The following is a 72,089-nucleotide window of genomic DNA, read 5'->3' as shown; positions in this document are numbered from 1 at the left end:
TCACAGTGTAGCCTGAGAGGAGGGTGCACATTCCTAAAGATCTTGTGAAGGATTATAAAAGGGAGGACAACATATACTTGTGGTTTAAGGGATATGAGTCTGCTCTCCATATGAATCTGGTCCCTGAAGCTCTTTGGGGGACGGGTCTGTGGAAGCACTTTGACGTAGAGGGGAGGGATACACTGACAGCCCTAGGGGATGCTCAGAATCTCACCTACTCTAGCATGAAGGATGCCCTACTCACAAGGTAGGGTCTCACCCCTGAGCAGTACAAGGATATGTTTTGATCCTACAAGAAGAAGGAATCCATAACATGGTTGGAATGTGTTGATTCTTATTGCAGGTCACTGGATGGTTGGGTGAAGGGCAGTAAGTTAACTACGTATGAGGGGCTTTACAACCTGATTGCTTGGGAGCACTTGTACAGTTTATGTTTTTCAGAGCTGTGCCAGCACCTAATTGACAGCAAGCTGACTGACCCCAGGAAGCTTGCGCAGGGAGCGGACCGCTGGGAGAGCACCAGGGTCCAAAAGAGATATGGAGGAGACCACGCCAAGGGTGGGCAGGGTCCCTCTCAAAGAAAGGGGGGGTAATGGTAAAGATGGGGAGTTCTCTAAAGGGCCCCAAACTGATTCCCAGGGCAAGGATTCCCAACCCCCCAGTGAGAAGAAGCCATGGTTCTCCAAAGGGAAGCCAGTGGAAGGGGGTCCCCATGTAAGTGCTATGCATGTGACCAGGTGGATCATGTGAGGGGGGACCCCAAATGCCCCAAAAATACACCGGAACCCACTGGTGTGCCATCCTAGGGTTTGTCCAGTGTAGCGCTTGGGGAGGAGTTGTTCCAGGTAGGTAGGAACCAGCTGAGATGACCCTTGTCTCACTAGGGGACAGTGAGATGGTCCAGAGAAGCCTTGTGCCTGAAAACACTAAGAACTACAGGCAGTGGGTGACCATTGATGGACAGAGCGTGGAGGCTCTGAGAGACACAGGAGCCAGCGTGACTACAGTGAGGAGTCAGCTGGTGTCTGAAGAGCAGATTGATCCCCGGGTACTATACCAAGAAGTTCAAGTGGACAACTCAGAGCGCCTGTGCAGAGTAAGGAAGGTTCCATTTCAATGGGTGGTGGTCCCAGGTTCCTTGAAGGTAGCTGTGAGTCCAACCATGCCTGTTGATTGTTTGCTAGGCAAAGACCTGGATGATTCCCCTTGGAAGGAGGTGGAACACAGGTCTCACTTGGAGATGTTGGGTCTGCCTGGGTGGGTATGCGTATCCACCTGGTCAAGAGCAGCCCATCAGGGTAATCAAGACCCCCTGGAGCCTGAAACAGTGGCCCAGGGGACCGCCGAGAAGAGGTAGGGCAGGGGGCTCAGGAAACCGGCCTCAGAAGTTCCCACGGTCTGAGAGGAGGCAGAGCCTAAGGGTGACGCCCTGGAGCTTACAGGGGAACAGGTGGCTGAACTGGGGGAGGTCCCTGAGCTGTCGCAGTGGCAGCAGGAAAGAGGCCCACCAGGGAAGCATTCTGTGCAGCACAGAGGACATGCCCTACTCTGGAGGGTTTGCGGCAGCAGGCTGCAAACCAGGCGGTGGGCAAGGAGCCAGGATCGCACCTGATTTATTGGGAGGATGGCCTCCTGTATCGTGAGTCTAAGGTTCCTGAGCCTGGGTCAGCCCATGTGCTGGTAGTACCCCAGTGCTTTAGACCCTTCCTACTGGGGTTGGCTCATGATGTGCCTTTAGCTGGACATTTGGGGCAGGACAGGACCTTTGAGAGGCTTGTCACCCACTTTTACTGCCCCCTAATGCGCAGGCACTCAGATGCACATTGCAGGTCTTGTCAGACTTGCCAGGCAAGTGGCAAGAGTGGGGGGAAATGTAAGGCTCCCATCCAACCTTTACCTGTTGACAGTACTCCCTTTGAGAGGGTAGGTATTGACATTGTGGGGCCTCTGGATACCAAGACAGCCATGGGCAACATGTTCATCTTGGTCTTGGTGGACCATGCCACCTGGTACCCAGAAGCCATTCCTTTGAGATCAATCACTTCCTCTGTGGTGGGTCGTGCTTTGATGTTTTTTTTTACCCGCATGGGGTTCCCCAAGGAAGTGGTATCTGAAAGGGGTACCAACTTCATATCCATGTATATGAAGTCTCTGTGGAAGGAGTGTGGAGTAACCTACAAGTTCACCACCCCTTACCACCCCCAAAGTAATGGTCTTGTTGAGTGATTCAACCGCACCTTGAAAGGCACGATCATGGGCCTGTCACAGCACTTGAGGCGGAAGTGGGACGTCCTCTTGTGATGCCTTCTGTTCACCTACAGGGAGGTGCCTCAAAAGGGACTTGGGTTTAGTCCCTTTGAGCTGATTTATGACACCCATGTGATGGGACTTTTGAGTCTGTTGAAGAAGGCTTTGGAAAATGCTCCTAGTAAACCCCCCCAGGATGTATTCAATTACATGCTGGCATTGAGAAACCAGACAGCTCGCTTCAGGAGTCTCTCTCAGGAGAACCTGGAAACCAGCCAGGAGGATATGAAACGTTGGTATGACCAGAATGCCACTCTGGTCGAGTTTCAACCTGGACAAAAACTGCGGGTGATGGCATCAGTAGAGCCTCGAGGGCTCCAGGATAAGTGGACTGGGCCAGTTGAGGTGGTGGAGTGCAAGAGTGAAGTCACCTACCTGGTGGACTTGAGGTCTCCAAGGAAACCTTTGAGAGTCCTGCATGTCAACCGCCTCAAACCTCACTTTGAGCGGACTGAAATGTCCATGCTCCTTGCGACAGATGATGGGGTAGAGGAGGAGAGTGAGACTCTTCCTGACCTTCTGTCTGCAGGAGAAAAAGATGGGTCAGTGGAGGGAGTAATCCGCTCCCCCTCCCTGACTGAGGAGCAGCAAGGTGACTGTTGCCACATGTTGGGACAGTTTACCTCATTGTTTTCCCTGATCCCAGGAGTCACACACTTGTGCACACATAATGTGGACACTGGGGACAGCACACCTATTAAACAAAAAGTTTACAGGGTGACTGACAGGGTCAGGGCATGCATTAAGGATGAGGTATCCAAGATGCTTACCCTAGGGGTTATTGAGCACTCCAGCAGTCCTTGGGCCAGCCCAGTGGTATTGGTCCCAAAGGCTGCTGCACCTGGTGCCACTCCAGAACTCATGTTCTGTGTGGACTACCGGGGACTCAATGTGGTCAGCAAGACTGACGCACACCCCATCCCCCGAGCTGATGAGCTCATTGACCGGTTGGGAGCTGCCAAGTACCTCAGTACATTTGATTTAACATCTGGGTACTGGCAGATTGCCTTAACTGAGGGGGACAAGGAGAGGTCAGCATTTTCTACCCCAGATGGATACTTTCAATTTAAAGTCATGCCATTTGGGATGAAGAATGCACCTGCCACCTTTCAGAGTTTGGTCAACCAGGTGTTGGCTGGGCTGGATGAGTTCAGTGCCGCCTACCTAGATAACATTGCTGTGTTTAGTTCCACATGAGAGGAACACCTGCAACACCTCTGGAGAGTTTTAGAGGCCCTGCGGAAGGGAGGCCTCACTATTAAGGCAAGCAAATGCCAAATAGGGCATGGTTCTGTGGTGTACTTAGGACACCAGGTGGGGAGTGACCAGGTGGCACCCCTACAGCCTAAGATAGATTGATACCATTCTGGCTTGGAAACCCCCAAAGACCCAGACTGAAGTGAGAGCCTTCTTGGGTCTCACAGGATACTACAGGAGGTTTGTCAAGGGGTATGGTACCATCGTTACCCCCTTGACTGAGTTGACTTCTAAGAAGCAACCCAGGAAAGTGATCTGGACAGAGGCTTACCAGAACGCTTTTGATGCCCTGAAGGCTGCCATGTGCACAGCACCTGTGCTGAAGGCACCTGACTACTCCAAGGAGTTTGCTGTGCAAACAGACACCTCAGAGCATGGTATAGGAGCAGTACTCTCACAGCTTAATAAAGAGGGCCTAGATCAACCCGTAGCCTTCATTAGCAGGAGGTTACTACCCAGGGAATGTAGGTGGAGTGCCATAGAACGTGAAGCGTTTGCTGTAGTCTATACACTGAAGAAGCTAAGACCCTACTTGTTTGGGACTCACTTCTGAGCTCAGACCGACCACAGGCCCCTCAGATGGTTAATGCAGATAAGGGGTGAGAATCCAAAACAGTTGAGGTGGTCCATTTCCCTACAGGGGATGGACTTTACGCTTGGACACAATCCTGGTACAGAAAACGCCAATGCTGATGGTCTGTCCAGGTTCTTCCACCTTAGTGATGAGAACTCCCATGCAGTTGAGTAGTTGCTCTCCACTTTCAGCTGGGGGGACACGTGTTAGACTTTCATCCTTGGCGTGGTCTCCCTTTACTTTCTGCCTCTGTAGCCCCGGTTGTTGATGTGTGCTGGACTCTGATTTTGCTGTTTTTGTTACTCTGGGCACTTTACCACTGATAATCAGTGCTAAAGTGCAAGTGCTCCTTTACAAAATGTGTATGTAATTGGCTTATCCATGAATGGCATATTTGATTTATTAGTAAGTCCCTAGTACAGTGCACTAGAGGTCTAGTACAGGGCCTGTAAATCAAATGCTACTAGTGGGCCTGCAGCACTGGTTGTGCCACCCACATGAGTAGCTCTGTAATCATGTCTCAGACCTGCCATTGCAGTGTCTGTGTGTGCAGTTTTAACTGTAAATTCGACTTGGCAAGTGTACCCACTTGCCAGGCCTAAGCCTTCCCTTTTTCTTACATGTAGGACACCCCTAAGGTAGGCCCTAGGTAACCTCAAGGGCAGGGTGCAGTGTATGGTTAAGGTAGGACATATAGTAATGTGTTTTATATGTCCAGACAGTGAAATATTGCTAAATTTGTTTTTCACTTGGCAAGGCCTGTCCCTCTCATAGACTAACATGGGGGCTACCTTTAAATATGATTAAAGTGTAGATTCCCTTTGGGAGCGGATGGACATGTGGAGTTTGGGGTCTCTGAGCTCACAATTTAAAAATACATCTTTTAGTAAAGTTGATTTTAAGATTGTGTGTTTGAAAATGACACTTTTAGAAAGTGGGCATTTTCTTGCTTGTACCATTTCTGTGATTCTGCCTGTTTGTGGATTCCCTGTCTGGGTCAGTTTGACAGTTGGGCTGGTTGCACCTCACACTAGACAGTGACACAAAGGGAGCTGGAGTGTAGTCCGCATTTCCTGATGAGCCATCTGTGCTAGGAAGGAGGGGAGGAGTGGTCATTCACACCTGAAAGGGCTATGCCTGCCCGCACACAATGCCCCCCTGGTGAGTGTCTGGGGCCTGGCCTGGGCAAGGCAGGATTTCACAATCAAGAGAGACTTTGCTTTGAAGTAGGCCTACTTCAAAGGAGAAAATGGGTGTAAGAAGGGCACCCAAAACCACAGACTTTAGAACACTTCTGGAAACCAAGATGAAGCTCTGCCTGGAGAAGAGCTGAAGAGCTGAGGAAGAAGAGCTGCCCTGCCTGTGACTGTGATTTGTGGACCTATTCTACAGTTGCTGCGTCTGCCAGAGTAAGAGGGCAAAGACTGGGCTCTGTTTGCCTTCCATCTTGTGAACATCTCCAAGGGTCTGATTTAGAGCTTGCCTCCTGTTGTTTGAAGTCTCAGGGAAAACAAAGACTTTTCTCTGCCAGCACCTGGAGTCTCTGGAGAGACTCCTACTCTGCCCTGTGGTGCCCATCCAGTTCCTGGGACCCTGAAAGGAGAAGCTGGCAGCCTAGGAGGAGGAAATCCACGCATAGAGAGCTGTGCAGGGAAAAGATCAACGTGACTCCAATCTGCGGCTGAAGACACGACGCGAAGCATCGCTGACGGAGGCTGGGAGATCGCAACCCCCGGTGCGTGGTTTTCGGATCATCGTGTGGCTGGATTTCTAATGCAAACACTGCTGGGCGTGTAAAAACAACACAAGGCCTGCCCAGACCCGAGAGTGCTGACCGGATAGACTCATCGCTCTCCTGCGGAGAGAAGAAACGACGCATCCAGTCTCACTCGTGAGTGAAATCGACACATCGCAAGCCTTTTTTGACGCACACTTGCCCGGGCGGGGTTATTTTTGACACACCCAAGGTACATTTTCACGCTAACAGTGTTAGTGTGTGTTTAAAACTACATGAAGACTCTTTTTGCTTTTTAATTGATAACTTGACTTGTGTATTGAGGATTTTTGTCGTTTTGGTCTTGTTTTGTTTAGATAAATATTTTCTATTTTTCTAAAATTGTGTTGTGTCATTTTGTAGTGTTTTCATTAAGTTACTGTGTGTGTTGGTACAAATACTTTACACCTAGCACTCTGAAGTTAAGCCTACTGCTCGTGCCAAGCTACCAAAGGGGTAAGCAGGGGTTAGCTGAGGGTGATTCTCTTTTACCCTGACTAGAGTGAAGGTCCTTGCTTGGACAGGGAGTAACCTGACTGCCAACCAAAGACCCCATTTCTAACAATATAGATATATGTTCACTGAAAAAACCAAACGTTACACGGACGTTATAGTTAGGTTTTGAATTTACTCATACAAAACCATAGAAATTAGGCAGTTATAGCTAGAGTCCTTTCATGTAACTAAACCTTGCGCCCTAAGGTAACTGAAACTCATGCCCTAGCCATGCACAGTTGTCTCATCCATAATTTTAATGCAAATGTTGCAGTGAGAATATGAAAGGTGGCATAGAATATGTCATCAATTTACTACGATGTGGAGCAATTAGCTGTGCATGGAAGAGGCGCAAGTTATAGTTACCTTAGGGAGCAAGTTTTAGTTACTTGAAAAAACTCTAACTATAACTGCTGAAATTCTATGGTTTTGTACAAGTAAATTCAGAACCTAACTATAACGTCCCTGTAACCTTTGTTTTTTTCAATTAATTTCTATGTTTTTTTTAATGTGTAGTATTTTGAATTGCTATACGAGAATCCAACAACTGCCGCACATAGCCTTTGGCCATGAGCACCAGTGGTTGGCCACATGGCCTGGCCTGCGGCCCGGCCATGAGGCCAACCTCCTAAAGCTCCCAACATTTCACAGTACACTGCCTTCTCCAGAGTGCAGTAGGGGTTGCCCGCAAGGGCTGGCCTGCAGCCAGTCTCTGTAGCCAAACCCACTAAGTACCCAACCCGATGTTGTTCATGGCACATTGCCATGCATGGCGGAAGTTAGACTCTGTGGGTGTGAAAATCGATGTGAGAGGCTGTATCTGTGGGTAAGAGTGACTGTCAGAGTGTCTGTCTGGATGTGAGAGTGCATACATCAGTGTTTTAGTGGGTGCGTCCGAATGTGTGCAGGCCTGCAAGTGGGTGCAACAGGGTGTCAGTGAGTGTGTGAGTGGATGTGTGATGGTCTGAGTGGGTGTGTGAGTGAGTGCGTACCTGTCTTAGTGGGTCTGAGTGGGTGCATGAGGGTCTGAGTAGGTCTGTGAGTGGGTGCATGACTGCCTGAGTGGGTCTGTGAGTGGGTGCATGAGTGTCTGAGTGAGTGTGTGAGTGGGTGCGTAAGTGTCTGAGGGGGTGTGTGAGTGGAAGAATTGATTGAAAGAGACAGAGAGAGAGAGAAAGAAAGTGAGAGGGAGAGCGATAGAGTTTTTTTTAGACTGTAATGACTGATATACTTAGAATGAGTTATTTCTCTTCAATTTAAAATAGAAAAATGTATTTGTTTTTTTAAATATAAGATTGTTTTATTCAAGCAAAATGGATATGAGTCTAGTTGGACTCGAACCCCTGTAGCTCAGTATGAAGGTTAGTGACCTTCACACTGAGCTACAGGGGTCACTTATCTTTTTTTTCCCAGCCTTTTATGGGTTTCATAATATTTCTTTCAACAATCAAAATTCCTTTATGGGCTATCTGGTACTGAAGCCTTAAGGGCTTTCCTGCGGTCCTTACATTTATTTGTAATAATTTTCTAAAAAAACAAAAAAAAAACACCCTTCATGGGCTACCTGGCACTGCAATGCCTTTTGCTTCAGCAAGCATGGAGCTGCTTTGACAGCAGACCCGTGCTTGTTGAAGCATTTTATCTCTGTCACCTGCATGCATGCAGGGAACAGAAATGAAACTTCGGATTTTGACAGCGGCACCTGCTTTAAAGTTCCCACTGTCAAAACCTGAAGTGTTTGCTATGACTTGATTGCAGCGGCAGTGCTGCAGCCAAGCCACAGCAAACTGCTATGTCCCGGATGTGTGCACCCCGGGACATAGCAGGAGCCGGCCCTGAGGAGTGATGGTGGTCCCCAGCGTGCTGGGGTCCCATAGGGATTCCCTTTCTTTTTTTCCACTTAGCCCTGGGGGAGGTGGTCTCTGGGGAGTGGGGGGCCATAGGCCCCTGCATATACTTTCAGGAATGTCCTGGGGGGTGACGGTCCCTGTGGTGTGGGGGCCCTGGGCCCCCCACATATTATGAACAAGGCAGCCCTGGGGAGGTGACAGTCCCCAGGGCACGGGGACCACAGGCCCGTCCACAATATAATACAATAGAAGCCCCAAGGAGTGATGGTTTTTTGGGGTGCTGAGGCCCCTTGGTCCCTGCATATAAAAAAATAAAAGCTCCAGGGAGGTGGTGGTCCCTGGAGCTGTAGGGGGACGGGGAGGCCCCACACACAGAATTATTTATACCCCCAGGACCTGGCCCACCCCGGGCCTATAAAAAAACAAGTGCAGGAGTCTGTGCTTGTTTTTCTTAAAACAATTTGCGACGAGTGTGCAAATATCTTGAACTCGCAGCAAAAACATTATTTTAAAAAATTATTTTTTGATCTGGGGGTGTCCCTCTGGGACCCCACCACCAGTGCTAAGGGGTCAGGGTGTCTCTACCCTGGCCCCTTTTATTTTATTTTTACTTTGTTCTCGGGCTCTACACAGGCAGAGTCCCAAGATGGCTGCCAACACTTCCTGGTTTGAAGTGTTGGCAGCCAATCAGAGCTGTGCATTTCCCTGCACAAGCTCATCTTTCTTTCTTTGTTCACGAATACTTCGCAGCCAGAGATATACCAATTTGAATTTCCTTAAATTTCTCAATAACTACTGAACAGATTCACACCAAATAACCAAAAATGTGATGTGCATACTGACACCTAGGTTTCAGACAAATTTTGTGTAATTCTGTCCAGTGGGTCGGCCTGTAGGTCGGGTCTAAAGAATCCTAAGAAAATTCATATGGGAAACACAACCTTTTTTGAGCCCCCATTCTCTTGGTCCCCGCTTGATGGATCATCCCGAAACTTTAGATGCGCAACAAGAATCACAGCAATACATTTTTGGGAAAATTTCACGAAGATTCGTCAAACAGTGCCTAAGATATAGGCAAGTCAAAAAACGCTTTCCCCATGGAAACATGGTCCTAACTATAACTACCTACTGGCAACCGCCAGTAGGTAATATCTATCTATCTATCTATCTATCTATCTATCTATCTATCTATCTATCTATCTATCTATCTATCTATCTATCTATCTATATATGTATATATATATGTATATATATATATACATCTTTGACTGACCAATCACCATGACACTGCCAGACAGCCACTTTTAATTATGATTGGTCATAAATGAGCTAATTATGCACCCCACAAGCAGATTTCTCATGATGACTGCTGGGTCCATGGAATTCATGGGATTCATAGGTTTGTACTTATGCAGGTCTGCCGTGCTCAAATGTACATATTAATTGTAATGCGAAGTAGAAAATGTACAACCTCCTACCTACTGCATGCCTTGTATGGTGAGGTAGAAGACATTTTTTGATAGCAAGAGAATGGTAGATGCTAGTTAGATCAGCTGAACTAGCCACATAAAACACAGTTCTGTAATCTACATGGGATATTCTTTGCAGCAGCCATATTAACACTCTACTTTATGATGAGTTTGATTGATCTTTCTAGCAAGACCATTAATCAACAGAATGATCATGATATTTTTATCGCTACTTGTAAACTGCTGGACACACAAGGATGTCGGCAGCGTGCTTCTAAAAATCTTGATTAGTTCTAAACACAACACTTCCTGAACTCAGTGCCCGGTGCTGGGACTCCCACCTCAGCACTTTCTAGAACTTGGACACAACCACAGACAAACATACAAGAACAAGAATACATCCAGCAGATGTAAAAAAGTATGAAATGTTTTCATTTAATTCACAAACAAAAAAAATGCAAAAATCGAAATTTTATTTCTAATAGCAAGTTTAGAGTGTTTCAACATTTAGGGGGTTATTCTAACTTTGGAGGAGGTGTTAATCCGTCCCAAAAGTGACGGAAAAGTGACGGATTTACCACCAGCTGTATTACGAGTCCATTATATCCTATGGAACTCGTAATACGGCTGGTGGTATATCCGTCACTTTACCGTCACTTTTTGGACGGATTAACACTCCTCCAAAGTTAGAATAACCCCCTTAGTTTGTTTGACGATGATGCAATATGCTAGATTCTAGCGTATCGCTTTGTCATTTTTATTCCTACTGCGTGCTTTATTTTTTTAGACACATAGCAATGCTTCAATCGAGGACTTCAATCATCCATTCCATCCAGATTCTGTTTCCTATGATTGAGGTGCGCCGTTGAATAAATATGAGGATACCAACGTCATTTTTAGCCTCTAAGTACCAAATCCTTCATATTCACAGAGAGGTATATATTTTTCAATTTTCAATTTATGTTTTTTATTCATACATAATTTATTCCTCTGCCAATAATAATTCATTTTCTTAACAGAGTGGATCCCTTAAGTAAGCGTTGCACACCTAAGGTTAGAACCGTTATCAATAAGTCATCAAAGGACATAGCAAATAGAGTTTTTGAAGATTCATTGTGCTAAACAAAAATAACAGTCTGCTTTGTGAGAATTGGGGAATGCCTAGAAAAAATGTCACTCAATGTATTAAAACTTAGCAATTTCATTGAGCTGAGTTCATAAAGCCCAGCTTTAAAACATTAAGGGGCAGATTTATGGAAAGTGGTGCTGCACAGAGTGCAGCACCAACTTCCCTGCGTCCCTTAGGACCACCCTACTGCCACCATGTGTGGGACGTATTTAAAATACAGCACACCATGACGCAGGGTAGGGGGAAATAGTGTCATTTCTGATGATGATATTGATGTCCTCTGCAGGAATAGCGCTAAAATACTGGTGTTACTCCTGCAGAGTACACAGGACTCAATTCTAATGGATGGAAGACCCCTTTTAACGCCTGCTCTTGGGTAGGCGTTAAAAGTGCCGTAAAAAATGCCACAAGGAAATCTCCTAGATTTCCATGCTACATTTTTCCAGCTCCCCTAATGGGGGAACGCCCCTTTTGTATACATTATGCCTGGTGCAGGCATAATGTAGCGCAAAGGGTTACAGAGTGGCCCAATGCATGCATTGCGCCACTCTGTACATATGGCACAGGGATTTCAGCCTTGTTAGGCCACATTAACGTAAAAAATAAATAACGTCAATGTGGCGCAAGGTAGCGCTAGGGCATTATTAACATGCCCCTAAGTATCATGCCTCAGAGCGTCCTGAGCAACTTCTCAGCATTTTGGGGGTGCCTGAGCATCCCAAGGTGTAGTTTTGCAAATTTAAACCAGTCTTAGATTTCCAGGAGTACTCGAATTGGTAAGCAATTTCCAAGGCAGGTAAATGCAATTAGAAATCACCATTACATTTTGAGTTAACCATTCGTACTCAGAAACTGTCAATCTAATCATGTCCAGGAGCAATTTTCCAAGTAATACTTGCTTAGGAAAAACTGTGCAAAACATTTCTGAACATCCACAAACAAGAATATGTGGAGTATAACCCCACAAAATTTATAGTAGTAAACTGATAGGACTCTACATCGATTTATCAACTACAGTGATCCCCCACGGCAGAAATTGTCACTGCATTGAATAAAATTAAATAATGCATTTGATTTAAGGTTGATTGTTAATTAATTGAAAATATGAAACATTAATTTTAAGTTATTTGAATCTAAATTACATATGTTTATGTTTGGGTTTCATATTAAAGTAAAGGAACATTTTATTTGACTCATTTTAGTGTAGAATACTTAACGATTATAGTTAGCCTAAGGGTACCCATTTGATTTCATTTTCAATAATTTACATTAATTGTAAAAAATATTTAGAATAAAGGAAAACTTAAGGATATGTATTTTCATTAATCTCATATAATATAACGTAATGTTTGGCTTTGGATAGATTAATAGTTAATCTACCAGTTTGCAGTTGATTTAAATAAAGTATATCCCATTGAAATATACGGTTATAGGTAAATGTTTAGCGATCTAAATTATAGTTATGTAATTTAAATCAACTCTTAATTAATTAATTTGTGGCTAGAATCGGCGTGCGTAGTAAGGTAAGATTAAGTAAGGTTAAGTATAAGTAAATATTTTAAATTAACTTAAATGCAATTAATTAAGTATTTAGACTAGGATAAGGACAATCAAATAATTAAATTATACGTAAATGGAAGAAATGAAGTGTGCGGGTGATGTTAGGACCAGGTTAAGATTATAATGATTAAATTAAACAACATTTAATTTAAATAAATTAAGGCATAGAGGTGCAAATACAATTAGGGAAAATCATGTTAGCTAACCGAATGAACAATGATTAAATAACAAATATTTAAAAAATACACAAATTATTTTTTGTGCCTGTACGTACATGTTTGTAAAAACGTTTTTTCAGCGAGAAGTCCAGCTTCTGTTCTTCGGTGCAAGCCGACGAGTGCAAGGAGTAAGCTGTTACACAACGTGCAACTACCGCTCAACATTTTGAAGGCGCAATTCTAAAACTTATTAGGGAACTTCAAAACCTTTGTGACACCAAGGGTTCCCAGTCTTTTATCTCGACTACATCAGTGGTTTCAGCATTGCAGTATTCAGAAATTTTTTGAAAGGTTTGGTTTAACATTACACTTCTTCACTTCTTCACTTCTTCACTTCTTCTCTGGGCTACTTGCTTCAGCCAAGACCCCCACTCTCTATGAATGGGTATTTTCTCATTGATGGATAGAGTAGAATATACCTGTTGTCAAGGGGAAGGGCAGTAACTCCCCTTACGTTTCTGGCAGTGGTCTACTGCTGAATCCCAGAGAACGCTAGCCTATATCAAGCGTTGTAAATAGGAATTTGATCCCTGTTGTTAGAAATGGGTTTTTTGATTGGCAGTCAAGTTACCCTCTGTCCAAGCAAGAACCCTCACTCTAGTCAGGGTAAGTCACACACAATCCAAAATTAGCCTGTGCCCACCCTCAGGTAGCTTGGCACGAGCAGTCAGGCTTAACTTAGAAGGCAATGTGTAAAGTATTTGCGCAATAAATCATACAATACCACAATATAGCACCACAAAAATATACCACACAGTGTTTAGAAAAATATATAATATTTATCAGGATAATTGTAGGTCAAAACGAATAAAGATGCAATGTGAAATTGTAGAGATATCACTGGAAAGTGATATAAAGGGGCTGATTCTAACCCCGGCGGGAGCACCGCCGACAGGCCGGCGGTGCCCCGCAGGGCGTCAGAAAGGGTAAACCGGCAGTCTCCCGCCGGTTTACCGCTGCCCTCAGAATCCCCCATGGCGGCGCAGCTTGCTGCGCCGCCATGGGGGATTCTGACCCCCCCTACCGCCATCCTGTTCATGGCGGGAAAGCCGCCATGAACAGGATGGCGGTAGGGGGGGTCGCGGGGCCCCTGGGGGCCCCTGCCGTGCCCATGCCAATGGCATGGGCACGGCAGGGGCCCCCGTAAGAGGGCCCCGCAAGGTATTTCAGTGTCTGCCTTGCAGACACTGAAATACGGGACGGGTGCTACTGCACCCGTCGCACCTTCCCACTCCGCCGGCTCGATTACGAGCCGGCATCCTCGTGGGAAGGGAGTTTTTCCCTGGGCTGGCGGGCGGTCTTTTGGAGACCGCCCGCCAGCCCAGGGAAAAACTCATAATACCCTCCGCGGTCTTCTGACCGCGGAGCGGTATTATGGGGGCGGAATTCTGGCGGGCGGCCTCCGCCGCCCGCCAGAATTAGAATCACCCCCAAAGTGTCTTAAGTCTTTAAAAAGCAAACAAATTCTCTTTCAAGCACAAAGTACCTGGTTTGGAGTGGAAAATCTCCGCAAGGGGCCAAAGAAGAAGAGATACGTGGAAAAATGGTGTGTGTGTCGATTTCTCCCCAGCACACACGGACTTGCGTCGTTATTTTTCACGCAGGGAAGTTGTGCGTCGTTTTCTGGCGCGCGGACAGTCTCTTTCTGTGGGTCGCGGGGATTACCAGATGTCCCGGGGTCTGTGCATGGATTCTCCTGCTTGTTTTCCAGCTGCGCGTCGTTCCACGGGGCTGTGCGTCGAAGTTTCGCTCTTACGGCAGACGTTGTGTCGATTTCCCCTCTGGAAGTCGGGCGCCGTTTTCCTTGCGAGGCCGTGCGTCGAAGTTCCGGTCACCCCGAAGGCGTCACGTCGATCAGCGTCAGTGTGCGGCGTTTGTCTCGCTGCGGAACAAGCTGTGCGTCGAAATTTTTGGCGCACGAAGAGTCCAAATGAAAAAGAGAAGTCTTTTGGGTCCTGAGACTTCAGGAAACAGGAGGCAAGCTCTATCCAAGCCCATGGAGAGCCCTTTTACAGCCAGACAAGAGTTCAGCAAGGCAGCAGGCCAACAGCAAGGCAGCAGTCCTTTGCAGAAAGCAGTCATGTGAGTCCTTTGAGCAACCAGGCAGTTCTTTTTGGCAGGATGCAGCTTCTGGTTCAGGTTTCTTCTCCAGCAAGTGTCTGATGAGGTAGGGCAGAGGCCCTGTTTTATACCCAAATGTGCCTTTGAAGTGGGGGAGACTTCAAAGAGTGGCTAGGAAGTGCACCAGGTCCCCTTTCAGTTCAATCCTGTCTGCCAGGGTCCCAGTAGGGGGTGTGGCAATCCTTTGTGTGAGAGCAGGCCCTCCACCCTCTTCACCCAGGAAGACCCATTCAAAATGAAGATGTATGCAAGTGAGGCTGAGTACCCTGTGTTTGGGGTGTGTCTGAGTGAATGCACAAGGAGCTCTCAACCAAGCCCAGCCAGACGTGGTTTGTAAGGCACAGAAAGATTTAAGTCCAAAGAAATGCTCACTTTCTAAAAGTGGCATTTCTAGAATAGTAATATCAAATCCAACTTCACCAGTCAGCAGGGTTTGGTATTACCATTATGGCCATACTAAATATGACCTTCCTACTCCTTTCAGATCAGCAGCTACCACTTCAATACTGTATGAGGGCAGCCCCAATGTTAGCCTATCAAGGGAGCAGGCCTCACAGTAGTGCAAAAACGAATTTAGGAGTTTTACACTACCAGGGCATGTAAACTACACAGGTACATGCCCTGCCTTTCACCCACACAGCACCCTGCTCTAGGGGTTACCTAGGGCACACATTAGAGGTGACTTACTTGTGGAGAAAGGGGAGGTTTAGGCTTGGCCAGTACTTTAAAATGCCAAGTCGAGGTGACAGTGAAACTGCACACACAGGCCTTGCAATGGCAGGCCTGGGACAAGGTAAAGGGGCTACTTAAATGGGTGGCACAACCAGTGCTGCAGGCCCACTAGTAGCATTTAATCTACAGGCCCTAGGCACATATAGTGCACATTACTAGGGACTTATAAGTAAATTAAATAGTCCAATCAGGTATGATCCAAGGTTACCATGTTTAAAAGGGAGAGAGCATATGCACTTTAGCACTGGTTAGCAGTGGTAAAGTGCGCAGAGTCTAAAAGTCAGCAAAACAGAGTCCAAAAAGTGGAGGGAGGCAGGCAAAAAGTTAGGGGTGACCACCCTAAGGCATGTCAGGTCTAACACCTGTCACACCTCAAAGCTCGAAAGTCCATTTGTACTGACTTGTAAAATATACCAATTTTTAAATTCTCAGTTACTTTTAGACCTGGCAAAGAAGTAGCTTTAGCTTTCTTGAAAGGCCCATCTAATCAAAAAATGTTTTTAAAAAATGCATACATATGTACACACAAGGAGAGGCTTAGGGGCGCCCTCTTGACCCATTAGTCTGTTAAACTGTTATTCATATAAACTGCTTCCACCCGCTACAACATACAGGTAGGGGGCACTGATCAGCCCACTTCAACCATAGTTTTTCTTGCATGGTGAGTCACAGTAAGTTGCCAAATGACATGTGCATATCTGCCTAGAAAGAAGTGCACCTCAGTGCCAGGATTGGCGGTCACAGACGTTTTTTTTTTACCAAAGTTAATTTCTTTCTATTAGTTGGCATTTTTGTTTTTTATTTATTTTTTGTCATTTATCATCATAATGCGTTTCAACTATGTCTTTAGGTTACAGTAATTCAAAGGCACTAATACATTTCCTTTGAGCGAATAAGGATCATCTGTTCCACTGAAGAATATTAAAGCTAAACAAGCATTTGTAATCCAAAGGGTCTCGTATTTCTCCGAGTTAGAGCTATTAGCAGTTGTAAACTCCCAACCGAACTTTTCTTGCCTCATTAAATGGAAAAAACGGAGCGCGATCGCGCTGCTAAACAAGCGAGGATGGAAAACAGCGAGCATCATATGTTTTCAGTACTTGGTCGCTGCGCTCGAGGAGGGCTAACGACTGGAAAAGGCATGACCTATGCATGCCTTCCACTAATGAAAGCAAGCAGATTTTAAAAGGCAAGCTCACAAACCAATGAAAGACACTGACGTGACATGGACGGGGCTCTGAGCCCTTTTCTAACCACTACAGCGTCTCACAAGCATGGTAGGAATTCTATACCTTTTCTTTGTACACGTCTTGGATTGAGACATCCATACTTATCTATTAAAACTATATACCATGATTAATTTATTTTTAATTTGTTTTTTTCTTTTAACTAGGCCTTAATGTTTGGACAGCAGAATGATTTCATTTCTTTTCTTTTTGTGTTATTGTAGTCTATGGTTATAAAAATAATTGAGAAAAAGAAAAGTAACCACAGCACAGGTTTGTTAAGAGCAAACCTATTAGCATTCCCAGTGTGGGTTAGAAAAAGTTGTCAACAATGCGAATTGAACTTTTGGGAGCTGATGTAGCTATATCTGCGCCCTAAAGAACAGTTGCGATCTGAGCCAGTGTAGAAAAGTTATATCAATATAGCTTTATATAAGATCATTTTGTTAATTGTGTCATTTCAAGCAACACAACATAGTGTGGTTGTGAAAACTGTAGTGTCAAATTTCAGCCCTCAGCAATTTATGTAATGAAGAATGTTTTAATGGCACTTCCAAGGGAGGTGTCTTAATCCCAAGGTACCAATTAGATTGAATCAGGACTCTGTTTGTGACATCGTCATCATTAGTGACCTCATCCCCTCTGGTGAGGTGGTACTAGCAGGGATGGCTCAACCTCATTGTGAGGGAGACCTTCATAAAGGTGTGTTGGACAGAAAGAGACCCACAGCAGCCAAAAATACATCAAATGTAAGACCAAGAGTATCCATCCCTTTATTAGTAAGTACTTTAGGTACTGATAAAAACAGGAAAGAATGATAAATAGGCATAATGGCCCATTCATCTGTACTAGGCCAACATATTTCTGGCCACTCATGTGCCAGAACCAGTGAGGGGCATTCATCAGGACTTAGACATATTCCGTACTTTAAATTGAGCACAGGTGAGGTGCAAAGTTGTGAGAACAGGCTTTTCCTACCTCAACACCTGTTATAGTTGTGATCCCAAATGTTGGGGAACTAATACTTCACGGTCAGGTGGAAGTGATATTCTCTTTAGTCACACATTCATCAAGAGGTATACCATTTAGGAACCTACTTGGCCTCCTGAACACCAGTCATTTGTGTAATGTCCACTTGGACACTGCTCTCCGTGCTCTGGGTATCACAGCCTAATAATAGCTGAGGCACTGGGGTGAAAATACAATACGTTTTCCCAGCGCTCACTTTAAAATATGTACAGGGACTCCCATTTGCAATGCCTGTTTAATTGATATCCACAGGCACATTCAAAATACTATAGCACCTTGTTACTCACCTGTCGGTCTAGATAAGGTTTCATTCACACTTTTGACGAATGTGGTTGCAATACAAATGTAATACTTTGTATGGAAACCCATGAGTAATACACAGAAAAAAAACTCATCCCATTCCTTGGTAGAGGTCAAGAGTTATTGTTCAGTCAAACATATAACCTTGAGTTCACATGGGGAAGGTAGATCTCCTCACAATCTCCCCAGAATAACATATGTGGTGTCTTCCAACCTCCAAATTTTCTGCTGCAAAAAAACCAAGGCCCTCATTTAGAGAATGCTGGTAAACATCCTATGAAATTATAAATCAGTACTGTCCAACAATGTGTGTCATGTGTGGTATGACTATAAACATATCTTTAAATGGTAAACAAGTTATGTAAACAGAGATCACCAGCATTTTCCACACTTATAGGCACAGAGTTGTCTCTAGATTTTGATGATGGAAACAGACAGAGGTTTCTGAAACATTTATAAGTTGCCTAGGAACACATCGAGCATGCAGTGTCTGTAATGACCAATTCAACTGAATTATAGCTCTTAACTGTGCTTGGCCATTTTGTAACATACTCAAGTCATCCTGTAGTAGGCCAAATGCAGATCACATTATTTTATTCAAGGAATAAAAACGTCTAACGGATGAACTCATTACATTGTCATCTATTTGCAATGCATTGTCTAAATTTTCGTTGTCAATTTGCCTAATTCTTTCACCTGCCTCCTTCTGTGAAACTTTCCATAATTTATTGTAAACAGAATAAATCAAGTATTTTGCTCTAGGAGCATGTGGATCTAAAAAAAAAGCCATGAATATCCATGCTTTCTCTCATTTGTGCCAAGTGTTGTTTCACAGCATATAGACTGCAGTGTTATAAATAATGTTGACTTAATTTGCCCACACTGTAAGTGGTAACTGTCAGGGGTATATTCCGGCTATTATACTGTGGATCAGGACGGTTGGCTTTGAAACCTGAAGTGTTAGAAAGGAAGCAATTCATGCATTTATTTATATCAGTCGGCCATAAAGCTTAACCTTCTGTATTGAACATGGATGAATCATAAGTACCATTTTAATCTTGTCAATCATTGTGTCTTCACACATGTTTATTTTCCGTTCCTCATCTTTGAATTGTGCTGCTTTAGGAATTAATGAGTTTCTAATGTTTCATACTACCAAAACGTGTAGTTTGTTGTAGTTGGCTGAATGGGTTTATTTAGGAAGATAAAATCCCTGGATATCAGGCATGCTCTAAAGAGGACTCCTGCGCCTTGTGTTTGCCAGGATGTCTTTTCATACACACCGTTCAAGTCTACATTTTCTTTCCAGTACTCATAACATTGTAAATTAAATTTTCTATTGAATTCAGAAGAATAAATCAATCTAGTGTTTGTCAACATATGCTTTCACACTGCTTTGGGCTTCTCCTCGTAAGAAAAAAAAACAAAAAGGTCTGCTCTATTCTCACCAGAAAAATAGGGACCTTACTTCATGTAATTCGCAGTGCTGTCTACGGGAGGCGGCATGCAGTGTTCTCACTGTGTGCAATTGTATATCTCACCAAGGTACGCTGTTTCTGTGTAAGTAATGATGTACAAAATGATGGTAACAATACGTGTATTTATATCTATAAGCATTCAAAGTAGGATTTTCATTTTGAAAGGTTGCATATGCTTGTAAATCAGACAATATACTTTCTACATTTTCTATGTCCCATTCAACTGAAATAGGACAAGGAGTTATACTGTCATTTATGAAACTTTTATGGCATACAGTAAATGTAAAATCTCAGTAGGCCCCATTCTCTGGGAAGGAACTCTCTCCCAAATCATACCATCCAGTGGAGAATAGGCTGTAATGTTCACAGCATCAAACTCTGTCGGAAGAATGCCGTGGTTGTAGTTCATTTTCTACTATATGTGTTATAATTCTGTCTGGGATGTAGTGTATATCCAAATCTAGGACTATGGTGATATGGTGATATCAAATACCTGTCGTGAAACCAATGCCAAAATGAAACAAATTTCAGGTGTTTTGTGTTTAAAGAGTTTGAAGATTATTCAATTTTCAATGTATCTGGATTCAGTCTCATCAAAAATTCAGAATCAGATGGGCTGCAACTCCATAGTTGTTGTCTCCATAGGAAGTTCATAATATACCACAGCACTCTATTGAAGAGTTATCCTTGGAGAAACAAAGGTCCTGATTTAGATGTTGGTGGGCGAACCATTCCTCCATTAGGGAGACAGGGTAAGTTGCTCCATCTCCCTGACAGAGGTGCCACCAGTCAAATTAAGAAATGACCACCAAGCACAGTGGTTCCTTTCAATGCCTTTTGAAGTTTGGTGCATGGCTCTGTCGAGATGATAGAGCTTTACAACAAACTGGTTTCTTTTTTATTTTCAAAAAGAGAATCCAAAAGTGGGATTTTCTTTTTGAAAATAAAGAAGAAAATGCTCTCTTCACCATAGAAGTCTTCTCTGTTTCATCTGAGTTTAATGACTGTACAGAATAGGCCAGATGATGCTTTTTGATGTAACTATGTGATACTTGTCTGTTTTTTTTTGAGCCAGTGAGAGGAGGCAAGATTGCAGTGCATGTGCCTTTTTCTTCCAACACAGCTACGAACAGTTGGTATGCTGGTCCACGCACTTGTTTATCTGGAATCTCTTGAATCAATTCTTCTACTTTGAGTATCCACCCTTCTGTGACTGGCAACACCATCTCTTCACCAGTGTCAGGAGAATCAGAATGCTTGAAATTCACAAGTGTGCCTCTGACTACTTGTATTTTCTGGAAAGTGGTCAAACTTTGGTCTACGTCAAAGGGATTTTCATATGCCACTTTTCTAAAATTTTGCAGGTCAAGCACATACATCGGTGTTCTGAAGAGTAGCACATATGCAGTGTGACCTGCCGAAACACTCCCCTCTGCAAGGTATTTAGTGCTCGGTGGACTCCATAGAGACAATGGACCCAACTAAGATGTGCCTTCAACTTCTGAGTCGTTAAGACTTGCTTGAGCATGTAGTTTGTGAGCTCTACTAACCCATTTGCATTACTTTTAAATGGGGTACTTAATTGGAGACACACTCCCAATGACCTTATGATATTCTTGTACGCCTCTGAGACGAACGCTGAACCATTGTTCAGTTTGAATGTGTGTATTCCCCTGGTGGCAATCATTTATAACAGTCCTAGCACCAAAAGATCTTCCAGCCAACACTCATAGGAACCAAGAACATGAATCAACCAATACTACAATATATTCGATGCGGTTATCAGATTGTAAGGGACCACAATTGACCTGAAACAAAATTTGAAATGGTTTAATGGAGATCAATAGTGGGGTTGGCTCTGGTCTCTCAATGGTAGAATGTTTTATTTGTTGACAGCTATCACATTGTTTACATAATATTTAGTTTCTTTAGGTTCTCCAGGACACAGTACTGTTGCTGAAGTAAGAAAACCATGGCCCCCATTCCAGAATTTGCAGATGTCAAACCCTCATGGGCAGCCTTATTTAATTCTAATGTAGACAGTTTATTAGGTAGTACTCTCCCCAAATCCTGGTAGACATACCATCAGTGTGTTTCCTGAATTAAGGGTGTAGGAATATTTATGAGGAAACTCTTCTGAAGGTACTTCACCCTTTAAGGGTACCTCAATGGCAGCCACTATGTCTTTTTCCATTCTCATTTGAGATCAGGTCACAGAAGCTATTTTTACAGTCTGCACTGTAGCTTTGGAGGTGGAGCCAGCTGCAGAGTTCCCTAGAGCATGAATTCCACCACTCTGATGCTCAAATGTGTGCCTCACATTAACCACTGGAAGCACATCTTCTCAGATGGCAACCTTTCTCCAGAGCTGTTCATTTTTAATTTGTTTCCCTTTTGAGTCATTCAATTAATTCATTCTCCAATGTGGTAAATCTTCATTGTAGACTTGCACACCGAAGGAAGAGTCTGATACTATTAATGAGGGAACTCTTTACTCAGTCTTCTGAAGTTTTGCAATGAGACATTTATTTCTGAAATATGTGCAGTGCTCTCACCTAAAGTTTGAGTGTAGGTGTGTTGAGGTTCACATTTACCATTTTAATTATTCCATGTACAGCCTCACAGGATTCTGAATATTTTTGTTTTGTTCCACCAGATGTTTACGGTAAACCATCCATATATATCAAACTCATACTTGTCAATGGGTAATGTTCCTGGAGTTCTATGCCAGTGTTGCTCATACTGGAGAAATTCTTGTGTTCTTAGTGTAATATCATCTTGAAACTTCACATCTACTGCATTTAGGGATGGTGCCCATTGAATCCACCTAGAGTGTAGTGCTGGAGCATTGGGAATGCTGGCTTTGGTGGCGGCCTCAAGGGTAGGTACGGGAGAAACAATAATGATTTGTTTTTCCTGCACCACTGGACACTCTTTTACAAAGCCTGTTTTCACAGCTGCAATGATTTTCTCTGTTGATGCAAAACATGATTCTGCATTTGAAAACAGTTGTGATTCTTAGGCTATGGGAACTGTCTGTCCCTCATTAGAGACTGCATAAATGTACCCAGAGGTTATTGATATGATTCTCCAAACTAAGGGCCTAATTTACATCTTGGCAGTGTTACCAGCAAGCTACTCGAGCCACGCCAGCTGCGGGCCAAAGAAGACCGTCAGTTTGATGGTGTTCTGCTCACAGTATTTAGATGTATTGTGGCTGAGCCGATGACCACCACAGTGGAGCGCCCTTTCTAGTGGTCAGGCAGATGGGTTTCTGCTGGCCGTATTTAGATGTAACAGTTAGACAGGTGGTGTCTGCTCTTTGCTGACGGAGGGAGGACATTGTTGGATCCAAAGGACACCAGACAAGGGCAGTGGCTGTAGAATACAGGTAAGTCACACACACATACTCTACCATTCACATATGTGTCTCCCTGCATCATAAATGACACAACACACCACATACACACCATTATCAATTGCCATTCCACCACACCATAACACCTGCATGCCTCAAACACAAATACACGTAAATCCGTTGCACAACATATGCACACTAGTGACACTGCACCCAGACACAGCACAACCACAACAACTACACTTGCATCTACACAAAAACAAGCATGCACAAGTACACACCTCACAACAACGACCACCACGCAACAACATGGACCTGAATTCTGCACGCATCACCCAACACACAACATACAAAACAACATTTAGGTCATATCCAAGTGGCACACATATTGACACAACCTCACCACCCACTACACCTCCCTCCACGTCAGCTGGCCAATCACATCACACACATACACATACTGACACACACACAACTCGAAGCACAACATGACAGGTCCCCTTGTAGTGTGCACACGTTGGCACAGTTAATAAGTGTGAATGTACCGTCATTGTGATGCCAGCATTCATTTGGCAATGTAACTGATGCCATAAAGACAGTTATGTATGTGTGGGATATGTGTTGTGTATCGGTTTGTCCCCATCTGTGTGTGAACCACCTGTGTCCCCAACATATGCATGTCTCAGTGTTTTAAAAAAATGTCTGTGACATGTATATGTCTGCAGTGGTCCTGTGTCCATGTGCAGTGACCCTCTCCCAAAGTACACAGCCAATGTGGGTTGCCTACCTTCAGTGATGGGGGGTCGTGTTCTCTCTGAGGTCCCATGGCAGCAGCGAACTAGGGTCCTGTCCAGTCATGTCAAGCCAGAAACAGAAGTGAAATCAGGAGAAAAGGTGAGTTTTCACCCCCCTACAATCTAATCTGCCTAGAGTCATTTGCTGAGCAAAACCATCCATACCACATGACTCCTGTCTTACAAAAGACAGGAGTCATGCCCACCACCCCAATGGCCAGCACATGGGACCAGGGTCCCCTGGGCATGGCCATTTCACCCAGTGTCATGTAGGGTGGCCCATTTCAGGCCTCCCTATGGCACTTTAAACAATAAAAGGCAATACTTACCTGTACTTACCTGGGATTGGGTCCCCCATACTCCACAGTCCCTCTGGTTTTGGGGGCAGTGTCCCTGGGGCCTGTGAGGGCACCTGGGGGCTTATTTAATGGTGTTCCACCATGGAAATAGGCCCACAGGCCCCCTAACGCCTGCCCCATCCCAGGCATTAAAAAATGGGGCAAAGCAAGCTTTGCACCATTTTTTGAAACCCCTTCTCCCTCCCGTGCACCATTTTTGCACGAGAGTATAAATATGGCGTTAATGCCATAGAGTCATTTTTCGGACTGGAACACCTACCTTGCATCTCATTAAGGCAAGGTAGGTTTCCACTTCCAAAAAATGACTTTAACTCCATAAATTTGGTGCTAGACGGGTCTAGCGCCAAAGTATAAATATGGAGTTAGTTTTGCACCGGATTAGAGTAAAAAACAAAAAATGACGCTAATTCGGTGCAAACAGAGTATAAATATGCCCCGTGGTGAGAGCAATTCAGGTCAAGAACACTGTGAAACTGTGCAAGAGCTCCAAGTCTTGGCGGCCTTCTTGGATGACATGATTATAAATACCATGCCCTGACAACTGCTCTGCGGCACCCTTGCAAGGCAATTAGAACACTGACAAGAGAACATCCTGTGAACTTGATATCTTACTAGCTTCTTGAACTCCGGTTCATCTTGCTACCTGGAACCATGCGATTCTGCAAACTCCTGTTCTGCCGATCTAGCTGAGCCCTCCCTGTTCTGCCGATCTAGCTGAAGCATCACACCTGAAAGAGTAAAAGAGTCAAGACGTAAGCACCTCAGATAAACCTGCCCAACAAGCAAGGTAAGACCATAATAAGGAATTGGCAAGTGCCAAGGTATTCCAAAGGACTAAAGAATTGAGAAGCAAGCGTGGAAAGTTTGCTCAGCACTACAGAACTTGTATGTGAGCACAGATTTGATTTCAAGCGTTGCTACAAGAGAAGCCTTTATTCTTGAAAGAAGTGACTTGTAATGTGACAGTTTATGAACTCCTGAATTTGGAAGTAAGAGACTCTGTCAGTCGCAGACACTTGTGTTTTCTTTTAAATAACGACAAAAAAATTACTCTTAGCTGCCTAGAGTCATTTTCTGATGCAAACCATCGATACCACATGGCTCCTGTCTTAGAAAAGACAGAAGTCATGCCCACCACCCCAAAGGCCAGCAAAGGGGACCAGGGTCCAATGGGCGTGGCCGTTGCACCCAGTGCCATTTATGGTGGCCCATTTCAGGGTCCCCTATGGCACTTTAAAAAAATAAAATAAAATACTTACCTGTACTTACCTGGGATGGGGTCCCCATCCTCTGCTGTCTCTCTGGTGTGGGTGGGGGTGTCCCTGGGGAGGGCACCTGTGGTCTTATTCCATGGTGTTCCACAATGGAAATAGGCCCACATGTCCCTTAACGCCTGCCCTGACCCAGGCATTAAAAAATGGGCCAAAGCAGGCTTTGAACCATTTTTTGACCCCTCCTCCCTCCTGTGCACCATTTTTGCACAGGAGTATAAATATGGCGTTAAGGCCATAGAGTCATTTTTAGCACTGGAACACCTACCTTGCATCTCATTAAGGCAAGGTAGGTTTCCACCTCCAAAAAATGACTTTAACTCCATAAATTTGGCGAGAGACTGGTCTAACACCAAGGTATAAATATGGAGTTAGTTTTGCACCGAATTAGAGTTTAAAAAAATGACTCTAATTCGGTGCAAACAGAGCATAAATATGCCCCTAAGATTCATGTGGAAACTTAGGACTGACGTTAAAAGCACACATTGACTCAGAGACAATCATCTATTTGTATTTCTCTTCCCAATTGCCCCCTTCCCTTCGGTGTCCCGTTTGGTTCAATTGTCCTATTACTGACCAAAGTGGTACATAGTTGGGCATTGGAGTGACATGCATAGCTCTGCTGGGCTAGCAAACAGAGGTTACTCAATTACGGCATACACAGTTTGAACTTACCTGTTCTTAACAATCCTGTCCGGTTTCAAGACAGGAAACAAAGGAGTATTTATTGGTGAGCTGCAATAAACTATTATGCATTGATATTGTAGCTGTGTTATATTGTTTTTATGTCACGCTAAGCTTCTGGTTTTATTGGGTATTGAGCCTGTACTTGAGGCTCGTTTCTTAAGGGTATGACATGATGGAATGAATCTCTATCCCACCTCACTTGGTTTCCATACAGTTCTGACGCGAATTTTAAAACACATATTTTGGTATATGTTTCCCTGATTTTCCCATGTATTATAGAGGCAAAAGTTTCAGTGATCACCTCCTCCTGGGGGTCTTCATTGATGTAGACTGTAAGCCAGTCCTCTTCTGCTAAGGTTATATCATGGGCCTCAGACAAATGTAATCATAAGATTGCTTTTATTGTGTGATGAATATCCCCCTCTCGTTGTAGTTCTACATTATGAACGCTCAAATGTCTTTCTGGAGTTTCGACCTTCTTGCACTCTTCAGATGTGTTCACCACCAGAAACTCTTGTAGAGTCTGATGCACTATTGCGAATTGTGCTGCACTGTCTAGCGGTATTTGTGCCCAAGTCCTGTTTCACTGAAGTGTGCACAGTGTGAATGGCATGTTTTTTAGAAAGTAGGCTAATTTCTTCTTCTTCATATGTGCTTCAGATTCAGGATCATTCTCTTCTTTCTTTACACTAACCTCAGTGCTCTATCCTGATTCTCGCTTTTGTTTTGCATAACCACCTCAGCGATTGTAATCTCTTGGACTCTCTCTCTCTGCCCACCTATTGCCAGAGTCCTGAAAAGAACAGTAAGAACGGCTACCAGAATACTGATACCAATCTGGCTTTTCATTCCTGTTGCAGTCCCTCAAATTGTATCCATCTTCTCTGCACTTCTGATCTACAGGAGATCCAGTCTGTTTTTTTTATCTTCCATTCTTCCCTGATGCTTCATTTTGGGCTGAAGGTGCAGGTTTATCTTTAATGTTACCCTCAGTTTTATTCTTGCTTTTAACCCCTTGTCTGCCAGGCCTTTTCCCCCTCCTGTGCCAGGCCTTTTTTTGGCTATTTGGGGCAGTTCGCGCTTAGGCCCTCATAACTTTTTGTCCACATAAGCTAGCCAAGCCAAATTTGCGTCCTTTTTTTCCAACATCCTAGGGATTCTAGAGGTACCCAGACTTTGTGGGTTTCCCTGAAGGAGGCCAAGAAATTAACCAAAATACAGAGAAAATTTCGTTTTTTTCTAAAAAATTGGAAAAAGTGGCTGCAGAAGAAGGCTTGTGGTTTTTTCCCTGAAAATCGCATCAACAAAGGGTTTGCGGTGCTAAAATCACCAGCTTCCCGGCTTTCAGGAACAGGCAGTCTTGAATCAGAAAACCCAATTTGTTCAACACAAATTTGGCATTTTACTGGGACATACCCCATTTTTTTACATTTTTGTGCTTTCAGCCTCCTTCCAGTCAGTGACAGAAATAGGAATGAAACCAATGCTGGATCCCAGAAACCTAAACATTTCTGGAAAGTAGACATAATTCTAAATTCAGCAAGGGGTCATTTACATAGATCCTACAAGGGTTTCCTACAGAAAATAACAACTGAAAAAGATAAATATTGAAATTGAGGTGAAAAAAACAGCAATTTTTCTCTACGTTATACTCTGTAACGTTTTCCTGCAATGTCAGATTTTCGAAAGCAATATACTGTTACGTCTGCTGGACTCCTCTGGTTGCGGGGATATATAAGGCTTGTAGGTTCATCAAGAACCCTAGGTACCCAGAGCCAATAAATGAGCTGCACCCTGCAGTACGTTTTCATTCTATACCGGGTATACAGCAATTCATTTGTTGAAATATAAAGAATAAAAAATAGCTATCCAAAATGGGCACAGGATAAGGTGTTGAGGAGCAGTGGTTATTTGCACATCTCTGAATTCCGGGGTGACCATACTAGAATGTGAATTACAGGGCATTTCTCAAATAGACGTCTTTTTTACACACTCTCTTATATTTGGAAGGAAAAAATGTAGGGAAAGACACGGGGCAATAACACTTGTTTTGCTATTCTATGTTCCCCCAAGTCTCCCAATAAAAATTATACCTCACTTGTGTGGGTAGGCCTAGCGCCCTTGACAGGAAATGCCCCAAAACACAACGTGGACACATCACATTTTTTTAAAGAAAACAGAGGTGTTTTTTGCAAAGTGCCTACCTGTAGCTTTTGGCCTCTAGCTCAGCCGGCACCTAGGGAAACCTACCAAACCTGTGCATTTTTGAAAACTAGAGACCTAGGGGAATCCAAGATGGGGTGACTTGTGGGGCTCTGACCAGGTTCTGTTACCCAGAATCCTTTGCAAACCTCAACATTTGGCTAAAAAAACCCATTTTCCTCACATTTCGGGGACAGAAAGTTCTGGAATCTGAGAGGAGGCATAAATTTCCCTCCACCCAGCATTCCCCCAAGTCTCCCGATAAAAATGATACCTCACTTGTGTGGGTAGGCCTAGCGCCCGTGACAGGAAATGCCCCAAAACACAACGTGGACACATCACATTTTTTTATAGAAAACAGTGCCTACCTGTGGATTTTGGCCTCTAGCTCAGCCGGCACCTGGGGAAACCTAGCAAACCAGCGTATTTTTGAAAACTAGAAACCCAGGGGAATCCAAGATGGGGTGACTTGTGGGGCTCTGACCAGGTTCTGTTACCCTTTGCAAACATCAAAATTTGGCCAAAAAATCACTTTTTCCTCTCATTTCGGTGACAGAAAGTTCTGGAATCTGAGAGGAGCCACAAATTTCCTTCCAACCAGCGTTCCCCCAAGTTTCCCGATAAAAATGGTACCTCACTTGTGTGGGTAGGCCTAACGCCCACGAAAGGAAATGGCCCAAAACACAACGTGGACACATCACATTTTTTCACAGAAAACAGAGGTGTTTTTTGCAAAGTGCCTACCTGTGGATTTTTGCCTCTAGCTCAGCTGGCCCCAGGGGTGCAGAAATGGCCTAAAATAAATTTGCCCCCGCACCCTCCCAAACCTCTCCCCGGGAGCGACCCTTACCTACAGGGTCGCTGCCCTTGGTGACATTGGCGAAAAAAAAAAAATCCCCGGTGCCTAGTGGTTGCTGCCCCCTTGGGGGTAGATTGACTGAAAATCGGCCAATCTGCTCCCAAGAAGGGCAGACATGGTCTAAATACAATTTGCCCCCCCAGGGGAGTGACCCTTGCCTAATGGGTCGCTCCCCATCTCTAAAATAAAAATAAAAAAATAAAAACATTTGCCCTGGCGCCTAGAGGTTTCTGCCCCCCCTGGGAGCAGATCGGCCTAATAACAATAGGCCGATCTGCCCCCAGGGGGGGCAGAAATGGCCTAAAATAAATTCCCCTCTCAACCCTCCCCCGGGAGCGAACCCTTGCCTACGGGGTCGCTCCTCCTGCGTGACATTGGCGCCCAAAAAAAAATCCCCAGTACCTAGTGGTTGCTGCCTCCTTGTGGGCAGATTGACCGAAAATCAGCCAATCTGCCCCCAAGGAGGGTAGAAATGGTCTAAATACAATTTGCCCCCCAGGGGAGCAACCCTTGCCTAATAGGTCGCTCCTCATCTCTAAAAAAACACACAAAAAAAATTTGCCCTGGCGCCTAGAGGTTTCTGCCCCCAGGGGGGGCAGAAATGGGCTAAAATAAATTTGCACCCCCGCCCCCCACCCCCCTGGGACCAACCCTTGCCTACGGGGTCGCTCCCCCTGCGTGACATTGGCGCAAAAAAAATAAATCCCCGGTGCCTAGTGGTTTCTGCCCCCCTTGGGGGCAGATTGGCGTAGCAAAAATTGGCCGATCTGCCCACAAAGGGGGCAGAAATGGCCTAAATACAATTTTCCCCTCCAGGGGAGGGACCCTTGTCCAAACCCACCTCAAAAAAAAAAAAAAAAATGATCCGTGGTGCCAAGCGGTTTCTGCCCCCCCTGGGGATGAAAAGGCATTCCTTGCCCAAGGGGTCGCTCCCTAATGCCACTTTAAAAAAAAAAAAAAATCCCTGGTGTCTAGTGGGCGTTTCAAAAGCCGGATTGCAAACTGCACTCTAAACACACCCCACAATCCTTTGCATCAAAGTGTCTGTACTAGCATCAGTTACCTCAAACTCTGCTGTTAGAAATGGGGTCTTTGAATGGCAGTCAGGTTACCCCCTGTCCAAGCAAGGACCCTCACTCTAGTCAGGGTAGAAGAGAATCACCCTCAGCTAACCACTGCTTACCCCTTTGGTAGCTTGGCACGAGCAGTGGGCTTAAGTTCAGAGTGCTAGGTGTAAAGTATTTGTACCAACACACACAGTAACTTAATGAAAACACTACAAAATGACACAACACAGGTTTAGAAAAATAGAAAATATTTACCTGAACAAAACAAGACCAAAATGAAAAAAATCAACAATCCACAAGTCAAGTTACCAATGAAAAATCAAAATGAGTCTTAATGTAGTTTTAAACGCACACTAACACTGTTAGCGTGAAAATGTACCTTGGGTGCATCAAAAATAACCCCGCACGGGCGAGTGTGTATCAAAAAGGGGTTGCGATGCGTCAATTTCACTCACGAGCGAGACCTTACGTTGTTTCTCATTTTGTTGGGTCTGGGCGCGTCGTGTCAATCCAGTCAGCACTCTTGGGTCAAGCAGGCCTTGCGTTGTTTTTACATGCCCAGCGGTGCTTGAGTTGGAAATCCAGCCGCACGATGATCTGAAAACCACGCAGCGCGAGTTGCGATCTCACCAGCCTCCATCAGCAATGCTGTGCATCGTTTCTCCAGCTCTGTGGGTCGATTCTTCGGTCGTGTTGCAGACGAGTGTCGATTTTCAACCGCGAAGCCTGCGACGCGTTGGATTTTCAGCCACAGATCGGAGTCTCGTCAATCTGTTCCCCGCACGGCGTTCTGTGCGTGGATTTCTTCCTCTTAGGCTTCCAGCTTCTCCTTTCAGGGTCCCAGGAACTGGATGGGCCCCATTTGGCAGAGTAGGAGTCTCTTCAGTGACTCCAGGTGCTGGCAGAGAGAAGTCTTTGCTGTCCTTGAGACTTCAAACAACAGGAGACAAGCTCTAAATCAAGCCCTTGGAGATCTTCACAAGATGGAAGGCACACAAAGTCCAGTCTTTGCCCTTTTACTCTGGCAGAAGCAGCAACTGCAGGATAGCTCCACAAAGCACAGTCACAGGCAGGGCAGCTGTTCTTCCTCAGCTCTTCAGATCTTCTCCAGGCAGAGGTTCCTCTTGTTTTCCAGAAGTGTTCTAAAGCCTGTGGTTTTGGGTGCCCTTCTTATACCCATGTTGGCCTTTGAAGTAGGCCTACTTCAAAGGAAAGTCTCTCTTGATTGTGAAATCCTGCCTTGCCCAGGCCAGACCCCAGACACTCACCAGGGAGGTGGAGACTGCATTGTCTGAGGGCAGGCACAGCCCTTTCAGGTGTGAGTGACCACTCCTCCCCTCCCTCCTAGCACAGATGGCTCATCAGGAAATGCAGACTACACCCCAGCTCCCTTTGTGTCACTGTCTAGTGTGAGGTGCAACCAGCCCAACTGCCAAACTGACCCAGGCAGGGAATCCACAAACGGGCAGAGTCAGAGAAATTGTATTAGCAAGAAAATGCCTACTTCCTAAAAGTGGCAATTTCAAACACACAATCTTAAAATCAACTTTACTAAAAGATGTATTTTAAAATTGTGAGCTCAGAGACCCCAAACTCCACATATCCATCCACTCCCAAAGGGAATCTACACTTTAATCAGATTTAAAAGTAGGCCCCATGTTCACCCATGAGAGGGACAGGCCTTGCAACAGTGAAAAACGAAATTAGCAATATTTCACTGTCAGGACATAGAAAACACATCACTAAATGTCCTACCTTAACCATACACTTCACCCTGCCCTTGGGGCTACCTATGGCCTACCTTAGGGGTGTCTTACATGTAGGAAAAGGGAAGGTTTAGGCCTGGCAAGTGAGTACACTTGCCAAGTCGAATTTACAGTTAAAACTGCACACACAGACACCTCAGTGGCAGGTCTGAGACATGATTACACAGCTACTAATGTAGGTGGCACAACCACTGCTGCAGGCCCACTAGTAGCATTTGATTTACAGGCCCTGGGCACCTCTAGTGCACTTTACTAGGGACTTGTTAGTAAATCCAATATGCCAATCATGGATAAACCAATCAACAATACAATTTACACAGAGAGCATATGCACTTTAGCACTAGTTAGCAGTGGTAAAGTGCTCAGAGTTCAAAAGCCAACAGCGACAGGTCAGAAAAAATACGAGGCAGGAGGCAAAAAGATTGGGGAGATCCTTGCAAAAGGGCAAAAGTCCAAAGTCTACCCATAAGTAAAATGTTTCACATGCATATGATGCATGAGTGGCTATTACAAAAGCAGCAGCCCTACCCCTTGCAGCTGAATTTGCTTGTAGATGATGTGTAACTGCCTCTCAGAAATTAACTTCTATTGCAACAAAAGGGACTGCCATTGAAGTCAACTGATTCAATCAATAAGAATCAAAACTGGGAAAACCACTCACGGAGATTCTACCCTTTAAGAGGCAAGCTTCACTGACCAGCAGAACACATAAGGGCTCCCGATTTTATCTGAAGGAGGTTTAAGCCATGATTACAACAGATGCCTTTGTATACTTCTAAAGATGTTTCTTTTGACTGTGCTAATTCATGACTAGTCATGGCCCCAAAAAGACTTGAAGCTGATGTCGGGTGCCATGTGTATCTTAATGGTATACCTTGAGTCTGCATGTTTAGGTCTCCTAGCCCTATAACTCAGGGACTAAGATCACTGTGCTATGGATGAGAAAGGCAGGTGTGGTATACCCAGACCTGAACCTACCCAGTTTCACCGGGGGAGATGTACTCTCTGGTAAACGGAGTGACCCCAATCACTGGAACACAGTGGTATTCAGGAAACACACATTTTGTACTTAAAATATCACACTAAAGCATTTGTACAAATAGGGACAATGTATCTTCAGAAACATTTATTGCATTATTCTACAAATTAATAATGAGTACAAATCAGTGCATGTATTATCACCAGAGATCATATGAAAAATATTACTATTATTAGGGTTAGGAGGAGAGTGAACATGACAAATGTTTCTATCATGATTCACAGTACCAAGTTCCCCAATTCCTACACCGCACCTTCATCACTCTTTATACACTACTCTGAGAGCATAAGACTGTTCTAACATTGCCTATAGCAGAAGTGTTGCTACTGTTACTCTACAAACCTACCGCACGTATGCCACACAGAAGGCCTCTGTATTCTCAGACATTTAGCTAGCAAGACAGGCAAGAAAGAGGAGTGAGCCTTCTGTGCCCAGACGTCATCCAAACTCAGTTTAAGCTCCATGGATCCAACCTAGGTCCAGGAAGGACAGCAGCTGGTGATATGGAATCTGATGTCTCCCTGGATTGCTCAGGGGCAAAGACGTCTTTAATCTGAATGGCCAAATCCCAGTATTTAGATGGTAGAATAACCATTGCCTAATCTAACTGATTGGACAGAAACTCAGTGGAAAAATCCATCTAGGTACAATATTCTTGGGATGTGTCACCTCTTTGTGTATGCCATATGTGTACCAGACGATCCTGAGAAATAGATATTCTAGGGCACCTCGTCCAGACTTATGTCTCCTATGCTGTAGATAAGCTAGCGAGAAAACTTTGGTATCCTCATGTCACAAATAAGTGTTAAATAACTCATTTAAAACTGGAAAAGGAGAATAACCAAAAGTAGGCTAATACAATGTATTTTTAAAGATAGAGTCTGGTGCAGGAATCAAAATCACCATGCTGTGATATTAGCATATTACAGTATGTTACTATTGTACTTGTAATGTGGTAATACCACATCACTTGAAATTGCAGGATGTGTTTAATATGCTGTAAGTAAGGGCATGCCTTTTTTACCACCAACTACCCTCAAGATGTTTGCTAAAAATCCAGCATTAAGGTCTGATCTCCAGCCACCTCAATTTGCCTCCCTGAGCTCCTTCAATAGATTAACATTTATTTGTGACTTCTGCCAGCCTTTCTCATTCCTTTCAGAAGTGTTCCTTTCCTCTAAACTTGAGAATGATATTTGTTCTCCAGCTCCGCATGACTCCTGCATACCACAAATTCTGGGATTATACCTGATATCTTGTCACCTACTTATCCAGTCAATAAAGCACACATACGCACAAACGTCACATTCTTACAAATACACACCGTGACACACACACACACACAGACACACACATTCATACAACACAAATGCACACTCAGACACACAGTATTACAGCAGGTTTGTGAGTATCCATCATGTTTAGCAGTAAACGAGGTTGCCAATTCCGATATATTGATAGTGTGTCCAGTTTAATGATAATATCAGTGCATTTTTTGCCATTTTGAACCTGCGCTGCTACGTACTGGTAGGGTGTGCAGATTTAAATGGTAGCATTTACATGTGCCACTGGGCTGTGCAGCAAAGTGGAGAGTAACTGAATTATGATGGTTGAACCCCTTAATTCTCGTATAACGTGCCTCTATCATTCAAGTTATCCCTAAGGTAATATTTACTATTCCCACTACAACCTAAGTAATAGTCGGGAGAGCGCTGGTCTCTGACTGGGTCCACTTTCCTACTCCCACTCCAATGTAAGCAACAATAAGAAAAACATCGGAAATTAGAGGGATATGATTTTCTATTCCCACTCAACCCTAAGTTAACATTGATGGGCATAATGTACCTTGGAGGGATCAGATTTAGTGTTCCCACTTTAACTTAATCAACAGTAGGTAAAATGTTGAATAATTCTATCATTACAAAAATCCCATAGAAAATTATTAAAAAAGTAAAATTAAAATAAAAAGGTTTTTTTTCAAAACTAATTTCAATAAACAACCAAAAACTCTAAAAATGACAAACAATGTAAAATACCCATTAATATTATATATTAATAAAATAATTACCAATTTAAACATAATTTACCAATTAAACCACTTCCTACCCACCACCCCTACAATCTCAATAAGTTTGACAGAAAATGGTGTGAATTTATTGATGCACAGGATACACCCGCGTACACTGGAAGCTCTGGCTGCAGTAAACAAACGTTATTTTCAGCAAACGGAAGCATAGAAGACATAGGCAAACTGACTTCTTGGATCCTAGACGTTTCTCTCACCAATACGTTATTTTTGACCGCACCTTAGTATCGTCAAAATCTAGACATTGTACATGTAATCAAATAATACAGTGTGTTCCCTTGTATGTCTTGTGGTATGCCTTACTATGCATATTCCTATGCAAATTGCATGAAAATATGTAGATCTCCATTGTCAATCTTGAACCAGTCTTAAAGATTTGGCTATAACACCTCCCACGTTTTAAAGTCATTAATAATAATGGTTGGAGATTGTTTTTCTCAGCATATACTTAAGTGCATGGTTATGGGTTGCACGTTACAGTTTAAATCATACAATAATGGACTTACAGACAGGGGCGCAGCCTGGTCTGTAAGAATGGGGGAGGGGTGAGGTTCACATTTCCCAACAATCACGCTGGCATCTAATGTTGAAATATATTATATGACAAGCTGACGCACAAGAGGGACTTAGGGGCAGCGGAAAGGAAGAGATATGCAGATTGGTAGGGGCACTAAGTGAGAGAAAGCTCATTATTTTGTGAAATAACCAATATTTTTTAAGTATTCCCAAACAAAATGAGGTAGAGAGTGAGTGAGTATTATTGTTTGTTTGTGTAAAATTCCTGGTGAAATCCGACATGACACCTCACCATACCCAACCAAAAGCCCTCGTAACCAACTATTTATCACAAGATACATTTGTTAGGGGGTGTAACACCCCACAGACCCTCCCAACCCAAAGCTACACCCCTGCATATAGATCAGAAAATAATTTATGCATTTGTATCATAAATATTTTTTAAAAGGCCTGTGTATATACTTTATATGATTTGGGATTGTAGCTCCCTTGCAATGCCTTTCAAGGAACTGTATTTTTAGAAAAGGCTGAAAGTCGTAAACAACATACATGGAGGAAAAATAAAATGTAAATTAAGGGCCAGATTTAAAAAGGATTTGTACCATTACAGTGTCATAAAAAAGTGGCAATAACAACTGCAAACATTTGACATTGGATATACACTCCAGCAAAAATCTTATTTTGTGCCGGAAAGTAGCTATAAAGTACCACAAAGTAGCACTTTGCTAACTTTTGTGGAAGGGAAAACATCTAATATTTGCCAGTTGCAGAAAAGACTCCTATATGATTTTCATGGGGTTAAAGTTCCCGAAACAGAAACTTGGGTTAAGAAGTATTGTAAAGACCTACGTAGTATAACACAAACATTGTTTTAAGAGACTCACTTCAGCCATACATTTGTGGATCAGTGGTAGAAAGGCTCTTTTGGTTTATGAGGGGAAAATAATTTTGGGAGTATTTTAGATGATTGATCCCCAATGCCTTCTTTTGAGTGGTTCCACAGTCCATCGCTTCTCTCTCAGTTAGAAAAAATCTGGATGACCTCCACTGAAGAGCACCTTGCTATGAAACATTTCTTAATTTCAACCTATGGATATTTCTTTTGCTGTGGAGTCCACCTCGTCTATATGATCTGCCCTGCTGTGGTATATTTCCATTTTAGATATTGCATTGGAGAGTACCCATTGTAAATAAAAATTATCATAATAGCAGGTCTAGCAATGGCTGCCAGTCTTTTGGCGTTGTCAAAACTTTAAATGTTTTGTCATGTTTTTTGTAAAACGTTATTGTTAGGGGAGTTGCCAGGCCCTTATAAAAAAAAAGTCTAAAACAAAAATATTTTTTTGATCTTAAAGATCACACATAGGAGTCCCTGGTTGTGAGTATGTGTATCTTGTAAAAGAACACAATGCCTTCACTTACAGTGAAGTTAGCCAATGACGGAAGAGGATGGCCCATTGCCCCTTACTGTATACTACAATGGGAAAATATGAATGACACACCAGCAAACCTATGGATGATATCCCCTGTAGGTATGTGTATTAATCTGGGGCAGCTCCTCCACTTTGGAGGAGTGGCGTCACCCCCCCCCCGCAGTGAGTGCACTTGTATATTTCAGGCCGGCCAAACACATATGCGCAGTAGGCACTGTCCAACCAGGCAATGCAGTGCCAGATTGGAGAGAGCAGGCAGAGGCTCCCACTCTGCCACAGAGAGCCTAGCCAGGGCATAATAAATGTGCTACTTAATTTAGAGTTTCTCCATCCTTGCTAGAAGGAGGAATCCAAACGTTAAAGTTTTCCTAAATCAATACTTCTTTATTGTCTAGACTTAAGTGCTACATGAATGCTCGGGAGATTATTGTATTGCACAATAAACATAGAGTGAAAACGTATTTTGAGAATCGAGGCTCCCTGCAGACGAGACACTTGAGTGTCCAGAAAAAGGCCTATTTTTAATAGAAAATCATAGTGGTCTTTAATGTTACCTCTCCACTCCCTCAAATGGAAGTATAAAAGCACAGGTACTCTGTATCCCAGAGTACATTTCTTCTACACAGAAGTGTTAGAACTCTCTAATTGAAAGTAAGTATTGCCCTTTGTAAGAAATTGTGGTACTCTCCCTTTCAAATTAACGAAGGTTAAGTTAGGTAGTCAGGACCCGAGATTACACATAACCATTTAAAGCTCTGTATATCTGAAATATCCAAACCCTCTTCTGCAAATGAATGATATGACATGTTCCCTCTAGACCACTATCCTCTGGCTAGTAAAACTGGGGCTCGGAATAGGGTAATTCCAGAAGAACGCAGCTTCACTGCACCCAAGAAGCAGTATTGACTGCAGTGCACTTTTTTTTAAATCTTGGTCTTTTCGGTTGACCACTTAGGAGTGTCAGGCTTAACTTCTATCCTTAGGCAGAGGTATTCGGTCTGCCAGCGAGCCACTGAACCTTTTTCTACAGCGCAAGAGACACAGCAGAAGAGCTTGACGTCAGGGTTTTTGCCAAGAGCTTGGCAAAGATGAGAGCGATGCATCAATTTGAAAGTGAAAAGCCTTCCCTTTCAGAACAGTTTCAAAAATGTTTAAATGTGAGGAGGTGTATGTCATAGGTATTAACTGATATTTGTATTAATATTGTGTTAAGATTTTAAATATATTGGGGTACATTATAAATTGCATAAGCACTTGTGCATAGATGAGTAGTCTAGTTTTCTGCATTAAATTGAAAAATACAAACCCACGCTTACTACAAGCAATCAATGCCAAAGGGGTGAATGAATGAATTAATAAAATGCCATTGGTTGAGCGCAGCGCTCCTTCCAGAGATGTGTCCCAGTGCTGAGTTAACCAAATAGACTGCTATAACTGGAAATTAGGCACAGATTTGAGAAAAATTACGCACAACTGCGCTAGCGCAGTAGTGCGTCAAAAGATTGAGGGCCGTATTTATACTCCGTTTGCGCCGAATTTGCGTCGTTTTTTTCGACGCAAATTCGACGCTAAACTAACGCCAACTAACGCCATATTTATACTATGGCGTTAGAGGCGTATAGCGCCAAAGTTCCCGGAATGTGCGTCATTTTTTAGCGTGAACCCCTTCCTTGCGTTAATGATATGCAAGGGAGGCGTTCCCGTCTAAAAAATGACTCCCAGGCCTTTACGTGGTATTTATACTCCCGGGCAAAAGAGACGCCCGGGAGTGGGCGTGGCTAAAAACGGCGCATTTGCGCCGCTTTTTAACGCCTGGGTCAGGCATGGCGTTAAGGGACAAGTGGGCTCAAAATGAGCCCAGAGTGCCCTCCCCTGCCCCCAGGGACCCCCCCTGCCACCCTTGCCCACCCCAGGAGGACACCCAAGGCTGGAGGGACCCACCCCAGGGACATTCAGGTAAGTTCAGGTAAGTATTTTTTTTTTTTTTTTAATAATTTTTTTTGGCATAGGGGGGCCTGATTTGTGCCCCCCTACATGCCACTATGCCCAATGACCATGCCCAGGGGACAGAAGTCCCCTGGGCATGGCCATTGGGCAAGGGGGCATGACTCCTATCTTTACAATGATAGGAGTCATGTTGATGGGGGATGGGCGTCGTTAAAAAATGGCGCAAGTCGGGTTAAGACGATTTTTTTGCCTCAACCTGACTTGCCCCATTTTAAGACGCCCTAACGTCATTTTTGCCCAACGCCGGCGCTGCCTGGTCTACGTGGTTTTTTTCCACGCACACCAGGCAGCGCCGGTCTGCTTGCGCCGGCTAACGCCATTCCATAAATACGGCGCCCGCATGGCGCTTCAGAATGGCGTTAGACGGCGCAAAATTTTTTGACGCTAAACTGCGTTAGCGCAGTTTAGCGGCAAAAAGTATAAATATGGGCCTCAATGCTGGCTAACAACGTTTCCTTGCACCATCCGTGCGTTGTATTTAGAAAATGACACACCATGGCACTAAGGAAAGGTTAGTGTAAAACAAATGACGCTAACCTTTGCAATATGTCATAAGGAAAAACAACGCTAATCCTGCAAAAGTGGAGGTGGCATCGTTAGCAGGTACTTTTTTTACGCTAATCGTATTAGTGGAATATTTTCAGCATTAGCGTAAGAAAGAGCCTGCGGGCAACAAAAAGAAAACAGGAGAGACCCCGGAGAGATCCCAATCAGCCCAGTACAAGCCAGAGTGGACCAGGAAAATCCCAGTAGGAGGAGAAAAGGAAGCAGAAGAGTTGCTTCAGTGAGGAAGAGAATGACATCTTGGCCAGAGAGGTGACGGAGCACCAACACTAGCTCTTTGTCACCTCCAAATTCCCAATAGGTAGGAAGGAGGCTATATTGCAAGCAGTAGTAGATAAAGTCAACAGTGTGGCAGTGGTGAAGAGGACTGTCACCAATTGTAAGAAGCGCTGGCACGATTGTAAGTGCAGAACTAAAGAGAAACTGTCCAGGAACCGAAAGACAGCACTGCAGAGTGGAGGTGGAAGTCCAGCACCCCAGGAGCACCTGGATAACCTGGAGGAGATTGTGGCATCGGTCATCCCGGGGGAGATAGTCACTGGACTCGCAAGACAGGATAGCACAGACTCCCAAGACCTACCACAAATGCACAGTAAGTTGCAGTAGGGGACAATCTGGAAATTATCAAATGGAAGAAGGGTGATACACATAGGACACACTGAATGCATGCAAAAGGGTTGCATTGGGACACTTAGAGCCAGAATCAAAACTACCACCACCACTTTTAGTGACACTTGTGTGGAGTTATGCACTCCGTAATTTTTACAAAGTGGCTTCAAGTCTCTTTTTGTGGTTTAACATAACCTTGTAAATATGACCACTTCACATGTAGCACTTTGCTTGGAAGGGGTCACTTTCTTCACAAAAACAAACTCCCCTGCACCACAGCTATCTTTGCACCATGGAGCAAGGTTGTCTACATTGGCGCTCAGCAGCAAAAAAAGCTCAGGCACTGGGGCCAACACAGGGGTGCGCCATATACGCTTTAAAACAGTGAATCTGCATAACGAAAATGATGGTGTGCAGTTCTGCTAAATGTGGCACAGTGTTGCACTTTGTCATTTTCCCTGAAGCCTGGGCGATAATGGCCAAACACTTCAGATGCACCCACTCCTTCTCCACTATATGCGCCGATCATTTCTCAACCATCCCAGCAATTGCTTCACTATTGCCACTAATCCACCTGTCCATGTGCAACACTCAGTGGGCAACATGTAGTACGCTTGCTGCACAGGGTAGCCCAACAAAAACTGCCACATACCTCCATGCATCATTTGGGAATGGGCACAAAAGTGAACATATACAACATATGGGGCATGTCTGTAATCATCACTTGTGCTGCTGTTCAAGTAGCTTCCATTTCACCATGTAGCAAAGTTGCCTGTGCTGTGGGAATGATTGGTGTTGTGCACAAAGGGACACCTTCCAGCATAATAAAAGCTACCAGTGTTATCAAATGTTGCTCTAGGGGCCAAATTTTACAAGCCCGTAATGCAATATTAACATCATACAAATTGTTGCCAATGTGGTTCCAAGCTGCCCATCCCCCTTGTGCTACATTAACAAAGTAACACAATGCATGCATTGATCCACTTTGTACATCTTTCCACCACTATATGCCTGTAGAGATATCTTGTATGCAAGGAAATATTCCTTAAGCAGGGAGGGAAGAACTAATAGGGCTGACAATCCATAAAGGGTGCACTCTGCTATCTAATTGTGTGAGAAGGTAGCCTCTTTCTAGCCTTGTTACCCCCACTTTTGGCCTGTTTGTGAGTGTATGTCAGGGTGTTTGTCACTGTTTTCACTGTCTCACTAGGATCCTGATAGCCAGGCCTCAGTGCTCATAGTGAAAACACTATGGTTTCAGTATGTTTGTTATGTGTCACTGGGATCCTGCTGGTCAGGACCCCAGTGCTCATAGGTTTGTGGCCTATATGTATGTGTCACTGGGACCCTGTCACACAGGGCCCCAGTGCTCATAGGTATGCATGTATATGTTCCCTGTGTGGTGCCTAACTGTCTCACTGAGGCTCTGCTAACCAGAACCTCAGTGGTTATGCTCTCTCATTACTTTCAAATTGTCACTAACAGGCTAGTGACCATTTTTTCCAATTTACATTGGCTTACTGGAACACCCTTATAATTCCCTAGTATATGGTACTGAGGTACCCAGGGTATTGGGGTTCCAGGAGATCCCTATGGGCTGCAGCATTTCTTTTGCCACCCATAGGGAGCTCTGACAATTCTTACACAGGCCTGCCACTGCAGCCTGAGTGAAATAACGTCCACGTTATTTCACAGCCATTTTACACTGCACTTAAGTAACTTATAAGTCACCTATATGTCTAACCTTTACCTGGTAAAGGTTAGGTGCAAAGTTACTTAGTGTGAGGGCACCCTGGCACTAGCCAAGGTGCCGCCACATTGTTCAGAGCCAATTCCCTGAACTTTGTGAGTGCGGGGACACCATTACACGCGTGCACTACATATAGGTCACTACCTATATGTAGCTTCACCATGGTAACTCCGAATATGGCCATGTAACATGTCTATGATCATGGAATTGCCCCCTCTATGCCATCCTGGCATAGTTGGCACAATCCCATGATCCCAGTGGTCTGTAGCACAGACCCTGGTACTGCCAAACTGCCCTTCCTGGGGTTTCACTGCAGCTGCTGCTGCTGCCAACCCCTCAGACAGGCAGCTGCCCTCCTGGGGTCCAGCCAGGCCTGGCCCAGGATGGCAGAACAAAGAACTTCCTCTGAGAGAGGGTGTGACACCCTCTCCCTTTGGAAAATGGTGTGAAGGCAGGGGAGGAGTAGCCTCCCCCAGCCTCTGGAAATGCTTTGTTGGGCACAGATGTGCCCAATTCTGCATAAGCCAGTCTACACCGGTTCAGGGACCCCTTAGCCCCTGCTCTGGCGCAAAACTGGACAAAGGAAAGGGGAGTGACCACTCCCCTGACCTGCACCTCCCCTGGGAGGTGTCCAGAGCTCCTCCAGTGTGCTCCAGACCTCTGCCATCTTGGAAACAGAGGTGCTGCTGGCACACTGGACTGCTCTGAGTGGCCAGTGCCACCAGGTGACGTCAGAGACTCCTGCTGATAGGCTCCTTCAGGTGTTAGTAGCCTATCCTCTCTCCTAAGTAGCCAAACCCTCTTTTCTGGCTATTTAGGGTCTCTGTCTCTGGGGAAACTTTAGATAACGAATGCATGAGCTCAGCCGAGTTCCTCTGCATCTCTCTCTTCACCTTCTGATAAGGAATCGACCGCTGACCGCGCTGGAAGCCTGCAAACCTGCAACATAGTAGCAAAGACGACTACTGCAACCCTGTAACGCTGATCCTGCCGCCTTCTCGACTGTTTTCCTGCTTGTGCATGCTGTGGGGGTAGCCTGCCTCCTCTCTGCACCAGAAGCTCCGAAGAAATCTCCCGTGGGTCGACGGAATCTTCCCCCTGCAACCGCAGGCACCAAAAAGCTGCATTACCGGTCCCTTGGGTCTCCTCTCAGCACGACGAGCGAGGTCCCTCGAATCCAGCGATGCTGTCCAAGTGACCCCCGCAGTCCAGTGACTCTTCAGCCCAAGTTTGGTGGAGGTAAGTCCTTGCCTTACCTCGCTGGGCTGCATTGCTGGGAACCGCGACTTTGCAGCTACTCCGGCCCCTGTGCACTTCCGGCGGAAATCCTTCGTGCACAGCCAAGCCTGGGTCCACGGCACTCTAACCTGCATTGCACGACTTTCTAAGTTGGTCTCCGGCGACGTGGGACTCCTTTGTGCAACTTCGGCGAGCACCGTTTCACGCATCCTTGTAGTGCCTGTTTCTGGCACTTCTCCGGGTGCTACCTGCTTCAGTGAGGGCTCTTTGTCTTGCTCGACGTCCCCTCTCTCTGCAGGTCCAATTTGCGACCTCCTGGTCCCTCCTGGGCCCCAGCAGCGTCCAAAAACGCCAAACGCACGATTTGCGTGTAGCAAGGCTTGTTGGCGTCCTTCCGGCGGGAAAACACTTCTGCACGACTCTCCAAGGCGAGAGGGATCTGTCCACCAAAGGGGAAGTCTCTAGCCTTTTTCGTTCCTGCAGAAACCTCAGCTTCTTCTGTCTAGTCGAAGCTTCTTTGCACCCGCAGCTGGCATTTCCTGGGCATCTGCCCATCTCCGACTTGCTTGTGACTTTTGGACTTGGTCCCCTTGTTCCACAGGTACCCTAGATTGGAAATCCACAGTTGTTGCATTGCTGGTTTGTGTCTTTCCTGCATTATTCCTCTAACACGACTTCTTTGTCCTTAGGGGAACTTTAGTGCACTTTGCACTCACTTTTCAGGGTCTTGGGGAGGGTTATTTTGCTAACTCTCACTATTTTCTAATAGTCCCAGCGACCCTCTACAAGGTCACATAGGTTTGGGGTCCATTCGTGGTTCGCATTCCACTTTTGGAGTATATGGTTTGTGTTGCCCCTATCCCTATGTTTCCCCATTGCATCCTATTGTAACTATACATTGTTTGCACTGTTTTCTAAGACTATACTGCATATTTTTGCTATTGTGTATATATATCTTGTGTATATTTCCTATCCTCTCACTGAGGGTACACTCTAAGATACTTTGGCATATTGTCATAAAAATAAAGTACCTTTATTTTTAGTATAACTGTGTATTGTGTTTTCTTATGATATTGTGCATATGACACTAAGTGGTACTGTAGTAGCTTCACACGTCTCCTAGTTCAGCCTAAGCTGCTCTGCTAAGCTACCATTTTCTATCAGCCTAAGCTGCTAGACACCCTATACACTAATAAGGGATAACTGGGCCTGGTACAAGGTGCAAGTACCCCTTGGTACTCACTACAAGCCAGCCCAGCCTCCTACATTGGTTGTGCAGTGGTGGGATAAGTGCTTGAGACTACTTACCACTCTTGTGATTGTACTTTTCATAAGAGAAAAATATACAAAACAAGGTCAGTGTATATACACATAGCCAAAAAGTTTTGCATTTCCTCTTTTCACTCTTTTCTAGTTGCTGAAAAGTACTTCTAAAACTTTCAAAAAGTTCTTAAAAGTTTAAAAAGTTTTTTTCTGTCTTTCCAAAAAGTTCTGAAAACTTTTTTCTCTTTTTCTATCACTTTAACTCTCTCTAAAAATGTCTGGCACAGGCCAAAATGTTGAACTGTCCAAACTTGCATATGATCACCTTAGCTGGAAAGGAGCAAGGAGTCTCTGCATAGAGAGAGGTTTGAGTGTAGGGAAGAATCCTTCCTTAGAACTGTTAATTAACATGCTTAGAGTACAGGATAAGGCCATAAGTGCCCAATCTGGTGAAAAAGTAGCTAATGGTTCTCAATCTGATCCAGGGACTCCCCCAGGAAAAGATTCAGGAAAGAAACTTCTCAGCCTGCCCATTACTAGACAGTCTAGCATAGTTGGTACAGAGGTTGAATCACACCATACTGATGGTGTGCTCTCACATTATACTGTTAGCCAAGCTGTTAGGGTGCCCTCTGTAAGGGACAGGTCTCCTTCTGTTCATTCCCATCATACCTCTGTATCTAGAAATGTCCCTCCCACCCACCCTGATGACAGATTGTTAGAAAGGGAGCTCAATAGATTGAGAGTGGAACAAACCAGACTGAAGATCAAGAAGCAACAGCTGGATTTGGATAGACAGTCTTTAGAATTAGAGAAGGAAAGACAGAAGTTGGGTTTAGAAACCCATGGTGGCAGCAGCAGTATTCCCCATAGTCATCCTGCAAAAGAGCATGATTCCAGGAATCTGCACAAGATAGTTCCCCCTTACAAGGAGGGGGATGACATTAACAAGTGGTTTGCTGCACTTGAGAGGGCCTGTGTTGTACAAGATGTCCCTCAAAGGCAGTGGGCTGCTATCCTATGGCTATCATTTAGTGGAAAAGGTAGGGATAGGCTCCTTACTGTGAAAGAAAATGATGCCAATAATTTTACAGTTCTTAAGAATGCACTCCTGGATGGTTATGGCTTAACCACTGAACAGTACAGGATAAAGTTCAGAGAGACCAAAAAGGAGTCTTCACAAGACTGGGTTGATTTCATTGACCATTCAGTGAAGGCCTTGGAGGGGTGGTTACATGGCAGTAAAGTTACTGATTATGAAAGCCTGTATAACACAATCCTGAGAGAGCATATACTTAATAATTGTGTGTCTGATTTGTTGCACCAGTACCTGGTAGACTCTGATCTGACCTCTCCCCAAGAATTGGGAAAGAAGGCAGACAAATGGGTCAGAACAAGGGTGAACAGAAAAGTTCATACAGGGGGTGACAAAGATGGCAATAAGAAGAAAGATGGTGAAAAATCTCAAGATAAGCATGGGGATAAGGGTAAAACCAAAGATCCCACTTCAAATCTTAAACACTCTTCAGAGGGTGGGGATAAAACAAATTCTTCCTCTTCTTCCCAACCTGCACACATTAAAAAGCCTTGGTGCTTTGTGTGTAAAAACAGAGGCCATAGGCCAGGGGATAAGTCATGTCCAGGTAAACCCCCTGAGCCTACCACCACTAATACATCAAGCTCTAGTGCCCCTAGCAGTAGTGGTACTAGTGGTGGGACTGCTGGCAACAGTCAAGCAAAGGGTGTAGTTGGGTTCACTTATGGGTCCATAGTGGAAACTGATGTAATCAGTCCCAAGACAGTTTCTGTCACACCTAGTGGCATTGGCCTTGCCACACTGGCTGCTTGTCCCCTTACAATGGATAAGTACAGGCAGACAGTTTCAATAAATGGTGTTGAGGCCTTGGCCTACAGGGACACAGGTGCCAGTTTCACTTTGGTGACTGAAAACCTAGTGCCTCCTGAACAACACATCATTGGACAACAGTATAAGATTATTGATGTCCATAACTCCACTAAGGTTCTTCCCTTAGCTATAATTCAGTTTAGTTGGGGTGGAGTTACTGGCCCTAAGCAGGTGGTGGTATCACCTAGCTTACCTGTAGACTGTCTCTTAGGTAATGACCTAGAGACCTCAGGTTGGGCTGATGTAGAGTTTTATGCCCATGCAGCCATGCTGGGCATCCCTGAGGAATTGTTCCCTCTCATTTCAAGTGAAATGAAAAAGCAAAGGAGAGAAGGCCTCAAAACTCAGGATCCCTCTCCATCAACAGGTAAAAAGGGTATCACAGTATCCCCTAACCACCCTACCATTCAGGATACTATTCCTGTGGTGGGAGAAACCTCTCCTGGGGTGGCACCTGTTCCAAGGGAATCATCAGCTGGCAAAGCTGGACTCCCTGAGGTGGAAGTACCTCTCTGTGGGATAACTAACATTGGTGAGAAAAACAGCACCATTTTAGTTAACATGGAGCATCCCTCCAACCCTCCCAGAGAAACTTTAGTGCAGAAACCCTGCACTACCTCACAACACTTAGGACAGCATCCCTGCCCTAGTGTGGAGCTCATAGGACAGCATCCCTGCCCTGCTCCAACTCAAGAGAAACAGCATCCCTGTTCTCTCTTCCAGCCAGATGGACAAAGTTTTTGCCCAGCTATGGCTTTTCTGAGACAGCATCCCTGTCTGGCATTTCCATCACTACAAATAGGTTCAGTGGACAATTCCCACTGCTCTAAACTAAAACTTACTGATAGAAACTCTGAAAATACATCTTCACATTGTTGCTTAGCTAAAAAACTTCAAACAGGGTGGTTAACATCCCCACAGGGAAGTAACCATATAGTGGATGATAAAGGGAGTAACCAGTCTATTGCAGAGCTACTCTCTACTTATCACCACTTAGACAATAAAGTCTCAACTGGCCAAGGTTAGCCTTATTGTCCTTCGTTTGGGGGGGGGTTGTGTGAGAAGGTAGCCTCTTTCTAGCCTTGTTACCCCCACTTTTGGCCTGTTTGTGAGTGTATGTCAGGGTGTTTGTCACTGTTTTCACTGTCTCACTAGGATCCTGATAGCCAGGCCTCAGTGCTCATAGTGAAAACACTATGGTTTCAGTATGTTTGTTATGTGTCACTGGGATCCTGCTGGTCAGGACCCCAGTGCTCATAGGTTTGTGGCCTATATGTATGTGTCACTGGGACCCTGTCACACAGGGCCCCAGTGCTCATAGGTATGCATGTATATGTTCCCTGTGTGGTGCCTAACTGTCTCACTGAGGCTCTGCTAACCAGTACCTCAGTGGTTATGCTCTCTCATTACTTTCAAATTGTCACTAACAGGCTAGTGACCATTTTTTCCAATTTACATTGGCTTACTGGAACACCCTTATAATTCCCTAGTATATGGTACTGAGGTACCCAGGGTATTGGGGTTCCAGGAGATCCCTATGGGCTGCAGCATTTCTTTTGCCACCCATAGGGAGCTCTGACAATTCTTACACAGGCCTGCCACTGCAGCCTGAGTGAAATAACGTCCACGTTATTTCACAGCCATTTTACACTGCACTTAAGTAACTTATAAGTCACCTATATGTCTAACCTTTACCTGGTAAAGGTTAGGTGCAAAGTTACTTAGTGTGAGGGCACCCTGGCACTAGCCAAGGTGCCGCCACATTGTTCAGAGCCAATTCCCTGAACTTTGTGAGTGCGGGGACACCATTACACGCGTGCACTACATATAGGTCACTACCTATATGTAGCTTCACCATGGTAACTCCGAATATGGCCATGTAACATGTCTATGATCATGGAATTGCCCCCTCTATGCCATCCTGGCATAGTTGGCACAATCCCATGATCCCAGTGGTCTGTAGCACAGACCCTGGTACTGCCAAACTGCCCTTCCTGGGGTTTCACTGCAGCTGCTGCTGCTGCCAACCCCTCAGACAGGCAGCTGCCCTCCTGGGGTCCAGCCAGGCCTGGCCCAGGATGGCAGAACAAAGAACTTCCTCTGAGAGTGGGTGTGACACCCTCTCCCTTTGGAAAATGGTGTGAAGGCAAGGGAGGAGTAGCCTCCCCCAGCCTCTGGAAATGCTTTGTTGGGCACAGATGTGCCCAATTCTGCATAAGCCAGTCTACACCGGTTCAGGGACCCCTTTGCCCCTGCTCTGGCGCGAAACTGGACAAAGGAAAGGGGAGTGACCACTCCCCTGACCTGCACCTCCCCTGGGAGGTGTCCAGAGCTCCTCCAGTGTGCTCCAGACCTCTGCCATCTTGGAAACAGAGGTGCTGCTGGCACACTGGACTGCTCTGAGTGGCCAGTGCCACCAGGTGACGTCAGAGACTCCTGCTGATAGGCTCCTTCAGGTGTTAGTAGCCTATCCTCTCTCCTAAGTAGCCAAACCCTCTTTTCTGGCTATTTAGGGTCTCTGTCTCTGGGGAAACTTTAGATAACGAATGCATGAGCTCAGCCGAGTTCCTCTGCATCTCTCTCTTCACCTTCTGATAAGGAATCGACCGCTGACCGCGCTGGAAGCCTGCAAACCTGCAACATAGTAGCAAAGACGACTACTGCAACTCTGTAACGCTGATCCTGCCGCCTTCTCGACTGTTTTCCTGCTTGTGCATGCTGTGGGGGTAGCCTGCCTCCTCTCTGCACCAGAAGCTCCGAAGAAATCTCCCGTGGGTCGACGGAATCTTCCCCCTGCAACCGCAGGCACCAAAAAGCTGCATTACCGGTCCCTTGGGTCTCCTCTCAGCACGACGAGCGAGGTCCCTCGAATCCAGCGATGCTGTCCAAGTGACCCCCACAGTCCAGTGACTCTTCAGCCCAAGTTTGGTGGAGGTAAGTCCTTGCCTCACCTCGCTGGGCTGCATTGCTGGGAACCGCGACTTTGCAGCTACTCCGGCCCCTGTGCACTTCCGGCAGAAATCCTTCGTGCACAGCCAAGCCTGGGTCCACGGCACTCTAACCTGCATTGCACGACTTTCTAAGTTGGTCTCCGGCGACGTGGGACTCCTTTGTGCAACTTCGGCGAGCACTGTTTCACGCATCCTCATAGTGCCTGTTTCTGGCACTTCTCCGGGGGCTACCTGCTTTAGTGAGGGCTCTTTGTCTTGCTCGACGTCCCCTCTCTCTCCAGGTCCAATTTGCGACCTCCTGGTCCCTCCTGGGCCCCAGCAGCGTCCAAAAATGCCAAATGCACAATTTGCGTGTAGCAAGGCTTGTTGGCGTCCTTCCGGCGGGAAAACACTTCTGCACGACTCTCCAAGGCGAGAGGGATCTGTCCACCAAAGGGGAAGTCTCTAGCCCTTTTTGTTCCTGCAGAAACCTCAGCTTCTTCTGTCCAGTCGAAGCTTCTTTGCACCCGCAGCTGGCATTTCCTGGGCATCTGCCCATCTCCGACTTGCTTGTGACTTTTGGACTTGGTCCCCTTGTTCCACAGGTACCCTAGATTGGAAATCCACAGTTGTTGCATTGCTGGTTTGTGTCTTTCCTGCATTATTCCTCTAACACGACTTCTTTGACCTTAGGGGAACTTTAGTGCACTTTGCACTCACTTTTCAGGGTCTTGGGGAGGGTTATTTTGCTAACTCTCACTATTTTCTAATAGTCCCAGCGACCCTCTACAAGGTCACATAGGTTTGGGGTCCATTCGTGGTTCGCATTCCACTTTTGGAGTATATGGTTTGTGTTGCCCCTATCCCTATGTTTCCCCATTGCATCCTATTGTAACTATACATTGTTTGCACTGTTTTCTAAGACTATACTGCATATTTTTGCTATTGTGTATATATATCTTGTGTATATTTCCTATCCTCTCACTGAGGGTACACTCTAAGATACTTTGGCATATTGTCATAAAAATAAAGTACCTTTATTTTTAGTATAACTGTGTATTGTGTTTTCTTATGATATTGTGCATATGACACTAAGTGGTACTGTAGTAGCTTCACACGTCTCCTAGTTCAGCCTAAGCTGCTCTGCTAAGCTACCATTTTCTATCAGCCTAAGCTGCTAGACACCCTATACACTAATAAGGGATAACTGGGCCTGGTACAAGGTGCAAGTACCCCTTGGTACTCACTACAAGCCAGTCCAGCCTCCTACAAATAGCCTCAGTTGTGAAAGCTGCCAAAGGCAGATGACAAAGTGACACAAGCAGTGTAAGCAATTGAGCTTGGCTGCACTAGTGCCATCATTTATGGAGCCAATGCAGTAGAGCACCAAGATAGTGACATAACTCATAAGACTACTGTGGGAATGTCCACCATGGTAACCAGTAATCTAAATTATGTGCTTCCATGGTGTAGTTGGCTGGGGCAAGGGGCCTTCAAGGAAAATGGTGGTGTGGGATCAATTCACCAAATACAATGAAACGTTGCCCTATGTGTGACACACAATGCAACACACAATAACCAACTTCAATCTGTAGAATTACAAACTTGTCACACACCCACTTGTCACTCCCTCACCACCTTGAGGGAGAATGCAGAATGCAGCACACATAGAAAAAGCAAACAACGAACAAGGAGGAATAAAAGCATTCCCCCTCATTTTGCCATGCTAAAGCCACTCCTAGGGTGGCATTAGTAATTACCGCTTCACCAGATTTTGGATTTCTTGTAAATCTGAGGCTGCATCAAAAGCAATGGAGTTTGTGGTGGAACGGCACTGTAACACCCATTGCAAGCCCTTCTGATGCAAAAAACTGCGTTGGAGGGGCCCATATTTACAATGAGGCGTACGCCACAAAAAGTGGCATTACACCTCCTTGTGCTCCTTGTAAATATGGAGCAGTGAAAAGCGCCACCGGAGCATTGCAAAAGGTGATGCTCCGGTGGTGACAGGGCCTTGTAAATCTGCCCCTAGAGTCATGTGTTCTGCATCCTGCACCACACAACATAACGATGCTTTGCAAAGTTAACACAGTCAAGGCAATCAAAGGGGACATATGTCGAAGACCATGATTAAACAATCAAGGTGTTTGTAACACACTGGGAACTGTGGACTTGCAGATTGTGCCAATAGTGACTACACACAAATGATGTTGAGGTGGCACAGTGTGCCATTTGGGGTCCACAAATGTGTGCCTTGATGTGGAGGTCTGCACACAGCCCTGGACTCTGAGGAGCCAGACATTATCTTTCAGAGGACAGCGGTAGGAGTCCAGCAGCAGCTGGCACTGCATGTGCAGGTGGGGATGGAGAACATGGCGGGCATCCAAGAGGGAGTGCAGGGGTGCCTCAGTCTGAATAAGGACACCTCTGCTGCCAGCAGAGGCACCCACTACCACTGCATGGACTCCAGCAGTACCTGGCCGACATAGCTGCTGTCACGAGGCAGAGGCTTGACCATTTGCCCTCCCAAAGTGTTAGCAGCATGAGTAATAACAGGCTGGGGGCTATATAAAATTCCTTGGAGTCCATAGAGTGGGCCTCCCTCAGGGAAAACATGGCTGCCTACCACTGTGATGTAGTAGTAGTGTTGCAAAACCAGCAGTTTCTCCTTGGTGCAGTGATGCCTTATGCATTCCCACAAATGACAGCTGCGAGGACCTTTGATTCTACATCTCTATCCCCTTATGTGTGTGTGCCCCCTCAACTTCAACAACAGCACCACCCATCAGAGGATGAAGATGTGGAGGGAATATCTTTCACATGAAAAACTACCCGATAGCTCCAGTCTGTACCACATGCACAGTATCTCTTTAGTTCTGTGCTTAAGATCATGCCAGTGTTGTGACAGCTGACAATGTGCCCTCTTCACTGTACCATTGTTGACTTATTATGTATGGACTGTCATTGTCTCAAACCTTACCTATTGTCAATTTGGACACCTCCTTACCAATGCTCACCTCTCCTACACATGTACCTCACACTTAGGGGGTCATTCCGACCCCGGCGGAAGACCGCACCGCGGTCAAATGACCGCGGCGGTCATTCTGACTTTCCCGCTGGGCGGGCGGGCGGGCGACCGCCAAAAGGCCACCCGCCCGCCCGCCCAGCGGGAAAGCCCCAGCAACGATGAAGCCGGCTCCGAATGGAGCCGGCGGAGTTGCTGGTGTGCGACGGGTGCAGTGGCACCCGTCGCGATTTTCAGTGTCTGCTTTGCAGACACTGAAAATCTGAAAGGGGCCCTGTTAGGGGGCCCCTGCAGTGCCCATGCCAGTGGCATGGGCACTGCAGGGGCCCCCGGGGCCCCACGACACCCGTTCCCGCCAGCCTCTTCCTGGTGGTGTAAACCGCCAGGAACAGGCTGGCGGGAAGGGGGTCGGAATCCCCATGGCGGCGCTGCTTGCAGCGCCGCCCTGGAGGATTCCCTGGGGCAGGGGAAAACCGGCGGGAAACCGCCGGTTCCCCTTTTCTGACCGCGGCTTTACCGCTGCGGTCAGAATTGCCCCAGAAGCACCGCCAGCCTGTTGGCGGTGCTTCCTCCGTCCCCGGCCCTGGCGGTCCATGACCGCCAGGATCGGAATGAGGCCCTTAGACTCTGGACATTATTGGCTTGGGATCACTCATGGAGTCATTGAACAGTACATTGTACATCATTAGAAACAAAACTTGCACATGTAAATAAATCATCATATTCAAATGTGTCCTGCTTTTTTCAGTGTTCCATCAACTCATATAAATGAATGCATTGTGTGAAGCTTTGTCAATGAGTACAGAACCAAAAGGACATATTTGGCTTACTGTCAGACACAAAAGCACACAGTAGGACTCAAACATGATAAAGGTGACCAACAGTATTGTGGACTACAACCAACTTTCTGAGGCTTCAAAGCATGTATTAAACAGATATCCATGCAAGTAGACATATGGCATGTGTGGTTCAGAAGTGTCAGGAAACTCATTCTGCAGCCCACACACAAGCGGTGAATCGCCATTGTAGATTGGTAATGTGCAGGACGGGATACTTTCCTGCACATAAACAATCACCCCCCCCCGCAGACACCCTTGCACTATGGTGCCGGTGAAGGCAGAAATGCAGGGCTGCGCAGTACTCTTGTAAATACTGTGCAGCCCGTGTTTAAAAACTGGTGCAGTGCGGCGCTACTGATGTTGGCACAGCACCACGCTGGGCCAGTTTCTTTAATATCTTGTCTATGGTTAGCCCACAAAAACATTTACAGATATGGGATGAAGACATATATACATGTTTCAGATACATACACTTCATATTTTTTGGTGACAGGATACTGTCTTTTGGCAGAAGCTTAGAACTTTGTAATTAATCCATGTGAAAAAGGAGCAACCACTCAGATGACTCTTTTGAAACCCATACTACCAGCACATAACTCCTTAATGTGTGTGCCGTATGTTACATATGACGCACCATGGCAGTTTTCAGGACACTGAAGCTGTAAACTATGACATTATGGTTGCTCTTAGCATGGTTTGCACCATACATGAAGGTGCTATACTTGCTAAGTGAAATTAGATATTTTGATAACAATGGAATTGTCATGTACCCAACTTGCCTTAGGCACAAAGAATAGTTAACTCCAAAGAAAGGCACGGCATAACCAAGTTGATTTGAAGGCTTTTTATTTCGTGTGACATCTATGGCACGAATACACACCTTGCATTCTTCAGGCCTGGCCCTGCCACCATGTGGCACCAGGCTTTAAAACTGCCCGGTGCTTGCATTGCCCAAATTTTGACATATGGTTAGGTAATACTTGCCTCCATCAGCAACATTACCTTCAAAACCTAAGACACTGATGTTGCATTATGAGCCAATTACTCCTTCTTACATTTGTGCTCTTGTCCTGTCACTCTGCACATACATGACTTAAGGCACACGCACACCCATGACTAACAATACTCCTGTGTCATGTTTGTCATCACATAAACATTATTTAGCACATTTCCACAGTTGTAAACCCCATGAGGGACATGTACATTTGTGCCTGGGAAACATTAACCCTTGCACCATTGCACATGTGTGTACCATTTTCGGCACTTCATTCAGTATATGCAATACACAAGGTACACAGAGAGGAATGTGCAGTTTGTCTGCAACCAGTGCATTGCTGAGGTCTCATAAATGCAGGTCGGTTGAGATGCAGTCCTCACCCTTGTCAATACATTCTACGCCCTACTGCCATGAACATGCAACTAAGGATGTTGCAATGTAAAAGAGATACTTACCAACAGATCCGCCAACCTGAATCACCAGATGATCCAGGAGATCTCCTTCACATGCAATGAGGTCTGGCCACCGGTGTTTTAGCTGGTGGTCCGTCCGCTCCCATGAAAAGATCCTGCATAGCTAATAGAGCACCTTGCCCCACTGCAGCTTCCTTGCCCCCATTGGGTAGCCTATGATGACCCGGCCACCAATAGCCACCATTTTGGGGAGGAAGTGGCACACTAATCAGATGTACCCTCCCAGTTCATCATCAATCATATGACGGGCTCTTCTCTTCCCTGACATCTTGCAGTTTCCCTCCACTCCCTCCACTGCACAACTAATAACCCCAACAATTATTAAACAATACCCCACCTAACCCCAAATACCCTGACAAACTACACTACCCCAAGACAAACACCCGACAATAAAGTACAAAAAACTTACAAATATAACAAATTGGACTTGAAACAGTAAGGGCACAGCACAAAACACTCAAAAAACACCACTCCTCAAACCAGCACAAGCTGTACACAACCTCTCTCAACCACAGACTAGAAGATTGTAACAGAAAAGTAAACTCACTTTACCATGTGTGCAACATGGATGTCCTGTTACATCACTTCCGGGGAGTATGTGTCACATTTTCTGATATGCGTCATTGAAAAGGCCTGTCAGCTTAGAATTGACGTGCAGGTGTCAGGCGTCATTTTTGGCATGTGCACTGTTTAAAGGGCAATAGTATGTGTCAAAATTTTGATGTATGCCAGTAATGTGTGGATTTTGGAGCAAAGGCTAAGAAGGCAAGACAGATTACACACTCATGGTGCCAGACGTCAATTTAGTGATTTGTGATGTGTGTAGAAGTACCGTATGCATCATTTTAATTTAACCCATAACAGCCATGCGTGGATTTTGGAGGAAAGGTTGACAGTGCACCTGGATTCACAAACCATGTTACAGGGGCTATGCATCTATGTAGTTTGTAGGATATGGCTACATATGTGTGCATATGCCGTTTATTGTGTACCGGTAACATAGGAATGTGTTACTCTATGTATGTAGATGTGTGTGATGCATGCGAGGACTGATGCAGTTTGTAAATCTGCATGTATATGAAGACTGTTTGTCACATACATGTTTAAACATGTGTACTGAGTGTACATATGTGATGCTACTCCTATTTGGGCTCTGCCACATTGTCATGTCCAAATTTCCACTGTACATTTCAAAACACAATATAAGATAGAAAGGGCAATGTGAAAACAGTTTCATGCATATGATACCCTTCACAAATCTTTAGCAAAAGACGCTGTTAACTAATGCTGAGATAAGATCTGGGATAAGATCCTGTAAGCCATTACAATGGGAGTGCACGTATGTGAATACTCTGGTGTGTTGTAAGGACCAGACTTAATGATGCAAAGCAACACAGTTAACGTATATTTCCCCATTCATGCAAAATATTGGAGATGGTGTGCTGATATGTGTCATTGTATGTATATATGTGACATGTTTGATAAGCGATGCATGAAACAGTGGTGTGCTTAGGTATCAGACACTTACCCATTCTCGATTCCAGCAGTGTTACATGTAGGCCATTGTCTCAAGGCTGTGTACTCATATCTGTGTAAAATATGTTTCACAATCTGGGGACATTAGTACTGATCATAATACTTCGTAAGTAATCATATGTCACATATACGTTTTCTCATGTAAATTGTGCACTTTGGTCCATACGCAAATAGACAGCACCAAGCCTGGTCCACCTAGCTGGGACATGTGTGGAAAAATGTAGGTCTTATTTGTTAACAACATACATTTGGAATGTTTAATGACTCAAACTTAGTTTTTATTGTAGGATTTCTAAAATTGAATATAATCTGTATGGCAGGGCTGCTCGCATGTAGTGCTGTCACCCTAGGCATCAGTGCTTCTGTGGCACTTTAAATGGCCACACAGGCCCATTGTTGCATGTATTGACACAGGTTGACTGTGGTCACCTCAGCTTAGTTGACTGTGCACAATCAACAGTCCCTTGACTGTTTCAAGAGTCAATCTAGCCGCCTCTTAGAATTGGGGGGCGCTGCTGGGTGGTGATCTGCCATCCTCATGATGGATCATCAGCACTGCGATGCACAGTCTCCTGCAGACATACACCTACACATTTATGATCCCATGGCCAAGAATATTTTGTTACCTTTGGGTTGCTTGATGTCAGGCTTGCCCTATCATATACTGGGGACTGGCAGTTTGTTTGTGTAGGACATGTCTCATCACTTACCATGGTTTAACATGACTTGCCATAAATAGGTGAGATTATTCCCAGGATGCTTGGTTAGGTCATTGGTAGGTTGTGGAACTGGGTGATGTCTGTAGACCCAGAGTACAGATACTGTCATTTGTCACTAGCTTCTGTCACACTTATTTGTGCAGGCGAAGCACATAGTTGTAGTTGTTGTCTATGTGACTGGAATATTTACTGACCTACACATTCTCTGCAAATATGTGTCACAATCTGGGGACATTTGTACTGATCATAATACTTTGTAATTAATCATAAGATGTATATACATTTTCTCATGTAAGTTGTACTCTTTGGTCCATACGCAAATAGACAGCACCAAGCCTGGTCCACCTAGCTGAGATATGTGTGGAAAAATGTAGGTCTTATTTGTTAACAACATACATTTGGAATGTTTCATGACTCAAACTTTGTTGTTATTGCAGGATTTCTAACATTGAATACAATATGTATGGCAGGGCTGCTCTCATGTAGTGATGTCACCCTAGTCATCAGTGTTCCTGGTCTACCTGCGTCTCACAGCGTTTCTCATCTGGGACGGACATTGTTTCAACAATGGGGCTACCACATATATTTGCCCTGTAAGTGTTCCAACAACCTCTGATGTTTACTCATTTCCGGGGTCAGTCCCGGCCTTCATATACCACATTCTCGGTCTCCATGCACCAGTCAAAGTCTCTCTCACAGTCGCTGACTTCAGATGCAAGGGACGCCCCCCATAGTTTCGCAATGTTTCTTTTGGCTTTCGTCAATCCTAGCGTTATTCATGACCCAAGACCTGTATCCTTCCAGATGTTTAACACACACCATTTGGATGACCCAACTATTGTGCTACTCCACACCTCATTCATGCTGTGGCAACCACTGAATTTCAGTAGTTCTGTATGGCAGGACACTCCCATATAGTGTGCAAAAAATATCCCTCAAGACCGCAACCCTATCGACAACGAGTGTCATTTGTTTTGACTATTTTGGCCTTAACCACGCTTGGCAGGTAGGACCTATGCAGGATCCGTAGCTACACGAGGCAAAACCAGGCTCTAATTCCTGCCTCCCGTGGGGCAGCCAGCTCCGTGTACCATTCGTTCTCATCAAGACTTTCTACATCCTGCTCCCATATTCCCTTGAGGTATGTAAGTGGGAGTGGCGTATTATTGACTAGCTTGTGATAAGTTGTGATAGGTTTGGGATATGGCTTTCATATGCAGGTGTTCTTCCAGGAGTCTACTCTCCAGGGGGGAGGACTCAGGCAGGTCTACTCCCCCCGGAAGCACCGACCAAAGAGCGTGACGTACCTGAAGATAGCAGTAGTATTCAGTTGTAGCCAAGGCATATTTGTCCTGTAGATCTAGAAAAGGAACAACCTGCGCCTTTGACCCTATGTCTCCCAACTTTGATGTGCCTAGTATATCCCATTTATCAAACCTGGCCAAATCTCTCAGGTTACCAAGTGTCTCAGAATCCCATGGGGGGTGCTGTGAGTAAATTTCCAAGCCCAGGGCCAAAGTGTGGTGCGCAAGTGTGTGAGTGTTGTCGTTGTTGGTCCACTAGTGTGCATCATCTTGGGGGTTGCATATAGGGCTCTCAATTACCCCCCCAGTTGCATCAGCCACCTATCCATAAGGTAGGCCGGGTCATCTGGGGATGCGTGCATCCAATATTTGGTTGGTTGTGAGTTGGGCTATCCAGTGATATTTTCTGATATCAGAAAGGGAAATCTCGCTATCACAGCAGCTCCCAGTCCACTTGGCCAGAGCTATTCTTGCTGTGCCTCCTTCCCACAATATATTTCTGGGTTCACTATCTATAGCGCTATGGTATGATGAGGGTACTGGGAAAGGGGTATAATGTAATATGTATGAAAAGCATGGGAAGGACACCATCTTAAAAAGAGTGGCCCTGCACAGCAATGATAAGGGGAGAGCCCTCCACTGTTAAATGTCTTGTCTAAGGCCGGTCAGTTGTGGGAGATGATTACAGGAGTAGAAGACTGTCGGGTCTTTAGTTATTTTAATATGCCCAAATATTTGAAGCCCTCAGTCACCAGCTCGGCTTCAGAGTTGCGCAGCAGTCTGGGGGAAGCTCCTTTGAGAATGTAGATAGTAGATTTGGCCCAGGTAATTGTGTAGCCTGAGTACTGTCCAAATTGAGTCACTGTGAGCACTATGCGGTTTAGGGTCCTGGTAGGGTCTGCAACATAGAGCTGAATATCAGCAGCAATCAGTGATATTCTGTCTTCCCATTGTTCTGCACAACCAAGGCCACAGAAGAATGGGTCATGACGCACCCAAGCTACCAGCATTTTTAGGACTGAGGCAAACAGGACGGCGGAGAGTGGACACCCTTGCCTCATGCCCCAGTAAAGGGTAAATGGTTCTGGCCAAGTGGCGGTCATGACTACATGGGGCTGGGGGGGGCTGTAATAGGAATTGTATCCAGCTAATAAAGTGGGGGCAAAAGGCCAGCCTCTCCAGCACTGCAAACAGGTATGGAAATTCCACAGTGTCAAAGGCCATGCATGCGTCAAGGTACATAACCACGGCACCTTCATGAATGGTGTCTGTGTGCCGTAGTACCCCATGTAATCTACGGAGCTTAAGAACCATATTGCGACGTGGCATGAAGCCTGACTGGTCCGGGCTGAACAAGTTGTGGACTATGAGGGTCAACCGTGAGGCCAGAGTTTTGGCTAACATTTTCACCTTGGTGTTCAGAAATAAGATAGGCCTGTAGAACTCACTGTCCTTCCTGGGCTTCCCTTCTTTGTGGATGACCACTATGGAAGCCTGGCGCTGGTCTAATGGGAGTACTCCCCCACTTCTGGTGCTCCTCATACATCTGTTTCAGATGTGCGGCAAGCTTAGTGGCTGTTAACTTATAGAGTTCTATTGGTACGCCGTTGGGCCCTATTGCTTTGCCTTGCTTCACATCCCTAATGGCTCCTACTATTTCCTCCTGGGAAAGTTCTTCTTCTAAGGCTTCCCTATCCTCTGTAGGAAGGGTTGGGAGGGGGGTGTCACCCAGGAGCTCGGCTGGTTTGCTTTTTGTGGAGAAACACCTTGCATAATACATTTTACAGTGGGCAACCATTTGGGCTATGGATTTATGACTACTAACAAGTTCCCCTGACTCCTTCAGGATCCCAGGAACCCATCTATCTGCTGCCTCCTACCTTTCCAGCCAAGCCAATAATTTTCCTGTCTTGTCCACCATTTCATTGATGTGGTGCTGTGTTGCTCTATGGTGCATTTTAGCAGCTTCCTGGGCCACGTCTCAATATTGTTTTTGCTTGAGGGCTAGGATGTGGGCTCCCTCTGATTCCTTCTCGTCTGGTAAGCCAGCCTCAAGGGACAAAAACTCATGTTCAAGAGCCTCCAATTTGCCCCTTTTTTGTTTTTTGCCTTGCACCATCATGGAGAAACCCACCCTCTTGACTACTGTCTATTAGGCCACCCACAACATGAGTGCAGACTCGACTGAAGTGCTGCTTTCCTGAAAATAATGGTCTGTTGCAGCTAACATCCCTTCTCTAATTTTTCTCACTTTTAGATACCAAGGGCTCATTATAATGTGGCTAGTGTTCGGCCTCTCGCCCAGACCATACACCAATCACAGGGGAGAATGGCCAGAAATACCCCTGGCTAAGTTAGTACTCTCTCTGACTTTTAACAGCTGGAGAGCCGGCATGAGAAAGTTATCAATTCATGAGAGACTATCATGTACCCCCAAGTAAAAGGATAAAGTGCTGGTTCGCTAGGTTAAAGGTACACCATACATTTGCCAGTCCTCAACAGTGAGGACGTCTGCAAATGGTTGTCTAACTGAGTGAAAGGGCCTGGGGGTATGTTGGTGAATGCTATCACTCAGAGTTTCATTAAAATCCTCTCACATGATCAGTTCCCCATATGGAAGACTGTACAACAGAGCAGTCAAGGCTGGTAGTGCCGAATGACAAGGGGAAGAGTTCTCCTCACCAATATTGAAACTCCTCTAGAGGAGGCGGTATGGCCTGCATGAGCAGCATTTTTATACCCCCAGAAGTCCAGGGTGTGACACCTATTACCCAGGAGGTGAGTCTCTTGTAGGAGAACTATATCAGGGGAGTCATGTTTTGTTTACTGGAGCACCACTTCCCATTTGACTTTGTTGCCTAGGCCATTGATGTTCCAGGATAGTATCCTTATGGTTGCCTACAAACTTTGACCACACCCCTGCATGGTTAACGGACCACCCTTAGGGGGGTGCTAGGCCAACGCTGGGTGGGGTTCAGACTGTGAAAGTTAATGTCCTGTGTACCTCAGCTATGTTTACTGGCCATATGTATCTTGCCTTAACATAAACAACTACAATAATCCAATAACCCCTCTTCAATCATGGATCACCCCTCCCAGCTACACAGCGCTGCGGAATCCAAACAGACCACCTCCCTAGATGCGCATAGCATCTGTTGCCCCAACTAAACATACTGCTAACTAGGAAGCGTCACTATCACCTTGTGACCCCCATGCAGCACCTTACTGGAATGTCCTTACCAAGTTGGTTTCTTATATCCTCAGTGTCTATTTTGCCCCCAGTCACTGATTTAGGACCATCAAGGGCTGCTCCTAGAACACCCACACGACGCTCTGGGTGCATCTCCAGTGCCACATTTCAATCTCACGTGCCCTTCTTGTCTCCCCATAGGTCCCAAGATGCGTTCTAGGGATCAGGACAATGCCCTGGGCTAGGCGATTTATTTTTTCCCTGCATTTCTATGTCAAGTGTATCACAATTCTCCTTTGTTGCCACCCCGGAGCAAGCCTCTTAGGGTGGTCATAGTGTCTTGACCCTCCTGCCACCTGACATCCATCCAGCCAATCCTGACCAGCTTCTGGGATTGATAAAAAGTGAGTTTTGCCTGCTTCGAGTAATTAAAGCTGCACCGGGTAAGTCATTGAATACTTGTGGTCCCATTCCCTCAGAGCTTTCTTCACCTAGGGGAAACTGTGATTCACCCCCTGGACCCAAAGACTGAAATCGGGGAAGTAGATAACCTGAGTGTTACCTATATTCAATTGAGGGGCACTGCGAGGAATCACGTCCCGGTATCAGAAGTTGAACAGTTGTGCATGAGGGGACAAGGGTGTGCTCCAGGTTTTGATGGTGCACCTGGGAAGCGGTGGGCTCACTCCACCTAAATGATTTTAGAAAGTCCATGTGGTTGCAGCTGTTTCAGGGTGAGATCCTCCATGAACAGGTCTATGGCTGGACCCTTGGTATTGTAAGGTACCCCTAGTATCTATACATTATTTCAGTGGGACCAGCCCTCCAACTATTCCAATTTCTCTCTCAGCTGTTCTATTGTAGCTTCTTATCAGTTGTTAAACATGGCCACATATTCACATTGGCATTCCACAACCAATTGTCAGATTCACAATTAGTGTATTTTGGTACTGTGATTACTCATGTCAGCTATGAGTAGAGGAAATTACACAATCAACTTTTCTGTGTCATTCTGCACACATACAATTTGCCAAGGGTCTGTGATTTGTTTATACATTGCTTGACTTACATGCATATTCCTATATGATTGGGTGTGATACACCCAGACATTTATATGCATCGGTCCCTGTATGTCACTCTCTTGCTAAAACATGGGAGTGGTACTGAGAAGTATGTTCTCAGTACTCGCATGTGATATTGTCATTCAGACTTTGATATGTTAACTTGCAGACACAAACTTGCCACTGGAGGTAACTGCTAGCCTTTTCCTACCTAGCCCATACATCTGTACAGCAGTCTTCATGTATCTTTCCATGATTGCTACAGGCATTTGTCAAGCCAACACACTTTTGTGATATGTGTGTGACAATGCCAAATGTATGCCTACATTCCACCTACCAATTAATGTGGTAGTGAATTCTTTAAAATAGTTTTTTGTTCCTGACTAAGGGACAGATTTAAGAAAAGTGGTGCTGCAACCAGCGCAGGGACACTTTTCATTTGGCCCTTAACATTTCCCTACCACCACCATGTGTGTGCCATATTTGAAAGACAATGCACCATGGAGCAGGGTAGGGGTTAATAGCATCAAGGTATGTGACGCAATTGATGTACTGTTCAGGGTTAGAGCCAAAACTTTGGGCCTAACCTCGAACAGTACTTAGGGGCCCATTGATACCAGTGGTGTGTCCCCTTTAAACAGCTCCTCTGAGCAGGTGTTAATAGTAACAGCAAAATATGGCAAGGTTGATTTTCTTAGATTCCACTGCACCATTTTGGCACTCACCCTTCTGCCTCTACACCTCCTTTGCATACTTAATGCCTGTCACAGGCATATGGTGGCACAAGATGTTACAAAGTGTGCAATGCATGCATTGCACCACTATGAGTTTCAAGTGCTTAGATTGTGGAATAGCTGGGCCACATTAGCGTAAGATATATGGCGCTAATGTTTCACAAGGATGCACTAGGCCCTCTTAAAACTGGGCCTACGTACCAAAGTTGTTTACAACTAGTGTGGTGTTGTCATGCTGTCTGAGATATGGTACGTGATGGTGTGAATGAGTACGCCATAGGCATTCTGAGTTCAAGTGATTTTATTGAATTATTTACATGTTGATTCTTGGAGTACAGTGTCTTTGTGAAAAAGTTGTGCACAATTAGTTCTCTTCTGCGTACTCCAGCAGCAGAGTTGTGTTGTTCCCTCTCCTCCAGTTGTACACCATTATTGTCATCCTCCTCATTGGGGACAACTAAGTGTTCATTCCAGGGGACATTAGTTTGTGGACAAATGCTATATAAAATGGCACACACAAGAATCATTTTGCAGACAAGGGGTGGTGCATATAACTGTCCTCCCCCTGTTAAATGTAGGCACCTGAACCTTGATATAAGGAGGCCAACTGTCCTCTCCACCACATTTCTGGTCCTTCTGTGGCCTTCATTGTACGCCCACTCTGCATCCTTTGTATGATTCCCAAAAGATGTCATGACCCATGGCTGGATGCTGTAAACTTGGTCTGCTGCAAAGGAATGTGAGAACATGGGTCAATCATGCATATTAGTTATTTGCTATGTGCCATGGCACATATTTGTTTTGAGTGGAGTGGTGAATCAGACTTTCATCTGTTATTGTGTGTGTTCCTGTTTGAATGGATGGTTGGCAAACACGGCACAGTCGAGGGCTGAAGCCGAGGCAGGGAAGTACCTTGCATTCAACGTAATCAGTGACACAACTCGCACTCTGACGTGAACTCTTGGATCAGGCAGGCTGAGTCGCTCATACAAGCTGCTGTGCAACTTTGTAGCATGGGTTTGATGCAGTGGAAGCAGTGTGTGTGATTTCAAAAAAGAAAGTGAATACAATCCTTTAAGGATGCTTCCAAAAAGGTCTCGGGTACTGGAGTAAAAAAATCGCTTGCGCGAGAGACATGCAGCTGATCACTGGTGTAAGTGAATTTAACCACCACTTGCGCGCTCGCTGTGAAGGGCTGCAGCGTCCTGGGAAGTCAAACAAAGTAGAATATGTTCTCAGTTTCCACCGTGATGCAGCAACCCATGCATCTCTCAGCAGGAAAGTGAATGATCGAGACTTACTGGTCAGAACGAGGTGTGTGCTCCATAATTTTACTGCTCCGTGGCCGAAGACTCCGTCAGTCACAGAACATGGATGGGGCTTGAACCACAACAGCTGGGAAATATATAAGGCACTGTGAGGTTCAGCCGGTGAGACAAAAAGTTGTCTGGGGGATTCTGGGAACTGTAGTTGAGATTCAAAAACCGCCTGGTTTACCAAGCATTTTTTAAAGAAAATGAATAAAAAATGTGAGGAGTGCGTAGTGTTAACTTTCAAAGCGGGTTACAAGCATTTTGGAGGGGGACTACCAGTCCCAAGAGGCCAGGAAACCAGCAGCACAAGGGGGGCGGAGCCAGGCCCTCAAGCACTTATAGCACATTTCGCCGGTCCCGCAACGCGGGCCGCGTGCAGGTGAAGCCCTGGCCAAGGGCGGGCCCGTCCGAGCCCGTCAGAGACCGGAAGAGGCCGGGCTGGGCCACATCTCTTGATTCATAGGTAGACGTTTTTAGTTTGTCATTCTCTTGCTTTTGGATACATCTTTTGGTTCCTTGATACTAACTATAGAATGGGGAAGCGCAAAGCACAAGGGAATCCTGTGATGGCAGTTACATTATCTAAAATCCCTAAATCTCATAAAAACTCAAAGAGATTTTCTAACTGTGCCACCAATGAAACTGATACCTTAATTGAAGAGGTGGACTCTATGTTAAATGGGAAAGAGAGTCGAGTGACAAAAGGGTCAACCAGTGCCACCTCACATCTTTTTTCAGGCCTAGAGCACCTAAAAGGGACAATCCAGCTAGCTGCACGGATCCTGCCCTAAATTTCATAACTACAGTGGGGACGGACGATGCAGTCGATTGACGGCCATAAGTCAAAGTCTTACACAAAGTCCCGCAAAAATAGTAGATCCGGATGTTGTTGATGGAACCATAGTAGTCCATGACATAACCTGTTCAAATCACTTTTCTGTATTAGTTGATTCTGATCAAAATACAGAGAAGTGTTGTCCGGATTCTATTTTTCAAATATCCAGTAGCCAGGCTATGGTTGGTAGTTTTCAGGCAGAAGTAGTTAACTTAATTATGGACTTCAAACAAGAGGTAACGGACCTAAAATGGATGTTGACTGACCCCTCATCTGACTTCGTCCAGAGGTTAAGAAGAGGGCTGGGGAGATCCCACATCGGAAAAGATCCAATCCAAACCTACCTACTGTCAAAGATTGGAGTAAAGAATCCGGCGTAGGGCCTGATAAGCTACTGACCAGAATAGGACCATCACTGGGAAGTACAAAAGCCCATGGAGCATCTAGTGGCAGCATCTATTTCTCACAGCCTAGCTCCTGCATAGGAGTGCCACAGAATACCCCCGCTAGGCAACCCTCAGGGATCAACCATAAAAAAGACCATTCTATCTATATGTGCAATGTTCCGAAATTAGCAACAAATATGTATGAAGATAGCCTGTCACTAAGAAACAAGGCCACCCACTGGATAAGGCATGTTAGGAAATGTGGTTCTATCATCCATTCAGACATTATTTTTGCCAAACGCCATATAGGCAAGCCAGGCTGAGTTTGTATTAGATATCCCAGACTTGGTCAAAGGCCTGTTATCACTGGAGGCCCGGAACCCACTAGGAAATGGATCGAATATCATTCTTCAAGCAAACTGTCCCATTTGGGAGACCACAGTCAAGGAAGTATCTGTCACCTCGGGAAGTGATACCACTACTACAGGTTCTGTCGAGACACCAAGTCCCATTTCAACGGCTCCTCTCGTGGACACTCCCTGGAGGGAGGGCGAGACTCGGGGCAAGCAGCTGAAATCTTTAAATAAAACATCTAGTTCTGACTTATCAGATATTGATTGACTAAAAGATCTAATAGTTCATCTGAATATTAGCTCATTGCATGAGGGTGGAAACTCACGTAACAACTTGGATGGCAGTTCCCAGGAGTCCATTGTGGGGGTGCCTCTCGGGACGAGAGTCTACGGACATCAGACGATCTAGCAATATTGCTTTTAGCGCCCTGCCATAAGATTGTGAATGATCCCCATCCTGGATTCAGGCCCGTTTACCCCTCTTTTTCTTGGAATATAGCGGGCTTGCGGAATAAGATTGGTGATCCGGATTGGGGTTTCCTTATTGATACCTGCAGTATTTGTCTTCTCCAGGAAACAAGGGCTAGTACTAATGTACATAGACAAGGGTATACTTCATTCTGTAAAGAGGCCATCCCATCACCTGTGGGGAGGGCATTAGAGGGCCTCATTACGTGGGTAAAGATTTCCCAGGTAGGGGAAGCAAAGGAAATCTATGTGAACTCACCTGATATACTGGCGGTTTCAATATAACCGTAATTGGGTCCCCTGGTTTGTGTGTCAATCTCTATAACAGACCAGGTCCCTCTGGTAAAACTTCAGAAACTATATCTTTGTTGAACACACTTGTGGCTGATTTGCTTCCCTCACATTTTGTTATCATAGCTGGCGACTTCAATGCTTTTCTGGAGCCTAATTTCCTTTTTGCAGAGTTAACTCAGGAAGAGGATGCAATATGGGGAATTCCACCTTTTTCCACGCTGAGAAACCAGCCCAAACCTAGCCCAAGGGCGTTGCAGGTCACTGATTTAAAGCTGCTACACGGCCTGCGGCCAGGAAATGGGTGTTTCCCCTCAGATATCCCAGCATGTCCCACTTTCTCCAGAGGGACCTATAGTAGTCTGATTGACTATCTGCTTATCGATGTTAGGATCTGGCATGAGATTAAAGACCTTAAAGTGGGAGACCAATGCTATAGTGACCACTTTCCCCTTTTGATAGAGTGGGACAGGTGGGTTTCCATTCCTGGGTTAAAAAAGCAAGACCAGAGATCTATGTCCCTTTTGGAGTTGGCCAGTAATCAGCATTTGTTAAGATGAGAGGCTTTTATGAACAAGGGTGCTCTAGTAGCTCAAAGGTTAAACTTGGTCTCTATGCATGCTGCTGCCCTTGTACCTAATCCTTATTCCGCTGATTAAATCATGGCACATCACGTTGACCTTTTTGCTTCCCTAAAGGCCCTTTTCATTAGGGGATGTAGGAGAAGCGGGAAATGCAGGGCGCCCAAACTAAATCCATGGTTTAACAATGCCTGCAGGAGGGTCTTTTGGAAGCAATTAAACAACAGGATAGATCTGTTATAAGGATGGCAAGGTGTGACTATGCTGCCGTAATTAAATCTAGCAAGGGACAGTGGGTTGAGGATGTATGGCAAGATTTGTTGGTAGCAGCCAAGGATCAGGACACAAAGCGATTCTGACCCTGGTCTCCCAAGAAGGAAGAAACTTGAGTTCTAGGCCTGACTATCACATCCCTCCCAAAACCTAGACCTCTTAATTTTACTAAACTCTATAGCCAGGACCCTTTTCTCCCAGTAGACATAGAGGCTCCACATATGAAGGAGATTGATGGGGCAGGTGTTATTGCACAGTTCACTAGGAAAGAAACAGAGATAGCCATTATGGCCCGAAAACCAGGAAAGGCTCCTGGGCTGGACGGGATTCCATCTGACCTGTACAAGTCTGATTTGTCATTATGGGGCCCTTATATTAATTAAGCCTCAAAAGCTATCTTGGAGAATAACATGCTCCCTCATTCATGGAGGGGTGAACTATAATTGTCCCTAACTATAAAAAGGGGGACAAATCGGCTCTGGAAAAAAACAGACCGATCAGCCTCTTAGATAATCTTCAGAAATTTGTTTCCTTCCAGGTTTTGGGTAGGTTCAGAGCCTGGATCGAAGAAAGTGGGGCCTTAAGCCATTTGCAGGGGGGTTTTAGGTGGGGGACGGGCACAGTGGACCAGGTCTTCCGCTTTCTTACAATCAAATGGAAGGTGGTGGACCTGGACGGTGGTAGGCTGTTTGTCGCCTTCGTTGATCTCAGATCCGCATTTGATTTGGTCCCTCGTTCGAAGTTATGGGAGATTTTGGCAAAAATTGGAGTCCCGGGTTCCCTCTTAAATTTGATTAGGGAATTATACTCAGAGAGTTTTGCTATAGTAAGGTGGGGGAGGGATGAAGAATTATCTGACGTGTTCCCCATTCATAAGGGTGTTAAACAGGGATGTGTTCTGGCTCCAACTCTTTTTTTACTCTTCATAAACACCTGCATTCCATATTTATTCGATAGCTTAAATGACGCCCCGAAATTGGGTGGTACCAAGACACTGTGTTTGCTGTTTGCTGATGATACCCTGCTTTTATCTCAATCTGCCTCTGGATTATCAAGGCTCTTGGAGAAATTTTCAGGGTTTTGCAGGGATCACGGCTTACAAATAAACAGCACCAAAACCAAACGTATGGTATTTGGTGACCCAAAACTTAGAGTAAAGAAAAACAAAGTGTTGGATGATGTGGCTCTTGAACGTGTTAGCGATTTCGATTATCTGGGAATTAGATTAGAAAATTCCCATAAATGGACATCACATCTGACAAAGTGTATTATGTCCCTTGAACAAAAGACAGGGGGCATTGTGAGATTCGCTGCCAGAACGCTCGCCTTTCCCATTACATCGGCAGTGGATATTTATAAAGTGCAGGCCAGAGCGGGTGCCTTGTACGGCGCTGGGTTGTGGGGTCATGGCAAACTCCATGATATGGAAAGAGCAGAGAATTCTTTCATCAAGGCCCTGCTAAAGGTTCCACTGAGTTCCCCTACCTTGCCTATCCGATTGGATTTAAATTTGTACTCTATTGCTGATATTGCTGCCTTGAGACCGCTGCAATACTGGATTCGGATTTGGTCCTCAGCAGTGTTAGACTCTTATAGGACATGGCTAGGTGCGCTCCTAAGAGATTCTCAGGTTGAAAAAATCCCATGGTGTCAGTACGTAAAAAGAGGGTTTTTTCAACTTGGACTGGGCCCCTATTGGGCGGACCCTTTGCCTCTTCCCAAGAATGCTTCACAGATCTTGAAAGATGCGTATTGGGTGAGTGTACAAACATCAGTCCTTATCTTACATCCTCTGACACGTGCACTTTATTTAAGATTTAGATTGGGATCTTTACCAGTGTGCGATCTCACATTAGGATGGAAGCAAACTCCCAGCCCACTAGGCCTTTGCCCGATGGGGTGTAATACTGAGGAAACAATCAGCCATCTTTTATTCCATTGCCCTGTATATAAAAAGCAAAGGGCTCGTTGGATAACACCTATTTGTAACACCCTGGGCCTTAGGGATTGCCACCTGGCTCTCAGGATTTGAAGTACTAGTACCCATGGGCCGGTGGTGTGTGCCAAAGTTTTTAGCAGCTATTTGGCACATTAGAGCTAGTTTTTTACACTTATACAATATTTATTTAAAGGCACAGACTGTGTTTTAACTGATTTAATATTGTCATTTAAAAAAAATGTGAAGATACATTTTTATTATAACAGAATTGCTTCCGATTGGGGAGGAAAATTTTCAAAGTTTTGGGAACCTAAATTTATTTATTAAGACCTATTGTGTTGCTGCTCGATTTAAAACACAAGCTTGGCTATCCATTTAATGTTATAGGCTCATGAATTTTATGGAAAATTAAGCCACATGCATCCTCAAATAGAGTAATTTTGTGTTTGATCTGCACACTCTGGGCTTTGGTAATGCGAAATGCTTTTATTCTAAAGATTTTAGTATTCCATTTTTATATGTTGTCTTGTGAATTATGGTTTTATGTTTTGTATTGCTTTTATGGTAGTTGCTGCCGAAATAAAGCTCAAATGAAAAATGAATGGATGGTTGCATTGGTGTATGGTGGTGCACTTTCCTATCATGGGTTGTGCCTCAGGTACCTGGTGGTTGCAATTGAAATTCTGGTCTGACAGTTCACCCATGCCTAATATGTGTGATGTTGTCAACGTTTCAGCCCGGGGCCCAAATTTAGGAGGACCTAGCACCTCCTTGTACCATATTAGCCTCATTTTTATCATCACTATTGTGGCCCAAAAACACAGTGCCATGCTTTTAAGTGGCACTTCCCATGCAGTGCAACACTTAGTGACCCTTTGAGCCACATTATGCCTGTGCCAGGCATCATGTATGCAAGGGTTGTGTTCCCCCATTAGGGCAAATGCAAAAATGGTGCAGAGGAAAATAACAGGTTCCAATGCGTAATTTTTATCTGGTACTTTTGATGCCTGCACAGAGCAAGCGTAAGGAGGGGGTATACTATTACTTTCAATGGGCCCCTACGACCTGTGCAGGATTTGCACCATAAATTTTACAAAATCCTACACAGCTCATCTATGGCATCCATTATGTTGACACTACTGCACCTACTGCCATGGTGCGCTATATATTGAATATGGCACATACATGTTGGGGGCGGTAAGGGGTGCAAGTAAAGTGGTGCTTCTTTATATACTGTGCCACTTTTCTGACATGTGGCCCTTAGTGCCTTCACTTTAGACCTGCAGAAGAGTGATGTTGTGGAAATGTGTACCTATTTTGTTGGTTGTGTGCCAGGTGAAGGGCCCTGTGTGGTGCATGTGAATCCCACCCCTTTGCCCTTCAAATACCTCCCTAGCACAAAGTGTTGTTGTTAGCAGTTGCTGGCTGGCATATGTATGTGCATGAGGTTCATAAGCCCAGGTTGGCACAGTTGTATGGGATGTATTGTGATGTATGCAAGATTTTTCAGACAGCTGTGGGACAGGACAGGGCATGCTGTGCTTTTTAGCACTGTCCTGCATAAGGAGTCCAGCCCTGCTAAGTCCCATATATCCTCATATGTATCCTTGGGCATGGATTTGTGAGGGGGCTGGTCTTTGCCCTTCTGTTTAGGGGGCAGAGGAGTGGCCTTGGGACGGGGGCCAGAGTGCCCCTGTTTTTCCTCTTAGTGGCAGGTGTAGTCTTAGGGGGAGGAACAGGAGTCGACTGGGAGCTGGAGGTACTGGTCTGGGGGGGTGGGATCTTTCTCTTACGGGCAGGACAGGGAGGGGGGAGGGAAGAGGTCAAGGCAGAAAGGAAAAGCTTCTTGGGACCAATGGGGTGGGGTGTGGGAGGAGGATTGGGAATGGAGGTAGAGGGAGTGGTTGTAGGAAGAAACTGTAGCACCCTTCCAGATTTTGAACAACAAGCAAGCTCTTTACAAGACAAACTCTGTGAACGTCATTATCCATCAAAAATTGTGAATCGAGCCCGCAAAAGAGCTAGAAATAATCCGAGAGAATGGCTTTTGTCCACAAAAGAAAAAACATCACAGTCTCGGATTACATGTGTTTCCACTTTCACTCCACTATCCAATGATATAAAAAAGCTGATCAACAGACGTGGGTCAATATTGGAGAGTGGAGGAATGAGCATACAAAAACCACTTTTTGCCTTCAAACGTACTTCTAATATCAAAGACATAGTAATACATACACGTCCCCGAGAGTCACCTGAAAACTATACACAAAGAACACTATGGGATCTCCCTCCTATTGAAGGACATTACCCCTGTGGTAACTGCAATGTGTGCACATTAACCAGACGAACAAAAACACTTGATCTAGACCCCATAGGGATCTGGCATTTGAGAAAACACACGAATTGTAACTCAAAGAACTGTATCTACATGATCACATGTCCTTGTGGACTACGTTATGTTGGGATGACAACACGCCCAGTAAAGGTTAGAATCAATGAACATAGGAGCAACATCAGATGCCGCAGGCTGACTACGAAATTATCAAGT

This window comes from Pleurodeles waltl, chromosome 5 (assembly GCF_031143425.1).
Source record: "Pleurodeles waltl isolate 20211129_DDA chromosome 5, aPleWal1.hap1.20221129, whole genome shotgun sequence".
Taxonomy (NCBI): Eukaryota; Metazoa; Chordata; class Amphibia; order Caudata; family Salamandridae; genus Pleurodeles; species Pleurodeles waltl.
Note: the sequence above shows the minus strand (reverse complement) of the source record.